At 33.4% G+C, this 72089-nt stretch overlaps 2 protein-coding genes and 1 non-coding gene across 6 annotated transcripts; all 3 read right to left on the bottom strand.

Annotated features, from left to right (window-relative positions):
- Positions 1–13078: 13078 nt before the first annotated feature.
- LOC112703525 (uncharacterized) lies at positions 13079–23669 on the bottom strand. Of its 3 annotated transcripts, XM_072199661.1 has the most exons (7): positions 21704–21931; positions 21518–21615; positions 19515–19570; positions 19100–19432; positions 18676–18860; positions 17788–17974; positions 16554–16729 (listed from the first exon to the last, which is right to left on the bottom strand). In XM_072199661.1, the coding sequence occupies exons 1-5, from the start codon at positions 21811–21813 to the stop codon at positions 18744–18746; spliced, it is 714 nt and encodes a 237-aa protein (XP_072055762.1). In that variant the 5' UTR covers positions 21814–21931; the 3' UTR covers positions 16554–16729; positions 17788–17974; positions 18676–18743. The 3 variants fall into 3 exon arrangements, with proteins under 3 accessions (XP_072055764.1, XP_072055763.1, XP_072055762.1); XM_072199663.1 differs by lacking the exon at positions 21704–21931 and adding an exon at positions 22995–23669 and having other exon boundaries at positions 13079–17974; XM_072199662.1 differs by lacking the exon at positions 21704–21931 and adding an exon at positions 22504–23647 and having other exon boundaries at positions 13079–17974.
- A 28853-nt stretch (positions 23670–52522) lies between these two features.
- On the bottom strand, positions 52523–56128 carry LOC112703524 (trifunctional UDP-glucose 4,6-dehydratase/UDP-4-keto-6-deoxy-D-glucose 3,5-epimerase/UDP-4-keto-L-rhamnose-reductase RHM1). Of its 2 annotated transcripts, XM_072199660.1 has the most exons (4): positions 55854–56124; positions 55299–55374; positions 53394–54968; positions 52523–53308 (listed from the first exon to the last, which is right to left on the bottom strand). In XM_072199660.1, the coding sequence occupies exons 3-4, from the start codon at positions 54957–54959 to the stop codon at positions 52853–52855; spliced, it is 2022 nt and encodes a 673-aa protein (XP_072055761.1). In that variant the 5' UTR covers positions 54960–54968; positions 55299–55374; positions 55854–56124; the 3' UTR covers positions 52523–52852. The 2 variants fall into 2 exon arrangements, with proteins under 2 accessions (XP_072055761.1, XP_025610783.1); XM_025754998.3 differs by lacking the exon at positions 55299–55374 and having other exon boundaries at positions 55854–56128.
- Positions 56129–64695: 8567 nt separating this feature from the next.
- LOC112704429 (small nucleolar RNA R71) lies at positions 64696–64801 on the bottom strand. Its single transcript, XR_003155054.1, has one exon. It is a non-coding gene; the product is annotated as a small nucleolar RNA R71 (small nucleolar RNA).
- Positions 64802–72089: the final 7288 nt, after the last annotated feature.

The raw sequence follows: 72089 nt of genomic DNA, 5'->3' as shown, positions 1-72089 counted from the left end.
TTCAAAGTTGTCTTTAATGTCATTTTGCACCGTTTATCGTAGAACACTTCTGTGTAATTTGGATTAGCTATGATGTTTTATCAATAATTGAGCGTATAATTAACACATATTATTTAACGAATGAAGGATAAAATTGCCTAAATAAGGAGTTCAATCTATTTTTATATTCTTTTCAAATCATATAATTGAATTCAAATTTCAATAGGAATCAAGTCCCGTCTGTAACATCATTTTATTACAAAACACCTATATATGTTTTCCGAAATTTTCAATTAGATAGATGGTTAGAGAAACATTTAGAAGGCCATATCATTATTCTTAAACAATTTCAAACTTGCATCTGATGAATCTGCTCATAGAAAATGAAAAATCACACTCGTCATCTGAGTGATACCTAATAAATGATACCATTTTCCCCTCTAATTGTGTTCTGAAGTAACTTACCTGTTTACTTTTCATATTTTGTAATATAAAAATGTTATTTAAATATTAAAATGGATAAAATCATTCACCAACAAAAAATATGGGGGAGTGGGATTTTTATTTAAATAAATAAAAAATATTTTATTTACTAAAATAGACATTTTGTAGTATTTTTACTAAAATCCATCACATCATTTATTTCGTTTATAGTGTAAACAAAATATGATTGCCGTATAAACGAGATAAGGTACAAAGCAACGTGGTCGTATCACGTTTGTACATGTGGTCGTATCACGTTTGTACACGTGGTATATAACGACCTTATCTCGTTTATAGTGTAAACGAGTTATGTGCAATCTTATTTCGTAAACGAGATAAAACTAAACCCGTTTGGATTTCTTTTTCACCCATTTTTTTAACTTTTATCCAATTTTTACCCTCTTCTAACTGTATTATCGACTTACTCGGCGAGCATGGTGCGTACAGATGTACATGATTCGGATATCAACCGACTGAACGGGACATGACACATCGTAGGGACAACCGACTTTAAGGTTAGTGTTGTTTTATTTTTGTTTATGTTAGAGCATACTAGCATGAGGACCTGTACACTTGCACGGGATCAAAATTTTGTCAACATTTTAAAAAATGAAATCATTTAATATACCCAAGATATCTTGGACAAAAAATTATATCTGATATTAATATTATAGTTTAAAAAAATATCATACTAATTTGATTGTTAATATAAGGGAAGAAAAAAAGATAATCAAATACTTTACATTTGTTTACAGCAACTATTCATACCATATAGCAAATACATAGATTAACTAACAAGTTCACATAGACACATAATATACATATTTTAAATTTTAGAGCATGAAAAATCTAGATTCCAAAATGTAATACATATCCAAAATAAATGAAAAGCTGTTGGATTTCATTTACTCTTGTACTTTTACACGAACATACATATACATAAACATCATAGTTGAAAATTCAAAATAAGCTAGAATCCATAACCTAACTATATCACATCATTTATATAGGACATTGTGTACAATCCCTAGTAAAGTAGAACCAAACAAAAGGGAATGATCAAATTATGCTAGTCTTTGGACATAACTAAAAAAAATGGATGGGACAGACATAGCATCTTCACATTCATTTGTAACATTGGATTCAGTGCCTATAACTTAACTATTTCTTAGATTAGTAGGCTATTTCACAATAACACCAATAACTCCATTAAAACATCTCAAGAATCACGGTTCTTGAGAACATTGGAAGTTGGGCCAAACTCCTCATCAGCAACGTCACCAAAAACTTTCTTCAGATTTCTCTTAACCTTTGCACCCCTAGGAGGATTCTCAACAGTCTCTTTCTTGATCACATGAATAGGGGATCCATCAAGAACAGCAAAAAGTATTTTCTGCCATACAAAAGAATGGAATAATTAAATAAATGTATATAGCAGAAAAGATGCAACCATATAAAGAGGCACATCATCTTAATTTTCCAGTCCAAAAAAAATTTATTATCACCCCTAATTCGTGAAACACAGCAGATAATTTAACCAACCAACACATTCATAATTTAAATCACTGCCAATAAATAAATTATCGTAATTTTCCTGGGAGGAGAATTCAAGAGGACCTCAATTTCGAGGCTGCACTCCCTATCAACAGGTATACTCTCATCAATATTTTTTTCTTTCTCTTTCATAATATCAACTTCACTACTAATATCATCCAATCCAGGAACTTCAACATCCTTTTAACCGAGAAAATCAATAAAAGGTTTGTAATTTGTCTTCATATTGGAACAATTCCCATCAAAAGAAATATCCTCGACCAGCACCTAACACAGATCCTTCTTGTCAACAACATATTCATGGTCACTTAAAAGGATCTTTCCTAAATAACCATCCTAAATAAAATTTATAAAAAAATAAAAAAATAAAAAGAAACCAACAAAGAAGAAGCAAGAATAAACTAAAACAATATTATCAAAGAGGTAAATATCAAATACAAGAGTATCAAAATGCAACCTTGACTGGAGTACATTCATCATCTGCATCATAGTTAGGCAACTCAAACATGGCAATAATAGCAGCAGCATCGCAAACTCTTCTCACACAGAAAGTTCCAAAATATTTGTCAGCACCAACTCAAACATGGTTCTTAGCAAAATCAAGGAACAAGTACACATTCAAACACAATCAACAAACAATTATATATAGAATAAAAGAGACTTTATCCATTATTAAACTCAACAACAGATAAAAAGAATAAACTATATACTTGTATCCTTTTGAACCTCACCAAACAAGTCAGCACATGATTTTTTCAATAAATAAACAGCCTCACGATCAAATAAGACAAATACACCATATCCATTATCATCCTCAACGGCTATTTTGATCTTATATCTTACCATAGAACAATTACCCAATAAGCAATTTGACAAAAAAAAAACACAAGAAAATAACTATAATTAGAAAAATGGAACAAGGAGAATGAAACAACAGAAGGAAAAAGGAAAAAAAAAAAGACAAGATCACAAAAAAATAAACACAACAAACGTAGGAGTCACATTGGTAACATAGTACTGACAAAAATTACAATAATATGCACCATCTTAAGATTGAATTGACTTCCCACAAACACAAGTTGAATACCACCAAGATCCTTCATCCACAATAGATCTCATAATACCAAAAACTACAAAAGATCTTTTCTATTATAACATAAAAATAAACTTTCAGATACAAATGGAAAACATAATTTTGTATAAGTTTTTCATCAAAAGACAACTAAGTCAAAATTGACTAAAGACATCAAAAACTTAATAAACCTCCTTGTTATCATGGAGTTCCTCAATAGTGCATCTCCTAGTAAGCCGAATAAAATCATCTTTCAAAGAAACACCCTTACTCTCATTAACAATAAACAATGGTTGTGTTCTATTGATACCTTGATCAACCATACTAATTATCATAGAAGAATTAAAAAAAATCAAAAAAATCTCAAAAATAAGATCAACTAAACTTAAAACACAAATAAAGAGAATAAAATGAAATCATATAAAACTATAAATAGGAACACCAATGAACTAAATATGTCATTTATTAAGATACTATCTAATAACCTGTTTTTGAAATCAACAACTTCAGCCAAATCAAAATTAAAGAACAGGCAAGTAGCATGCATAACATTTTGGAGACCAACCTGTCCTACAAAACACACAGCTGAATAAATAAAAGAGAACAAAATAAAAAATAAATATAAAATAAAAAAATTCAAAAAAATTGAGAAGTCTAAACATCATAATGTTCACTACCCCTAAAGAATTTAACTTTGACAAGTTGGATCACAACAACTGGCTGCTCCATATAACCAAAACCTAAGAAATGATGTACTTCATCCACGTACTCCCCAAACAGAGCACAACGTATTATCAACCTGAAAAAAATATTTTTAAAAACTTAGATTCATTAACAATTCAATATAAAATACCACAAAAAAACTCATAGAACAGTGCCTAACATAAATAATAGGTAACTAATACAAAATATAATCAATATCAAGATAAGATGCATAAAACAAACTCTTTTAAAGATAATTCAAGAAAGATCATCTTCATCACTTTGTCATCTTTCACATACTCTTTCTCTTCACCGACAGAAGTTAGCAAACTAATAACATCTATCCAAAAATAAACATCAATAAAATTACAGTACAAAAGTGTACATTTCCATAAAACATTAACAAAAAAAATAATAACAACAAACTGAAAGAAAAATAGAAAATGAAGGGGATAAGGAAGATACAAAGTCACCTACCAACTAAGTAAACATAATTTTCAGTCATTTTCAAAAGCTCATCAAATGGACATAAACTGAAACATGTCTTGAGAATAGCATCATCAGGGATAGGAACAACAGTTGTACGGTTAAGAAAAATCAACTTAAACTCATGTTCTGCTGTCCTACAATTGCCTTGATTTGGAATAATACTAAAATATGCCATTTGGTATGTTTGACCCTCAATAATATTCTCTTTAAATCTATTTATGAGCTGCTTTTTAACAGTCACCTGAATTTTGTTAGACTGAAAAAAAAACCCATAAAAAACAGTTACAATAACTACAATTCACGAAGAAAGAAAATGACAAATAAAATCAACCCACCAACAAGAACAATTTTAATTGAATTTACAACATTATTATTTTCAAATGAAGGAACAATCTAAGTCCTTAGTACCCTAACTTTAAGTCTCCATGTCTCGCTTAGAGGGTGGATCTTAGATATAGAATCAAATGGAGGAGGTATTAGCTCAATCACCAAACACAATAGAGAGAACTAACAATAAATATAAACCAAAAACAAAGAATTTCAGAGAAAGAAAGAGATGCAGTGGACTATACAACCAATGAGTCCTTTTTATAGACAAGTTAAGAAATCATCAAAAGATTTGAATTTGAATACCTCAAAGAAAGGGTAGAAAAATATGTATCACATATCATATACTATCTATCACATACATATTCATACATGTGTAGTTACCACAATCAAAAACACCTATGCTATACTCGCTGGACACTAATTGAATAAGAAAAGATAGATTTTAACAAATTTCATACCATTATAGAGTAATAGAATAGACCTACAATTCAGTAACATCTAATCTACTTGAACATGTACATATACATATGAGTCACAACCAAGAACACCTATAATCTAGTCATTGGGAACAAACTGAATAAGAAAAGACATGTATTAGCAAATTTCATCTCATACTATTATACTATTATACAATAATAGAATTTCCTAAAACTGACTAATAAATCTCATACTATCATAGAGATATAGAATATTTTATAACCCACTAATATCTAACTGAACCTACTAACTCAATATAAACCATTAACATCTAAATTTTAGAATTCCAATTACAGAAAAAAATAAAAATAAAAAAAAGAAATCAACAAATAATAAATATACTTATTAACCAACAAATCAGTTAGATTAATCAATCACAAATAAAATAAAAATATAAGAGTAGCAATATTAAAACACTATTAATATTTTTAAAAACCAATTAATCATTTAACCTAAATATAACACTCAATAGAAAATGGCTAAATACTAATATTAATTTAGAAGTCAAATTCAATATAATTTCTTGGACAACATATCTCCAGTATAGGTAGTAACTGTATGTATGTATGTATGTATGTATGTATGTATGTATGTATGTATATTAACTAAATTATAGTTCATTGCCTCACTGATTTGATAGATGCAATCTATAACTAAAATCTAAAACAGCCCAAAGAAGGAAAAGTCAGAAACTGTCCCAATTTTCTACATAAAAAAAGTTGAGTTGATACATATACGACCTAGTAAGCATATAAAAAGTAAAATCTACTTAAAAATACCAACTACTCCTCTCAATCACATCAATCATCACCACAAACAACAAACACATATAAAAAATGGTCAACACATCATCCATAATGTAATGTGAGAAAAAATAAAATAAATAAATTACTCTATTTTTTAAATAATATTTTCTCTAAAAACAATAATATATTATACACAAAAATTTATAAGGTGATAAGTCCTAGTTATAAGAGCATATAAAAAAAATACAACAAAAAATCAACATACAAAAAAAGGTAAAAAATAATCCGTAGAATAAATTAAGGTGATTGCTCTCATACCCCAATATTTGGGATAAAACTCATATCCTGGATATGTGGACCAATACAATATAGACATGTGCCATCATTAATTCTAGTCAATTAATAATTGAAAAATTTTAAAAACTTAAAATGTAATGTATTTTAAAAGTGTATTAACTATTATTTGCATACAAATACGAATACGCATATATGTTAATCATATATGATTAACTATGGTTAAGTATTTTTGTTTATTAAAATTAATATAAAATTAAAATAAAAAATCTCTTCCCATTCCCATCAGCGTTATCTTCCTCCCAAAACACCAAGTATTTTATTATTTTTTGTTCTAAGTTAGACTCATGAACACCCAACCTTTCAGATCGGAACCTCTCCACCATCGCCGTTCACCGCCGCCGTTCACCACCGCTCACCGACACCGCCAGATCCCTTTTATCTCACAGGCATTCATCTATCTCCATCTCCATCAGCCGTTGTTAGCCTTCGTGACCACGATTATAGCGCCCCCTGTGTCCGCCTCCAACAGCAGTGTCGCCGCCGTCTCTCATGTCCTGACCCTCCATGACCCCTATGTTCGCCGTCTCCGATCTACCAGTGTAGCGACGTTCTCCATCACCGTCGCTGACGTCCACACCCCTAACATTAGGTTAGGTGTTCATCCTCTGGTTCAAACAATAAATTTTATTTTTTTGTTATCTGGGCTTATTTCTTTGCATGTTCAAACTGTCAGTTTTATTTTGTTGATTTCTTTATGGAACAAATTTTCTGCCATGGATACAATTTCTCGAGCTCTATATCTACTATATAGATTGATCAATTAGATTAATTGCACTATATGTTATGATTGACTCTGGAATCTGAAGTAATCACTTGCCTAATTGAAATTATCTTTTCAGTTGTTGAGCCAGTATAAGTTTACTGTTTAATCCTAAAATTGCTATTTGGATTCTTCTTTAATTATCACCCCAAATTACAGAAGAAATAATAAATGATTGGCTGTGTGTATACCAATTCCATGAAAAGCATTTGTATTAGTCAAACAGGTTGCTGATTACTTTCATTCACATTTTAAGATTCTGATTAACAATGAGAATTAAAATATTATCCACAATAAATTATTTTCAATTTAACAGATTAAAGTTTTAGGAAGAAAAGAATAAAGAAAAGGAAGAGAAGAAAAGTTTAAAGAGCGAATTTAATATTTAATTTTCTCTTGAATGCATCTGAATTATTTTGAAGTTTCAGAATTCGACCTATCATAAAGTTCGGTTAAGCTTTTTTTTTTCATTTTTGATTGGAGTTTCGGAACTTGACAAATCATGGCTGTCTAATTTAATTCAATTTTTTTTTTGTGTTTGAAGATAACTTCATCATTTACATTTTTAATTTTTTATCTAATTTAATTTGGTTGTTTGTCTTTCATCTCTCATGTCTATAGACATTTAAAATATTTCATGTTCAGTTTAAGTGTATCTTTTCTGTGATTATCATGAGTTGTGCAGAGAATAACATGTGAAAGTCTCCCTATTTCAAATTATGATTTATTATTCACAATACAGTTGTTATATTTTTTATGGGATTTTTTTAATAAGGGGTTTTTGAATCTGATAGATTATAATTGCTTAATTTATCATTTATTTTATTTTTGTTAAGTTATTTTTTGTAAAGTTTGTTAGTATCTTAATTAAATATTTTTATGATTTATTTTTTCAATAGAATTTCATCATAAACATGAACATCGATGACAATAAGAATTTAAAGGAGTCTATCGAATGTGATGAGCTGTGTTTTGGGTATGATAGTAGTTCTGATAAGGAGGAGGAAGATCTTATCAACAATGAGAGTAAATTTAGTGAATCCATGGAGGTGTCGAATTGTAGATATACAATTCAAGAAGTTGAGAAGAAGTTAAACGAATTAAGCTATGATGACATGTGGGGTATTGAGTTTGACACCGTTGATCAATATTGTGATTTTTATAGAAATTATGCTAAAGTGCACGGTTTTGTTGTGAGACTTGACGAAAAAGGATAAGATTTCAATGGAAACCTTAATATGCGACAGATGGTTTGTAATAGAGAGGGTACACGTAGAAAAAAGTACTTGGAGATGGAGAACAGAAAAAAGGATCACAAGCCAATCACACGTGTAATGTGTCAAGCAAAGATTAGATTTCACTATGACTTGATTTTACAAAAGTGACAGGTCACCAAATTTGAAGAGAGTCACAACCATGACCTTATCCCACCTAAGCTGACTCTGAAAATATTGCTGGTATTAGATATGGTGCTCTAGCAATACTGTGCTTCACATTATGTGAGTCATCATCAAAGAACTGAGATGACTTCATGGAGATTAGAGATGACATTTTTGGACTAATCCAAAAACTTAAAAAGAGACGTGATCCTGACTCCAATGTTCTTTCTAATGCGTGTATGGTCAGTGACCCAATTGTTGTGAAGACAAAGGGAGTCTCTCGTCAAAATAGATGGGCAATAAAATCTCGTAAGTGTTCTCATTGTACACGTTATGGTCATACGATTCGAAGGTGTCCAGAATTATACAGTAGAGACGTCCTACATACTGGTCATCACCAATCGAGTGATGAACTCAATGATGCGAAGGTAATTTTAATTTTCTGTTTTATCAAAATTTTTAAAGATTATTTATCTATGTATTTAAATATTATCTAATGTATTTTATTGTATTGTAGAGTTATTCTGAGGAATAAACAAATCACCAAAATAATGATGAGAGCAATGTTCAGAGTGTAGATCACAGATATTTTAGTGACAATGGAACAAATGAATTAGCTATACAAAAAAATAAGAATGGAGTTAAGGCTACGAAGGTATGTTAATGTGAACTTGAATATATAAATTTGCCTTTTCATAAGAACCATTCTTATTTTCTTTTTTTCTATCTTTACTTCCTTGTCTAACCTGAAGTCTTGTATATAACTTTTGTAATTTTTTTTTCAAAAACAGTAATTTGTAGCAATTTTATTATATATACATTTTACTTTTACATTTCATTAGATATATATTTTGTTTTTATTTAGTTAAAATTGTACTTGCTTAATCATGTCATGTGAGATGCCTGTATGTAGGATACAAGAGTTGATGTCACAAGTTTGAGGTCCAAAAAGTATAAGCGAAGGTGTTCTAATATACGTAATGCACATAAGGTTCGTATCATGAATGGAATACACATATAATGCCTGTTGGTTTACCTCAACCCATAATGCCTTTCTTCCCCCCTATACCGCCAAATTTTTATGGTCCTTTTACAGGATTTACTCAAACCTCACCTCCATGTACACCCTCCTTCGATTCACATGCATATGCCTCCATATCCTCCTCCCTTTGCATCCCATATTCCCAGCACACCACTAACCGATGCTATTATGGAAAAACTGAAGTCTCCCGTAGATAAAAGTGCTAAAACAATAGTCAAAAAGACTAATACTAATGTTGGGCGTAAAAAAGAATTACCACGCAAATGTTCAGTTTCAGTTGGGAAAAAGCTCTATTCTCCAAAGTCGTCACCAACTGAAATTTCAAAGTCTTTGTTTGATAAGGGTTCTCCAACTGGATATTCCATCAACCATAACACTTTGCCCAACTTAAATTTGTGCCGAAACGATTCTGTAATCGAAGCACCATTTGAAAGTTACAATTTTTTGTTCTTTTTTTTTAAGTGAATCTTTTGAAAATTTTAGATTTTCTTGCATTCTAAAATTTTAGTGTTATAAGAATTCCCTAATTTATTTTTATGTATTGGTTCAATTATAGTGGCTTCCAGTTGTATTTAGACCACTTGCTGGAATGGAATTAGATGAGACAAACATACAAGTGGCCACATATATATTTGGATCTGACAAAGAAGATGAAATTAATAGGTAGATATGATATCAACATGCATATATTTACATTTTTTTAGTGTTTTATAACATTATATATAAGACTTTAAATAATTACATTTTTTTTATTACAAAAAAATCATGACAGACATGAAATTTTAGCAAGAGGTTCCAAGTTTGATGCAAATAGAGACAATTTTTTCAACTTAATTCCTAAGGAATGGATTGATGAAGATGTAAGTATTTTTTTTCTTAATTATCACTTTTTTTTTAAAATAAATATAATTATATTAATTTTCATGTTTTATTGTCTAAAAAAATGAGCCAATTGAATCTGATCTATTTCTATTTAGATACTATGTGTGTATGCTCATATGCTAACTAATGAGAAAAGGTCAGATTTGGGGTGTCTAAGACATTGGTATATGCCTACTGTATTTTTTGTAAGTAATTCATTATTAATTACATGTAATTAACTTATTTTATTCTTATATATTATGTTACATATTGTTAATGTATATTTTTATTATTGTTTAGAAACTTGCACTCATGGAAAAAATCCTCCTTCCAAAATGATAGTACAGTATCAAAAATCTTTTATGGGAAAGGTAGAAACTCTTCATAAGGTAAAAATACTTTAATTTGAACTAAATATAATCTCAATATTCAATACTTACTTTTATTAAAATTTTTTTAATTTGATTTTATATTTAGATATTTGTGCCTGTCAATGAAGATAACATCCATTGGTATCTTGTTGTATTTGATATGCACGACCATCAGATAATTTGGTTGAACTCTAAGCCAAATTATGAAAAAATGGAGAGAAAGGATTTTAATATTAGGAAGCTGGTAATTATTTAAATTTACAACGTTAACATCTATGATTCATATGTAAGCTTTTGTATAAGAGTAGTGTTTAACTAATTTAACTTAACCAATTAACAGGTTATGTACATTGAAGAGATGTTTCAAGATGACTTATTTTATGATCTTAAAACCATTGTTAGGCCTAAAGTTTCTCGTTTCGCTAATCCAAAGTATATAGAAACAGGAGAACAAAAAATTGGCTCGTAATGATCACGTCTTATCTCTATTTTATTTCTCTTAATATTATGTTGTATACTTTCTTATGTGTGATTTTTTTTCTACACTATTAAAATAGTAATTATTGTGGAATTTGGGTAGCAACTTGGATGAAAGATTGTGCTAAAAATGGCAATTATTCCATCAAGGTACCCACACTTTAATATTATTAAATAATTATTAATTAGTTTTAAATTCATAACTTGTTACTTATTATTTTATATTTCAATTTTAGATTGACGACACAACAAGAATGCGCATTGCTCTTGATTTGGTTATCAATTAAAAAGTAATTTTATTTGAATGTAAATTTTTTTGGAACAATCTGGTAGAATTGTTGAGATTGTTATGTGTAGTTTTTAATATCTGTTTTTGGAGTTTGAAATTAAGTTTTCTTATTTTTATATTTTGTAAGTTTTTAATAAATATTTTTTTAAAAATTTTTAAATCTACCCACACCTTTCTCAAATTATGATCCATGCATATTTAGTGGCATAATACAATTAAAGCCATTGATTTTATGCCTCAAATTAATGTCTATAATTTGTTTGATTTTAAAAAACAACTATTTCGGTATTTCCATTTAAAGATACATTAATTTAATTTATTGTTTTTAAACATACCTTATTAAATTATTAATACATTACAACTTTATACTTGAATGGTGAGAATAAATGTTAAACAATGATTATTTATTTGTATGATTATTAATACGTTACTACATTAATTTAATTTAATTATTGCCTTTATACTTGAATGATGACAATCAGTCATTATTCTGATACTAATCAAGTTCAATTCAAATTTTAAAACAGAAATTATTTGTTTGTTTTTAGAATATTTTAAAAAAATAATTTTAGAAAAATAATACTGGTAAAATTATGTGATAATTTTTTTTGTTAAATATAAAAAATAATATAAATACATAAAAAATATTTGTTAGTAATTACACGTATATTAAAAATATTTGTTAACTATTAGTATTATTATTCAAGTAAATAATATACAATTTAACTTTCCAAGGTTACTTGAAAAAACTCTTAAATGAGATAATATTTTACTTTATCATTGTGCTTAACAATAATGATGTTAATAAATAAATAATATAATAAATAAATAATACGTTACTAATCAGTTTTAAAAGTGAATAACTTCAAATACTTCTCATCTAAATACGTTATAAAAAAATAATTGATCTCCAACTTCTTCTCTTTCTCCAAATCTAAGTCGTAGCCCATAATGCTCCTTTTGTCTTGCATAGAGATTAATTCACAAAAATCGGCAATTTTGGCCAACTGAAAGTAAAACCAGCATTCTTCTATACAGTACTAAAAAGAAAACGGTCAATTTTGCTAATTCTCTCTCTTTTTTATTTGGGTATGGTTTGTAGATTGGCAATGGAGATATGATGAATTGAAACCAATAATATCTCTGCACAACTCATGATAATCAAAGAAAAGATACACTTAAACTAAACATGAAACATTTTAAATGCCTATAGACATGAGAGATGGAAGACAAATACAACTAAATTAAATTAGATGAAAAATTAAGAATGTAAATGATGAAGCTGCCTTCAAACACAAAAAAAATTAAATTAAATTAGACAGCCATGATTTGTCAAGTTCCGAAACTCCAATTAAAAATGAAAAAAAAAGCTTAACGGAGCTTCATGATAGGTCGAATTCCAAAACCTCAAACATAACTTAGCTGCATTCAAGAGAAAATTAAATATTAAATTTGCAAATGCTTTTTTAGGAATGACTAATGCAAATACTTTTCATGGAATTGGTATACACACAACCAATCATTAATTGTTTTTTCTATAATTTGGGGTGATAATTAAAGAAGAATCCAAATAGCAATTTTAGGATTAAACGGTGAACTTATACTCGCTCAACAACTGAAAAGATAATTCCAATTAGACGAGTGATTACTTCAGATTTCAGAGTCAATCATAACATATAGTGCAATTAATCTAATTGATCAATCTATATAATAGATATAGAGCTCGAGAAATTGTATCAATGGCAGAAAATTTGTTCCATAAAGAAATCAACAAAATAAAACTAACTGTTTGAACATGCAAAGAAACAAGCTCAGATAACCAAAAAAATGAAATTTATTGTTTGAACCAGATGATGAACACCTAACCTAATGTCAGGGGTGTGGACATCAGCGACGGTGATGGAGAACGCCACTACGCTGATGGATCGGAGACAGCAATCACAGGGGTCACGGAGGCTCATGACGTGAGAGACGGCGGCGACACTGTTGTTGGAGGTGGAAACAAGGGGCGCTATAATCGTGGTCACGGAGGCTAACGACGGGCGATGGAGATGGAGATAGACAAAGGCCTGGGAGACAGAAGGAATCTGGCGGTGTCGATGAGCGGTGGTGAACGGCGGCGGTGAATGACGACGGTGGAGAGGTTTAGATCGAAGGGTTGGGTGTTCAGGAGTCTAACTTAGAACAAAAAACAATAACTACTGGGTGTTTTGGGAGGAAGACAACACTGATGGAAATGGGAAGAGATATATTTTAATTTTGTATTAATTTTAATAAACAAAAATACTTAACCATAGTTAATCATATATGATTAAAGTATATGCATATTCGTATTTTTATTCAAATAATAATTAATACACTTTTAAAATACATTAAATTTTAATTTTTTAAAATTTTTCAATTATTAATTGACTAGGATTAATGATGCCACATGTTTATATTGTATTGGTCCACATATACAGGGTATGAGTTTTATCCCAAATATTGGAGTATGAGAGCAATCACCATAAATTAAAAAAAAATATAAAAATTAAATTAAATTCATATTCATTTGAAACAAAAGGAAGAACACACAGAAAATATACTGATATACTATTCAGTACTAATTCAATAGGAAAAGACATGATCCAACAAATCTACTGCTATTATATAGTCATAGATTATCCTACAATCCACCCACACCAAATTGAATCCTACCACCTCATCATAGACTTCTAACCTATAGACTATGAACTTCTACCAAATCCATATAATAAAAGTACATAAGTCAATATAGGTATTCCATATTATTGCATCAGAAATAGTACACTAAACTGAACCTATGAAATAGATTCTACAATTATTAAAATTTTAATTTTATATGTATAGGAGTTAGAAAACATATAAAAAATAAAATCTTATTGGAAATACCAAATATCTTTCTCAATCACATCAATCATGATAATTAACATGAGAGACCTATAAAAATTAACAAACACATCATTCACCACGGAAGATTAAAAAAAAAATAAACAAAATAAAATAAGTAAACTGCTATACTTTAAAAAAAATATTTTGTTGAAAAACAACAACACATTATAAACAAATAAAATCTCATAAAATGGTAAGTCATAATTACAGGAGCATATTAAAAAGAAGACATACAATAAAAAATATACAAAATAAATAAAGAGACAGGAAAAAATCCTATGATATTGCAGTGTTTGACTAAACTTTTTCATGATGTATTAATTTAAGTAAATTATATATTTTTGCTAGGAATATTAGAAATAATAAAAAATTAAAGTAAAATAAATAGGTAAGAAATAATATTAATGAGTACTTTAATCTACCGTTAAAACTAGTACAATATATTATAATTTATACCCTCACTTTCAATGATTTTTCTTATGAAAACTCCTGTTACAATTAAAATAATCTCTTCCCATCTAACAGTGAAATATATCACACAGAATTACAGACAAGTATAATGCATAAAAAAATTATTAAAAACGTTGAACATATAAAACACATTACTATTAATATTATAATTATTAAGAGTAAACTTTTTCATATTGACAACAACCAAAAAATCGTAAAAGCAAATATTCGAAATCACTTGGTCATTTTTTTATTTATTGAATTTGTTACAATACATAGTTGGAGATGCAATCTTTTTTGTTATCTTCAACATATGATTTATAGTAGTCAATAGCACTTATGTCCATCCAAGTACTGAATGCATCTTTCTAATCTTTTTTAGTAGATGTTGATAGATAATCAAATTGAGTATATAATTTTTTGCTATAAATAGCATGATGTGGAAGATAAGCAGAAACATGCTGCAAAAAATTAATAAATGCAAAATGATATGTTAAATTAAAAGTAAAATAAAAACAAAAAACAAATATACCAATATAACAATAACAATTTGACAGAAAAAATTTTAACAAATAATATTAATAAATACTTTCACCAGTCTACCTTCCTAATTAACAATAAAAACAAAAAAAAATAACAATAAGAATATTTTATTTTATAACAACAGAAAACAAGTCTTAGCATGAAATCCTGAGCTTCCACCTATTATATATTATTTTTGAGCAATTAACTATTTGCAAAACTAGTTAATGAATGAAATATATTTAGAGCAACTAAATATTTACGAAATTATAATATACTTTTATAAATCAATTGCTTTATTACCAAAAAATGCAAACTCTTGTTATATTCAAATGGTCAGAACAAGCAACAATTGAAAAACCAACGAAAAATAAGGTTAGATCCAACATGTAAAAATATAAATAAATCTCATATAAAGTTTGCCTATTTCTTTTTTATGTTATTTGGTGTGCAAAGTAATAATAAATAACTAATAACAAAAGGTAATCATTTAGACATTTCAAAAAATTAAACCAAAAAGAAACATATTAAGCACCACAAAATAGAGAAGCAAATTAAAGGCTTCTACAAATATAACCCATAGCTTTAAAAAAATTGAAATCACAAAGGTTCAGCATGATTCGGAACCTTTAGCATTGCGATTGCTATAAATCTTTTAGAAAAGACTATTCTACTATGATAGAATATACTTTAAACAAAATACCCACACCAAATAGTAGTATTAGACCTACTAACTACAAAGGACAAAAAATCACACTATAAATAATACCAGATAACAACTCAAAGCATTAGAAAAAAAATTAAAATCAACATATAATTAATCATACTTACCATGAAAGAAAAAGTAGCATGCATTGTATAACACTAATAAAATAGATTCTAGAGGAAAAAAAAATCTCAATTCTTTCAATTAATCACTTAAATCGAAAGCATATTTAAAATTAGCACAATTACACAGTAGCAAATTTAAAGTAAAATTAAACCAAGATGTTGCAAAGGCAATTTTTTCAACTATCCAAAATAGTCCACACAAAAAAAAAGCAATTACTCACAAGAAAAGCACGACAAAAACCACGATTACAAAAAATCCGAAAATAAAAAAAGGCACGAACTTCATACTAATAGTAACATAAAAAAACACGAATAATAAAATTTTTTGAAATTAAAATACAAACAAAGACACAAAATCAGCCACTCACACTAATGAAACCACATTAGACATTAGTTATCGACTAACCGTTGTTCTAATTTAATTCAATTCAATAAGAATATCAATCATTAACCAATATTGTAATAAAGCACATATATAAATCAACTCTTCTTATTCATTCAATCAAATTCTTTCATTATTTTTAGAGCAAGAATAATACAAAATGATGAAGATTGAATGAACATATTGAATAGTGATAGGGTTACCGTTGAAGCAATGATTCATCTTCATCTTCACAATCAACATCATAGCTAGTGTATCCATACAAACTAAACAAAGCAAAAGGATAGATTAGAGGCTTTTAAACAAAAAAATATATAAAATAAAAATACATAAGGAGTTAATAAGATCTAAAAAAGAAAAAATTAAATGATTATGCTAATTACCAAAATATATAATAAATCTAAAATAAACACAATTACACCGTAGTAAATTCAAAGAAACAAATACCATAAAAAAATAAAGTCAAAACCACAATTGTAAAAAAATCCAAAAGACGAGAGTAACAATTAATCTTCATCTTTACAATCAACATCATAACCAATATATCCATCCAAAATTAACTAAAATCAGAAGAAGAAATTAGTAGCCTTTAAACAAAAGGAAAGGAAAAATACGAATAAAGAAAAAGAAATAATGAATAAGATTTGAAAAGGAAAAAAAATATTGGTTGATTTAGGTAATTACTTAATTCTAAAGCATATACAAAATTAACAAAATAACACAGTAGAAAATTTAAAGTAAAATTCAAACAAGTGGATGAAAAATAAATTTTTTCCAACGGCCCTAAATAATACACAAAAAGAAACATATATTCAAATAAAAATTAAGACAAAAATTACAACTGTAAAAAATTCTAAAGATAAAAAAAACATAAACTTGATGCCAACAGTAATACCAAAAATCACGAATAATAAACCCTTTCAAATTAAAATACATATAAAATATGGAATATCAAACAACCACCAAGAAAAAAAAAGATAAAATATAAAGTTAAAAATAAAAGAATTTAATAAGATCTGAAAGGAACAAAAAGCCAATAAACCAATCACAGTTACAACTAATACAGAAACTTTCACAGACAGGGAATAGTATGGCACATTTATTCGATTCTTCTCATAAATAAGACTCTATTGTTATTTTATTAAAAAATACATGTAATACATATTAATTCATAAAAATAAACAATACCTCAATTATATCATTTTCAACAAATACACTGTATCATTTTTAACAAAAGACACTGTAAAATTGGACACAATTCAAAATATCAAGGTTTGAATAATTTTCCTTAAAAAAGGTAAGAAGAAAAATTACTTAACTTAACTTGAAGGTAGAAGAGCTTCTTCTTCCAAGCCAGGCCATCAGCTAACCCAGAGAGAAGCAAAGATTCTTCAGACTGCCTAATTCAGCTAGCTAATCAATGTCCAGCCAGTAGTTAGCCACCAATAGTAATTTTGAGAATCTATTGGAGTTAAAGTTGCTTGGTAAGATGCTTAAGTAATACACAATTCCTGCAATCAAAAACTGTAAATATTGGTAACCTACCCAAACAATACATATTTTTTATCTTTATAGCAGACTATAATTAGAATTAGAATTCAAAAATAACTATGTAGCATACAACAAATAAAATATAATATTTTTAAAAAAGAAAAATCTTATGATTTAGAACATAATTTTTTAAGAAAATTTGTTAATTGTCCGTCATTATTTATCCTGGATTGAAGTTGCTGGCTTGAGAGTTCTCTTAAGGTTGGATATTTGTGCTTTAAATAACTAAAACAACAAAAGCGATTTGCAATAAACTTATGCTAAAACAACATCACCACAGACAACTTCCAATATTTTACTAATACTATTATTAGTATTAGTATCATCCAGCAGAATAAAATATACACAAGTATCTCAATTAAAAAATAAATACTTTAAAACACACAAAGAACACTCACAAATTCATAAAGATTCATGGAAAAAAAGATTTTGATTTATCTTTTCACAATTAAAAGATTTCAAATTTTTTTCGTGACACATCACAATTAAAAAAAAGTAAATTAATATTTTTTGAAACAAAATCAAAGAACACATGAAAAATACCCTGATGAATCATCATCTTCAAATACTAATAGATGACAATTCAAAAAACAGTAAATTCTAGTTATTCGAAACAAACTCAAAGAAACCATAGAAAAATACGATGATGAGTCATCTGAACCTGTCCAGCTGAATGAACATTTGTAACAGGCTTCATCGCAACTAAACCCCTCACCATTGGAGACAACACTACCATCGCAAAGATTTGCACCAAAACAAATCACAGAGAGCTTGAGAGAAAATAGGCCAGACAAAGGGGCGATTCTTTGAGAAAGTGAGCGAGGTTGTAGGTGGTGCAACGCATCTCTTCGTTCACGAGACAGCCCAATCACAACCAAAAAACAAAAATACCAAAATATATACATCAGCATAAGTCAGAGAAACAACTCAAACAATTGTACCCCAAAAATATAAGAAATAAGTATATTTCCAATAAAAAAATATGATGAATATAAAAAAGAAGTAGATACACACAAATTATTTAAAATAGTATAATCCTAGTGGATATAAAGCATATTTCAATTCTCTATGCAAAATATTATTACCTTCCTCCCACCAAAAGTTTTATTCCAATCATCTTCACTTGGACCGTCCATTATACACGATGAACATTGACCTTCGTCTGCTTTTTCATATCCTGTCACTGTTTGAAGCCCTAATCCACCAATCAAAATAACCCTAATTTCCATATTATGAACATCTAAAAAGATAGAGAAAATTTCACACTGGTTATAATCCTCCGAGAATACTAAGGGTATATGATATGATACTATAGGTATCATATCATCATATAACAATAGTATTTTCATGAGCTTCTGGCTATTGTGAAGTTTTGTCCAATTTCTGAGATTTTCATAGTACAAAAAATCAGGGTTAGTCTGATTAGTAGGAGCGAGAATTAGAACAATAATAGGAAAAAAACACCACAGAAGAAGTCCACTCGGTAGATATGAGTTTGACCTTCACTGTCTTCCTACTCCTCTTCTTCTCTCCAAGACAGAAATATATATCACTGTCTAAAAACATATATGAAAACAAAAGAAGTAAAAGACAGGAAGTGAGTTAGAACAGTAATTAGAACAAATAAGTACACTCTATAAAAGATGGACTCAAGGAAATAGAAGTCATTGGCATTATATGGGTGACTATTTCATTACAAATGCAATCATATACTCCATATACTAAATTATGACACATAAATCTCAATTTTTATGTTTGTCTTCTCCGTCAAATAGAAATGTGCTATATCGTTAATGAAATAGAATTTTCCAACCACCCTAAATACAAAGCATACACTAACAACAATCAAGTCATAAGATTGATTTAAATGAGCATAAAATCGTTAAAGAAAAGTTACATTATTGACAATCAAAGAAAAAAATAACGATAAAACTACATGTAACTCAATATATCCTCCTAAAGTAGTAATTGTAGACAAGAAAATAATGGAGTGGTATCATTTGGGGCTTAACTCAAACACACAGTGCACAACTTCGAGGTATCAACAAAATAACAAGTAGTAAACACCACCATATACAAACTCAAATCAAATATTTCCCTTTCTCTTAACATATTCTCATTTATCTTTTTCCACTTGAAATATATAATGCCATAAAACCTTCAGGTCACTAAAATCATGAAATACTACACCTAAGAAAACCTTAAAGACACATATAAATTCATTTAGCCAGTATCTGAAAAGAAAGCAAGATTAAACATAGCAACAAATAAAATAGAAAGGGGCAACCATGAAAGAGAAAAATGAACCAAAGCAATTTTTTAACCAATTAATGCAGTTGAAAAACCGACAACAGAAAATTGGATGAAAAATTTGCCATACACTATTGCATTTAAACAAGCACCTAGAAACCATCATTAGTGATTTGCTAACTTGGAAAAATCTTAAATAATGGTTATTAACTTATTATATTGAATATAACATGAGACTCCCATTAACCAAAAAGAGTACACATTGCATGAATAAAGTGATACCAGTAAAATACACTACCCAAAAAAATTTGATCTGCCGAAGCAACCTTTTTTTGGGAAATTAAACCCATAGATGTAGCACAAAAAGACACACACTTCAAATTATATCATGGAGTTCAATTACATCATTGTATTTACTATTTAGTAAACCACCAGTGTAATACCCTCACTACCAGAAGTCACACTTTCGGCTGCGCCACTCTGATAGCAAGAAGTATTACGACTACTTTATATACAAAATATTAAAATAGGAGCTTGTGACTTGACACCGTATCGCTGATTTCTTTGAAAACAGGAAATAAATACTATATCTTAAGAAAATACAAACAGGCATAAATTCATATACAAGACTTCTTACATAATATCTTATAATATAATATATATAAAACATACAACTATTATCCCTCTTACAAAATTGTAATAACAAAGACGAGAGAAGAAAATAATCTAATTAATACAACAACATACAATCCAAACGCAGTATAACTCTTCTTAATGCTTCTTCATCCAATTCCTGAAAAGGTAAAGCTGTAGGGGGGGGTGAGAACCTAACCACACGGTCTCACCATGGAGTTTCAAAGTTGTCATAAGAAGATATCTAATAAGAAAACTGTTTTAAAGTTCAGTAACTATTATTGCCTTATGAATCTTTTAAAAACCAAAAGGTAATTGTTCAAAATCTTTTCAAAGAAACAATATTTAAACTTTCAGAAATCCAAAACCTTTCCTTTCTTAAAAGAAAATCTCAATAAAAAACCAACCATGCAATCAACAACACAATCATTAATTCAGTATCAAAGTTTATTCTCAAATGTAGCACGCCAAGACAAACACAGGCAAGACAGACAAGGAAAGCACAAGTAGGTAGTAGTTACAGGAAATAGTTCAAGTAGCAGTTAAGAACATTTTAGCAATTAGGCAAACCCAAATAAGTTCAAACCCAAACAAAGCATACAAATGCATATGATACATGCCTGTCATATGGCTGATGAGGCTCATCTGTCGGTTATCCAGCCAACCCGACAAGTCTGAATTGTCCTTAGACTGTCCCCCGACGTGCATCTCCAAGAGTCTATGCATAGTTTTTTTTCTCAAATAATCAATATTGCTCAATAGGGATAACATTACCGGGAATTTATATAGTGCCCGGTCACACTTACGTCGTAGGATCAACAGAGTATCGAGTTTTCAACCTGGTACACGTGGTGGCAAGCCATGGTACTTTATACAGGGAACCTTGTATCTCAGATAATTCAAATTCATAAGCCATATGAATAATTCAAAGATCATATCTCATCATTCTCAATCATTCATCAATCCAAATCTCATTTCCAAATTCATTCAAAAACCATATTTCAAAGAGAATTCTCATCATCCTTCTTTCCATTCCGTCCTTCAACAATCCCAATTCAAAACATAATTCATTCTTTGATAAATAAATCAATCTTAAAACATATAACGTTTAAAAACAAATCTTTTTAACTAATTACTTCAAATAAAACTTCCAATTTTATAAAATTTTGGCAGCATCTCCTCTAAAACTCGAACACTGCCACCCTTTTCGGGTCCCATCCAAACATTTCTCAAGCCTTTTCTCAACCATTTCTAAATCTCAAACATTTTCCAAAATTCAACCAGTTCCAATATCAAATTATTTCAAATCAGACCAATTTCAATAAGAAAACTCTTTTTAAAATCAAACCAGTTCAAGTATTAGATCATTTATAAAATCAGACCGACTCAAAATCAAACCACTTTAACTTCAAACCAAGAAAAACTACTTTTCATAATAATCAATCAAATAACTTTTTAAACTCATTTCTTATCAACAACCGTACTTCACTCAGGCAATCAAACAACCACATCCACAAGACAAACATAATCACAAAAATATATTTTTGCATCAATATTTATTGATAACAACTCTGTACTATAAAATAAATCTTAAGAAAAACCCTACCTCAATTATTCGCAATCCACATAATTAAACGCGTTGAATCCCTTTTTCCCGTGGCTCATCACAACGGCAACCACAACTGCAGTTCCAAACCACTTTTGCAGCAACCATAATTACTCTAATCGCAATAAGAACTAACCGAAACTCAATCAAATAGCAAATAAAATTGCAAAATTCTCAATAAACTTTAACGCATCGCTAGCAGCGAAAGTTCCAAAACAAGAAAAACTCATCGAATCAAGAGGGAAATAAAAGTTGGAGCTGTTGCAAATCCAACGACCCTCACCGGCAAGAACGGGACCTGACAGACATAATGGAAAGTGAAGGTGATGCAGAATAGCTATGGTGGTTAATCTAATCAGCACCGAGTGAGGCGTATGACAGAGCAACTCGTGATAAACAATCCCTGGCACAAACAACCTCAGCAACAACTCTTATAGTAACCAGAATTTTGACCGACAATGAGGAAAAACCTGAACAAGGCTAGAGCTTACCAAAAAGGTGGCGGCTCTAGCGGCGGTATTCGGCAACAGGGCTATGGTGGCAGCAGGCAGCGGGAAGCTCAGTAGCAACAGAGGCAGAACATAATAGCGACGCACGGCTTCCATCTCTTCCATCGCGTTCTGGTCATCTCCCAACGATGGCGTGTATGGCGGCGATGACAGATCTGGTGGCAGATCAGATTAGTTCGGTACCGGAGATCTCCTTCTCACGCATTTTCTCTCTTCTCGGCGACAAAACGGCTCCCTTGCGCTTGCTTTCTCTCCTTCCTCGACAGCGGTTCGTAGACAGATCGGTGGCAAGATAGACATGACGACATGGCGACGTGGCGGGACACGAACGGTGAGCTCCAGGCCGGCGGTGGCAGCTCGCGAGGACGACGACAACGAGGCGACGATGGCAGGACCCAGTGGCGCTAGCGCAACCTTCCTCTTCTCTTCTTCTGAGGATCGCAGCTCACTCATCTCTGGAGCCCTCTCCCTCTTCTCCGTTCTTCGCGCGCTCTCTCTTCAATGCAACACGGCGGCGTGGCGGCAGTGATGGCCGCCGGCGCTGCCCTTCCTCTTTCCCCCTTCCTCTCTTCCCGTAGCTCCCCTCCTTCCTTTCCATTCCTTTCATTATTTCTTTTCTTTCTTTCATTTTGTTTGCTTTTTTTTTGTTTTGAGTATGTTTCTAGAATAGGAGAAAAGGAAAGGGTAATGGCGGCTGGGGAAACGGGAAAAAAGAAAATATTAAAGCTAGGGTTTGTTGTATAAACATTAGGATTTGTATAAAATAAAAATATTAATAAGATAATAGGGTTAAGTAATAATTCAAATTAAAATTTAATATAAAATGATTATCTTTAAAATACCATTTTATTATCAACTTGAGATCTATTTTTGAATAAATACTAATTCAACAAAAATTGATGGTAATTAGATTAATTCTCTTTATTTATAAAATAAGGTTAAAAATCTATATATTAAAATTAAAGTATATAAATTATTCATTATTTTTCAATTATAAAAATTCTAAATAATAAATAAGAGTTTATTCAATTTTTATATAAAAATATCTAAAATGTAGTCTTAAATAAATATAATACATCATAATAACTTATTAATAACTTTTAAAAATTTAGGGGTCTTACATCTTACTCCACTTATAAAATTTTCGTCCTCGAAAATTAACTTAATACACAAAATACTAAAATAGTTTTGAATACTTTACTTTTATATACTTTAGAAAAGCAGAGGTCTTGGTAGATATATGTATATAATTTTCCAAATACCGAATAATTCGTAAAACTTAGGTATAAGGGAGAAAAAGTGTGGTCTAAAGCAAAAGCGCAAAAGTTACAAGATGGTTTAAAACAGGAATGTCACATGGGTTACTAACTAAAACTTGAAGTACAAGAAGGTACAAGTGTTCCAGTTAGTTTTTTTTTTTTTTTGCAAAAACAAAGGGGTATCTAGATAGCAAAAATTTGAAAATAAGCTAATGTAAACAAACAGGATAACATCCGCGCATAGACCTCGTACCAATTTTAGAACTGCAACCGCTCAACTCCATTAGTCACTTCACAACCCTATAACCTGTCACCAGCTTAACATTCGTAAACTTTTTACGAGGAACAACCTACCACACTCCTCATAACATCACACACTTACCAATCCACCTTTCACTTTTACAAATAATATTTTTAAAGTTTCATTTGCTACCCCTAAAACCATACGTGATTCTAAGGAAATCCTCGAGTTTATTCAGGAATATACAAGATTTTGAAAAGAAGGACAAGCAACAAAATAGCCTCCGCAAGAGTTTTGGAAGAACTGATGAAACTGCAAGTAAATAAGAATATACAAGCAATGAAGAGTGTTAGGAAAGAAATCATTTTGGTAACCTTAAGAATAATACCCGAATAAAAGAAGTCCGATAGGAACGATAAAAGAAAATGTAGTGCGGTAGCTTGAACAAAATTAAGTTGAGTCAAAGAAGCATAAAGTTTATAAAAGGAGAATGCCTAAAACCAAAAACAAAGCATACAAGACTCAAAAGTAGGATTAAAAATACTTTTGAATGCATTGCTCATAAAGAGTATAAAACTTTTCAAAAACTATTTCATGTTCTTAAAGAAAAGGTGCGCAACAAACACTTTGTAACAGAATAACAAAAGTATAAATATGGCATTATTTTAATACAATTTCATGTTGAAGTAGATTATGTAGAATTTATAAAACAAAGTAAACACCGGTTGGACTAAGAGCAAACATATTTTCTCAAATATTTTAGAAAGATAGTTAGGTACACAACTCAACCAAAGGTAATCATAAAAAAATGGGAGAAAGTCAAATGATTGTTCAAAAATTCTCAAAGTTCATATTCAAACAAACGTGTATAAAAGTTATACCACAGATAGAAGTCAAACTCTATTTAGAAAAGAGAAATCCGAGATAAAAATTTTCGTAAACACACTTTATCTTATCTGAAAACTTCTCAACTTCCATTCCTTTTGAATTCTCATCTGTATCCATGTTCAACTATTATCTTTGACTTCCAACAAACTCAGTCAAGGTTTTAAACTCATTCATTATTAAGTGGCAATCTAAACAATTGATCTTAGTTTGAAAACTTAGCAACCTGACACGTGCTCGAACACATCAGTGCAAAATCAAACGCCATAACCTGCGACATTTTCAAACTCACCAAATTCACCTCCTGTGTTAACAAGCTGTGTACTAGCAAACTAACATATTGTTACCTATGTTTAGGAGTCACCGAAAAATTTGAGTTTATTTAGAGGGATACAACACCTAGGAAAAGCAAATCAAATGACAAGGACAACATTCGTATGAGGTCAAAAGGATAAATAGAATCGTAATTTAACAGGAATGCACAATATCAATGAAATGTTCTAGAATGGGAGTCAATTTACATCTTTCTTAGGAGGTCTGAATCAAAGAACTTCAATAGGAATCATAAGAAAAGTTAACATATCCAACCGAAACAAGTTTAGGCCAAATAAAGGACATACAAAGTTTGCAAAAGAGAAGATAACATGATTCAAGACAATGTTTACAAGATGTTAAGAGGATGACATGAAACACACTTAATTAGGACATCCATTAACAATGGATAGAACTAAGAAAATTATTTCACCTTCTTTAAAGAAGATATGAAACAAACGTTTTTCAAAGGAAATTTTAGAAACATAAGTGTTGTATTATGTCAAGACAAGTTCAAGTCAAAATAAGGTATAAAAAACTTGTTAATTTTAACTAGGTAAAATGCAAAATCTTGGAAGATACTCAAGTATATAATCAGGTAAAAATTTGCATAGAAGATTGTAGTATGATTGGAAGAATTTAAGTTGTATTCAAACCACATAAAAGCTTTCAATATCCACATAAGAAAGTGCATGCAAAAGTAAGGACAATCTTGTTGAGATTTTCAAAAAATAGTTGTGGGCATAATCGAATAGAGAAAAATAAAAGTGAAATTCCTTTAAAAGATCCTAAGTAAAAATTCAAAAGAATGGTATAAGACACAAAGTATCACAACAGAACAAGATACAAATGAAATACAGAACATAGGTCGAAAAGATCAAACCGCATAATTAGTTCACTATGACAATAACTCTTAGAGTTCAAAATTGCTTAAAATTAAAGGGTTGTGCATGTACTTCTTAAGAGAGATATTTCAAAAGATTCAAGCAAACTTATAGGAATATATTAAAATAGAAAACAAATCAAATTAAAACTTCTTTAGAAAGGACTGAAACAAAATTTCCGAGAGGATTAAATAAACGGTGCAGGTTTGAGTCAATTCAAGGGTTTTCCTAGCTCATGTAAAGGAATTCAAAATCGATGACCACACTGTAAGAATCAAAAGAGAAAACTAAGAACCGATCAACTAGATTATGCGTAAGAAAATTCAAATTGCTTTTCAAGATGTAGTCAAGCAAGTGATTCCAAAATGAAGAAAAGAGAAATAAATGATACGCAGATAACATGGCACAATTAAAGGATTATACGTCGATACGGAATTAACTTCAAAATTAATTTCTAACGCTCTCAAATCCCATGAATCGTATCACTTATCAATCGTACTTTATCTATGATAATCCATTAATGTTTTTGTAGACATAACTTTTAACATTAAGTTGGCCAGACTTAACATCAGTAGTTATGCAACGATAAGCTAATAGCATTAATCAATAGAGAGTCATATGCATAAAACTCTAATTCTTGTTACATGGACAAGACCTACAACATGACAGACACTCAGAGAATGCATTAAAGCATGGTCAGTCCATCCCCAAGGCTCTAATCAGGATGAACTGCTCTGATACCACAATATAACACCCTCACTACCAGAAGTCACGCTTCTGGCTGTGCCACTCTGATAGCAAGAAGTATTACGACTACTTTATATACTAAATATTAAAATAGGAGCCTATGACTCGACACCGTATCGCTGATTTCTTTGAAAACCAGAAATAAATACTATATCTTAAGAAAATACAAGCAGGCATAAATTCATATACAAGACTTCCTACATAATACCTTATTATATATATATATATATATATATATATATATATATATATATATATAACATACAACTCCTATCCCTCTTACAAAATTGTAATAACAAAGATGAGGAAAGAAAATAATCTAATTAATATAACAACATATAAACCAAACGCAATATAACTCTTCTTAAAGCTTCTTCATTCAGTTCGTGAAAAGGTAAAGCTGTAGGGGGTGAGAACCTAACCACACAGTCTCACCACGGAGTTTTAAAGTTGTCATAAGAAGATATCTAATAAGAAAATTGTTTTCAAACTCAGTGACTATCATTGCCTTATGAATCTTTTAAAAATCAATAGGTAATCGTTCAAAACCTTTTCAAAGAAACAATGTTTAAAATTTCAGAAATCTGAAACCTTTCCTTTCTTAAAAGAAAATCTCAATAAAAAACCAACCATGCAATCAATAACACAATCATTAATTCAGCACCAAAGTTCATTCTCAAATGTAGTACGCCAGGACAAACACAAGCAAGACAGACAAGGAAAACACAAGTAGGTAGTAGTTACAGCAAATAGTTCAAGAAGCAGTTAAGAACAGTTTAGCAATTAGGCAAACCCAAATAAGTTCAAACTCAAACAAAGCATACAAATGCATATGATACATGCCTGTCCTATGGCTGATGAGGCTCATCTGTCGGTCATCCAGCCAACCTGACAAGTCTGAATTGTCCTTAGACTGTCCCCCGACGTGCATCCCCAAGAGTCTATGCATAGCTTTTATCTCAAATAATCAATATTGCTCAATGGGGGTAACATTCCTAGGAATTTATATAGTGTCCGGTCACACTTACGTCGTAGGGTCAACAAAGTATCGCGTTTTTAATCTGGTACACGTGGTGGCAAGCCATGGTACTTTATCCAGGGAACCTTGTATCTCAGATAATTCAAATTCATAAGCCATATGAATAATTCAAAGATCATATCTCATCATTCTCAATCATTCATCAATCCAAATCTCATTTCCAAATTCATTCAAAAACCATATTTCAAAGAGAATTCTCCTAATCCTTCTTTCCATTCCGTCCTTCAACAATCCCAATTCAAAACATAATTCTTTCTTTGATAAATAAATCCATCTTAAAACATATAACGTTTAAAAACAAATCTTTTAACAAATTACTTCAAATAAAACTTCTAATTTTATAAAATTTCGGTAGCATCTCCTCTAAAACTCGAACATTGCTACCCTTTTCGGGTTCCATCCAAACATTTCTCAAGCCTTTTCTCAACCATTTCCGAATCTCAAACATTTTCCAGAATTCAACCAGTTCCAATATCGAATTATTTCAAATCAGACCAATTAAAATAATAAAACTTTTTTTAAAATCAAACCAGTTCAAGTATTAGATCATTTATAAAATCAGACCGACTCAAACCAAGAAAAACCACTTTTCATAATAATCAGGTAAATAACTTTTTAAACGCATTTCTTATCAACAACCGTACTTCACTCAAGCAATCAAACAACCACATCCAAAAGACAAACATAATCACAGGAATATATTTTTGCATCAAGATCTATTTATAACAACTCTGTACTATAAAATAGATCTTAAGAAAAACCCCTACCTCAATTATTCGCAATCCGCATAATTAAATGCGTTGAATCCCTTTTTCCCCCGGCTCATCACAACGGCAGTTCTAAACCACTTTTGCAGCAACCATAATTACTCTAATCGCAATAAGAAATAATCGAAACTCAATCAAATAGCAAATAACATTGTAAAATCCTCAATAAACTATAACGGATCGCTAGCAGCAAAAGTTCTAAAACAAGAAAAACTCACCAAATTAAGAGGGAAATAAAAATTGGAGCTGTTGCAAATCCAACGGCCCTCACCGGCAAGAACGGGACCTGACAGAAATAATAGAAAGTGAAGGTGATGCAAAATAGCTATGGTGGTTAATCCAATCAGCACCGAGTGAGGCATACGACAGAGCAACTCGCGATAAACAATCCCTAGCACAAACAACCTCAGCAAAAACTCTTATAGTAACCAGGATTTTGACCGACAATGAGGAAAAACCAGAACAGGGCTAGAGCATACCAAATAGGTGGCGGCTCCAGCGGCGGTTTTCGACAACAGGGCTATGGCGGCAACGGGCAGCGGGAAGCTAGGTTGCAACAGAGGCAGAACATAACAGCGACGCACGGCTTCCATATCTTCCATCGCATTCTGGTCATCTCCTAGCGATGGCGTGCATGGCGGCGATGATAGATCCGGTTGCAGATCAGATTAGTTCGCACCGGAGATCTCCTTCTCATGCGTTTACTCTCTTCTCGGCGACAAAACGGCTCCCTTGCACTTGCTTTCTCTCCTTCCTCGATGGCGGTTCGTGGATAGATCGGCGGCAAGTTAGACGTGACGACATGGCGACGCGGCGGGACACGAGCGACGAGCTCCAGGCCGGCGTTGGCAGCTCGCGAGGACGACGACAACGAGGCGACGGTGGCGGTACCCAGTGGCGCCAGCACAACCTTCCTCTTCTCTTCTTCTGTGGATCGCAGCTCACTCATCTCCGGCGCCCTCTCCCTCTTCTCCGTTCTTCGTGCGCTCTCTCTTCAATGCAATACGGCGGCGCGGCGGCAGTGATGGCCGCCGGTGCTGCCCTTCCTCTTTCCCCCTTCCTCTCTTCCCGCAGCTCCCCTCCTTCCTTTCCATTCCTTTCCTTATTTCTTTTCTCTCTTTCCTTTTAATTGCTTTTTTTGTTTTGAGCATGTTTCTAGAATAGGAGAAAAGGAAAGGGTAATGGCAGCTGGGGAAAAGGAGAAAAAGAAAATATTAAATCTAGGGTTTGTAGTATAAAACTTAGGATTTGTATAAAATAAAATATTAATAAGATAATAGGGTTAAGTAATAATTCAAATTAAAATTTAATATAAAATTATTATCTTTAAAATATCATTTTATTATCAACTTGAGATCTATTTTCGAATAATACTAATTCAACAAAAATTGATGGTAATTAGATTAATTCTCTTTCATTTATAAAATAAGGTTAAAAATCTATATATTAAAATTAAAGCATATAAATTACTCATTATTTTTCAATTATAAAAATTCTAAATAATAAATAAGAGTTTACTCAATTTTTATATAAAAATATCTAAAATATAGTCTTAAATAAATATAATACATCATAATAATTTATTAATAATTTTTTAAAATTTAAGGGTCTTACAACCAGCATCACCAGCTGAGATTAATCCAACTGTTTAGTATAAGTGATAATAGAAATTTGATAACTACATTATTTTAGAGGAACAGATAGAATCGATATACTCTACCTGTTTTGGAATCTAAATCAAGTAAAGCTAGTATTTCTATATACCCATTGTTATCAAATAAAAGGTCCTCACAAACTAATTAGAAAAAGGAATAGCCTAAATCTTATAATCAAACAAATAAAGAAGTGCTTACATAACCATATCCTTTATTCATGTATTTTATTTTGATTCTCATTTATCTTTTTCCATTTGAACTGTATAATGCCATAAAACTATCATTAAAAGCAATTAAAATTAACCATGACAGAGAAAAAAGAATCAAAACAGAGATACCAAGTAAGATGGTCATAGACCATATCTCAGAATGCTCTCAGAAAAATAAACATAGAGCACACAAATGCATTCACAAGTTGAAAACTGCAAAGAGTAAAAAGTAAGAGTAGTTGGTGACAAACTAAAACATGTTTAGAATAATACAACAATCAAAATGATTCACCGTAATTACACGGAGGTATAAGACTCGTCTCCTCCATCACTTCCATGTTTATAATTTAGTGACACAGGGGTAGCATAGCCTCCAGCCTACCTAGGATGGTTGTACTTGAAGGAAAAATCAAATTTGTATGACCCTGTCTTCATGTAATACTGCATTTTTAAGCATTAGTAGATATAATCAATACTCAGAAGGAAACTCAAACTACAAAGATGAGTCAAAAAAGAAATTCAAGATTATTCTATCCTCAACATACAATAGAATTATAGATTACCACGGAACACATCATTTCATATAAAATAAGGAATCACAGGAGTCAATTGTCAAATGAAATATCAATGCATATCAAAAGTATAAGCAGAACCATATTAAGTGCCTGGTACAAAGGCTGGCCAATTTGCTCCGAGTACTCCCCTCCTCTAGTCCTAGCAACAGCACCAACAGCATGAAACATTCACATATCACCAAATCATTAGATCACTGCAAATATATGAATCTCAAAGTTTAATTGATTAAAAAAAATAGTGATTCAAAGGAAAACCCTTCAAACAAAAATACTTTTGATTCAATAAGCTCAACAATATCACACTGATCATAGCCAATATCAAATCAAACTACACTAAGAAAAACTAATGATCACATCAAGTGCAAAAATAACACAACAAAAAACCTTCCACCAACTTAAAAATCAAATGAACTATAAATTTTAACTCGGCCTGGTCACGGGGATGGTTGAAACGGCAGTGGGAACCATAGCCATAAAATCCAGTCCTCAAATAGTAGATACAATCAGCCTCACCAAGCCTCTAAGGATAAGATTCCTTTGCAGTACCTAATCCTATTTGCCACACCGACTCTGCATTTTTCAAAATCAGGACCAAACACACTTCACAACACCTCATATTCTCCTATAAGATAAATCACAATCGCAGAAAGCCACAAACATTGGGCAAAAAGGGAAACGGTTTTCATATTTTATTATATGAAAAAAAATAAAAAGAACAGAGTGGTTGGGGCATTATATCAAATATAATATAATATCATACATTCGAGGCCAGTTCCAGTCCACTTCGGCGATGGATCAGACAGAGAACCCTCGCTAGATTGGCTGTACCGCTCTATTGCGCAGATGATAAACCACTATTTTATGGTTTATCTTGTGCTCAATTGAGTGGATTTTATCAACTCTTTACCCACTTATTCATAATATTTGCATAGTTTTATATTTCCTTCCTGATTTTGTACTATGATTGAAAACGTGCTTCTTTGATCTTATATTTGCTTATTATTAATCCTCTCTTATTACCATTAGATGCCTTGATATGTGTGTTAAGTGATCTCAGAGATTATAGGGCAGGAATGGCTCAGAGGATGGAAAGGAAGCATGCAAAAGTGGAAGGAATACAGAAAGTTGGAGAAATTGCTAAGCTATCCAGCCTGACCTCTTTGCACTCAAACGGCTATAACTTTAGCTACAGAGGTCCAAACGATGCGGTTTTAGTTGCGTTGGAAAGCTAACGTCCGGGGCTTCGATTTGATATATAATTTGCCATAGCTGCCCCGACGCCAGGAGACGCGAATGCGTGGGTCACGCGGACGCGTGACCTGGCAGGAACACAACCCACGCGGCCGCGTGAGCCATGCGGCCGCGTCACTTTTCCGTGACCTGTACGTACCAGAATACGCTGGGGGCAATTTTTGGGCTGTTTTTAACCAGTTTGCGGCCCAGAAAACACAGATTAGAGGCTATAAAGTGGGGGAATCCATTCATTCATGAGGAGGCTCTCACATTCACAATTTTAGGAGTAGATGTAGTTTTTAGAGAGAGAGGCTCTCTCATCTCTCTTAGGATTAGAATTTAGGATTTCTCTTAGTTTTAGGAGTGACTCTCAATCCCAGGTTCAACGTTCTTTTACTTTATATTCCTCTTTTTACTTTCAGATGCTTCAATGCTTGTATTAGATATGTTGCCTATTTGGCTTATGCTACATTCATGTTATGATTTTCTTAATTAATATTATTTGAGGTAATTCAGATTTAAGATTGCTTTGCTCTGTTTAAGATTGCTTTCAATTTAATTTAGATATTTTTCTCCCTTTTGGCCTTGGTTAAATAATTGGTGACTCTTGAGTTATCAAACTCATTGTTGATTGAGAATTGGAATTCTTCAAGAATTAATTCATCCACTTAACTTACCTTCATAGTTAGAGGTTAATAAAGTAGGAGAAAAATCCAATTCTCATTACAATTGATAAGGATAACTGGGATAGGACCTCCAGTCTTCATACCTTGCCAAGAGTTTATTTTATAGTTATTTATTTATTTTATTTCTTCTTATGCAACATACTGCTCCCTAATTTCTCAAAACCCCAAATTTACAATCTCCATAACCAATAATAAGAACATACCTCCCTGCAATTCCTTGAGAAGACGACCCGAGGTTTGAATACTCGGTTATCAATTTCAAAGGGGTTTGTTACTTGTGACAACTAAAACGTTTGTACGAAGGGATTTTTGTCGGTTTAGAGACTATATCTACAACGCGACTGTTTTTATGATATTCTTTACTGGCGAAAATCCTAATGTCAAAATGGCGCCGTTGCCGGGAAATTGCAAACGTGTGCCTTATTATTGGTTATTGTAAATATTTGCTTTTTGATTTGTTTTTATTTTTTATTTTTATTTGCTTTTTCGTAAATTAAGAGGTTATTGATTTTTATTTTAAAATTTTTATCTTATCTTATCTTATTTCAAAAATCAAATTTAAAAATTTTCAATTTTCAAAAAAAAATTCAAATTTCAAAAATTAAAAATTCAAATTTCAAAATTTAAAATTCAAATTTCAAAATTTAATTTTCAAATTCAAAATTTAAATAACCTTTTAATTTCAATTTGTTTTTATTTTTGTTTTTATTTTTTTGCTATCATGAACTCTCACCCCTTTGGCTATGAGTCTGGTTACAATAATGTTGCAGGAAGAAGAAATTACAATGAGAACAGGCATCAAGGTTAGAACAATCAAAGATGGGAGGAGCCACAAGGACTTGATCAATCCTCATGGCAACAACCACCTCCAATGGACTATCAACAACCACCACCATATGCTTATGAACCCTTTCCTCAACATAACTTTGGACCACCAAACTCACAAGCCCCTTCCCGCCATTCACCTCCATATGACCCTAACCCTCAACCACCATACCAACCACCTTATGAGCCATATGAACCATATATAGAACCACCCCAATTCCAACCCAATTACTCCCAAGAACCACCACTTCAATATTCATCATCTCCATATCCATCAATCCAAGAGCACTATGATCCTACTTATGAAAGCCGAGTACATCAAGAGACAAAGGATCGTTTCAAGGAAATAGTGGATCGATTTCAGGCAACCATTAAACAACTGGAGCAAGTAGTAATTCAATGGGTTTCTAGGCGCTCAAATATACAAGAATCAGCCACAGCTCCATGTGGACAGTCTACTGAAGAGCGTAGCATGACGGAGATACCAGAAACCCCAGTGGACAAGACAGAGAATAAATTCGTACTAGAACAAGTAGAAGACGCTGTCATTGTTCAAGAAGAAGAAGAAGTGGTTGAAGACTTAGGAGATGCAGAACCTCCATGGGAAAGTCAAGACATAGAGCCTCCTTCCAAGACAGTTGAAATTGATGCTAAGGAGGGTGTACAACCTCCAAAGCATATCATAGTTGAAGACTTGGAAGAGGTTGATCAAGAGATGGAGATTCAAGAAGAAGAAGCACAACCTACCATGCCCTTGGAAAGCAATGAAGAGGAGATTGAATTGAAAGAGAGCTACCAAGAGGAAGAGGTTGAAATTGAAGAAGCTTGCAAAGAGGTGGTAATTATCAGAGCGGAGCACAAGGGAGTGGAGCTTGCAATTTCATTAAAAATACCTCCCCCTAAGTTGCCATCATCCTTCACAACATTCAAGTGGGTAAAATTCATATCCCTTAGCTTTCTAATCCCACTTGAATATGGGCTATTGGAGACGGATGGTCAACTTAGAGCTCTTTGTGGCATCAAGAATAAGAGGAAGATGGTCAGTGGTAAGAATTGTCCTGCAAGGTTCATCATGGTTGGAAGCTTTAAGTTTAAACGCAAAGGTTGGTATAAAGCTCAACTAAATAGGTCTAGGAAGCTGTTTGGTCGCTACAGTGAGAATTCAGATCACCTTTCACCCGGCTGGAAAAATGCAGATCGAGACAAAAACGGGTGTAAAAATAAAGTTTGGGATCCTGGAATCTGTTCTGGCATTTGTCACCCCGGGAGCCTAAGAATCTGTTTGAAGCTTCTTAAGGGCTTTACATGCTTAGTTTGGGATCCCGGAGGACACTGGAATCACAAACATTGGTGGAGCTTCCTGGATGAGTTCAAGCACAAGCCACCATAACAGGAAGCTCACCAAATGTCCAACTTAAGGACTTTAACTAAAAGTGCTAGGTGGGAGACAACCCACCATGGTACGATCGTTCATTTTTCATTTTATTTAGTTTTATTTGTTTTCTAGTTTTATTTTATTTTATTATATTGAACCTGGAGTTTTGCGTCACATTCATATTAACACTGCATTCTTCATTTTTCAAAAAAAAAAAAGGATTTACGCACGTGACGCGGCAGCGTCGCTGACGCGTCCACGTCGTATGTGCGTTAGGAGGAAAAGAAATTGAACAGAGAGTTACGCAGGAGCAGGGCTGGAGGCGTGCCAAGGGCACAAATCGTCCCACGCGACCGCATCGCTGATGCGGCTGCGTCATTTGCAAAATGGCTTCCCCACGCGTCCGCGTCACCTACGCGACCGTGTGGCCCTGGATTTCGACATAACAAGGTGTATGGCCGAACGTTGAGCTGGAATTGGGCTGGAATCGTGCTGGAAGCCCAAGCCTTACCACGCGACCGCGTGCCCCACGCGGCCGCGTCAGTTTAAGAAAAAGGCCACCCGCACGATCACGTCGACCACGCGACCGCGTCACCCTGGATTTTGGCAATACTAAGTTTTGAACAGAGAGTTGTGCGACCGCGAGGCTGCACTCGTGCCACTAGCACAAATCAAGTCACGCGATCGCGTGCCCCACGTGTCCGCGTCACCTGACCTTATTGCGCACCACGCAACCGCGTCACCCACGCGACCGCGTCGCCAGCGTCGCACAACCTTTCTAGATTAGTGCCAATTATGGTTTATCTTGTGCTCAATTGAGTGGATTTTATCAACTCTTTACCCACTTATTCATAATATTTGCATAGTTTTATATTTCCTTCCTGATTTTGTACTATGATTGAAAACGTTCTTCTTTGATCTTATATTTGCTTATTATTAATCCTCTCTTATTACCATTAGATGCCTTGATATGTGTGTTAAGTGATCTCAGAGATTACAGGGCAGGAATGGCTCAGAGGATGGAAAGGAAGCATTCAAAAGTGGAAGGAATACAGAAAGTTGGAGAAATTGCTAAGCTGTCCAGCCTGATCTCTTTGCACTCAAACGGCTATAACTTTAGCTATAGAGGTCCAACCGACACGGTTCTAGTTGCGTTGGAAAGCTAACGTCCGGGGCTTCGATTTGATATATAATTTGCCATAGCTGCCCTGACGCCAGGTGACGCGAACGCATGGGTCACGCGGACGCGTGACCTGGCAGGAACACAACCCGCGCGGCCGCGTGAGCCATGCGGCCGCGTCACTTTTCCGCGACCTGTACGTACCAGAATACGCTGGGGGCGATTTCTAGGCTGTTTTTAACCAGTTTGCGGCCTAGAAAACACAGATTAGAGGCTATAAAGTGGGGGAATCCATTCATTCATGAGGAGGCTCTCACATTCACAATTTTAGGAGTAGATGTAGTTTTTAGAGAGAGAGGCTCTCTCCTCTCTCTTAGGATTAGGATTTAGGATTTCTCTTAGTTTTAGGAGTGACTCTCAATCGCAGGTTCAACGTTCTTTTACTTTATATTTCTCTTTTTACTTTCAGATGCTTCAATGCTTGTATTAGATATGTTGCCTATTTGGCTTATGCTACATTCATGTTATGATTTTCTTAATATTATTTGAGGTAATTCAAATTTAAGATTGCTTTGCTCTGTTTAAGATTGCTTTCAATTTAATTTAGATATTTTTCTTCCTTTTGGCCTTGGTTAAATAATTGGTGACTCTTGAGTTATCAAACTCATTGTTGATTGAGAATTAGAATTCTTCAAGAATTAATTCATCCACTTAACTTACCTTCATAGTTAGAGGTTAATAAAGTGGGAGAAAAATCCAATTCTCATTATAATTGATAAGGATAACTGGGATAGGACCTCCAATCTTTATACCTTACCAAGAGTTTATTTTATAGTTATTTATTTATTTTATTTCTTCTTATGCAACATACTGCTCCCTAATTTCTCAAAACCCCAAATTTATAATCTCCATAACCAATAATAAGAACATACCTCACTGCAATTCCTTGAGAAGACGACCCGAGGTTTGAATACTCGGTTATCAATTTCAAAGGGGTTTGTTACTTGTGACAACCAAAACATTTGTACGAAGGGATTTTTGTCGGTTTAGAGACTATATCTACAACGCGACTGTTTTTATGATATTCTTTACTGGCAAAAATCCTAACGTCAGTAGACATAATAAAACCAGAGCTGATGGAACAGAGAATAAAAAGGTTCTTTCGATGAAATCAGGTATGTTCCCCCTCCATAGTGCAGATTATAGAGAGAGAAAGAACTAACGATCGATCCTCTCATCTTACACACCCAGATTCTACGCGTGCTCCTGCTCCCTCCCGAAGAATCTCTTGCTGGATCTCATCACGACGATCAATCGTTCCTCATCAGCGCCTTTCTGCAACTCCACAGATCTCCATCATAATCCCTGGAGGGTATTTGATGGTTCACAACTACAGGAGATATGTTGAAATTCTATAGAAGAAAAAAGAAGTGGAATCAGAATGAGATTTCCATCAGAATGAGGGTTTGTAAAAGAAAGAGAGAGAAGAGAATAGTGCAGGAATGAAAGAAAGAGAGCGGACGAACGATGGCAGAGGTGGCAAGAGTGATCCAAAATGTGACACCAGTAAAGAGTGAGATCTGGGTTATTTTTGATGGAGGAAAAGAACTGGGATTAGATTGAGAGTGAAGCTCGAGTCAACCCATTAAACTTCTTCTGTAAATAGAAAAAAGAGAATAGAAGCGAGGAGATAAATAGGATTTCAATGAGAGAGAAAGAGAAAGAAGAGAAGGAAGAGGCACCATAAATGAAGAAAAAGAAGACAAAGAAGATGAGTTATGTTAGGGACCCTTGAAGTGACATTTTTTGGGATAAAAGAAAACTACAAAAAGCTAGAAAATCCCACTTCAGATAAGAATCTTCCATCATACTTACCATGGATGCAAGGTAACTATTATTTATAGTTTTCTCATCTTTGTTTATGTAATTCGATATGATGTGCAATAACTTGAGTCTTTGTTATTTGTGAGTGTCCACAAGTTGATAGGCATGGCGCAACAGAGCAGGGACCAGCACGAGCAGAAAGTCCTATGCTAGCGTCAGGCGTTGGATCAGTTACGGTTGGATGAGGTAAGCGAGCTTATTTTCTTCAGCTACCAATATATGAATTTCTATCCTATGTTACCACCTATTATTGATGATTATCTTACATATTACGTTGTAGTTCTTGTGGACGCCGTATGACGACTTTGCACTGCAAGATCTCTGCCCGCTGTGGCTGAAGGATGAGGCAGAGTGAGGGACATGGATGTTTGTTGTTTTCCTCATCTGCTTCAACATATTTGAGTTTCACCACGTAGACTGGGTGAAATGCCAGTTTAGAGGTGAGCAGCAAGTGCTAGGGGCCTCGGTTAACATCGAAAGGTTCCTGACCACCACAAGACGGGGGTGAGGATGTGTGGTGACCTACTAGGCTATAGGAGTGGTATAATTATTTTAGCGCTCGGTTTGAGGAGGGACATCAGATCTCATTTAGCTGTTCATAGATTATCGACCTACATAGAAGTATTGGGATTGGTACTGATAGGCCTATTGCGTTAAACACTTGTCCAGGCAACAAGTGCTTAATGACCCCAGGCTATTTGACTTACCAGGTGACGTCCAACCTACAACTAGCCAGTTGAGGGACATCCTTCACCATCCCCGGAACGTCTGATTGTTGTTGGCGTGCCATGGAGGTTCAGAAGGACACCCGAAGGCCTACCAAGAGAGAGAGGGGTGCCAGAGAGCGCGAAGGGGCATAGAGGGACATGGTCAGGCCTTGTAGGGAGCGCTTGGATGTGGAGTCCGAGGAGGAGGCTGAGTATCACCCAACAGGAGGAGCATGGTGATATCCCAGATGACCAGGATGACTCATCGCCTCCTCCATCACCACCACCCCCTCCTCTTCCCCACCACCTCCACCATCAGGGTCAAGTGCACAGGCTGCTCAAGACGATTGGGATACTACCCCCTGGATGGCATGATATCGGGGCATCTAGCAGTCGTTGTGAGGCATCAATGGTGGAGTAGATCCAGTTCGAGCAAGAATTCCAGATTTATACCGCCGACCAGCACACGATGTAGCACGTCGTGGATCAGTTCCGCACAGGCAAGGAGCAGAGCATAGAGCATGGACATCAGCATTCATCTGCTTCTATTTCTACCACAGTTTGGGTGCCGTACACATCACTGGGGTCTGGCACTTCATACAACACATATGTCGACCGGTTGCACAGTATGCAACACCACCATCGGTGGACTATGGTCTCTCAGCACTCGCAGCCTCCTCCAGGCCCACGTCCTTGCAGGCCTCACCGACAGGAATAGGCACAGCCTCTGCCTTGTGGCACCAGACAGCACTTGTATTATCCAGGGGATCACCACCGATGCGTTATTAATGTTGTATTTTGTTATCTCATAGTTTATTAGTGTTGTATTTATATTTGTATGCATATGTTATATAAACAGTGCTATCTCTGGTCTTTAGTTCGTGACATACTATGTCTGTTATTTGTATGCATGTTTATGTAATTGTCTTAACTTCTTGGAATTTCAGTTTTATAATTCAAGTTCAATGCGAACGACGTAAACAAAGAAAGCAGTATTCACCTACATAAATTGACCAAACTAATGATAGATGTCTTACATCCAAGTACAATATAAACAATGTAAACAACGTCCATGCACAAAAGTGACCATACTAAAGATACAGCACGTTACATTCAAGTATAATTAAGGGAACTATATAAACAACAATAGAAAACAAAGATGAGCAAACATGCGATACTAAGCAAAGCCTCGTTTATAGGTTAGTTCGAACAGTCTTTTTGGGTATGCCCGGTTTGCTTGCATAAAACACATATCTTCTCTTGGCGCTCGCCCTCATCTATCTCATTGCAGAACCTTGTGGATACAGGTCTGCCAGTAGACTTCCTGCGCATGGCTAGATTAGGACATAGTCGTGTCCTATACCACTCTGGCCAAAGCTTCTCGTCTGGTATCGGTGGAAACTCCACCTCATACATCCTGAACACAGCATCCTGCCTATACACCAGATGCATGTAAGGACCCCATTCGACACTTGCAGCGGCAAGGCGGCAAGCGCATGACGACATGGGAAATGGAGTGACTGAAAAATCCCACAGTCACACATGCCTGCTGTCAACCAAACACAAAATGAACTTTGCGACCTACCCTCGAAAGGCTCTAACTCCTCAACCACAAACAATGAAACTCATCTGTTGTAGTGAGTAACGTGCATCTTCGAGATCCCCTATCTGTTCTTCTCAATAGCAGCTATCAGCCATTGGAAAAATTGTTTCCCCACCCCCAGTTGTGACTGTGCCTCCCTTCCCTTCCTGATGAACAACTGTTGCAGCCTGTCGTAGGTGCAATGCACAATGGCTGAAATTGGTAAATAACGTGTACCCTTAAGTACTGCATTCATACACTCGGAAAGGTTCGTTGTCATGTGCCCAAATAGGCAACCACCGTTGCAGTATCGTAGCCAGATCTCTTTGTTGAACATACCAGTCCAGTCTGCCATCTCTTGCGACAAACCTCTCAAGACATCCATGTACCACTCATACCCAGCCTTGCTTGAACTATAAGCAGCATTTATCTATCGGTTTCCCTTAGCAGACTTGAAATGCAACATGAAGTTCGCTGCCATGTGCCTGACACAATAAGCATGGAACACTCTAGAGGCTGCTAACCACTATCCTTGGCTCTCAGTGCAGCCTTGATAGCCTGGGATCTATAAGATATAATAAACAGGTCATCCTGTGGGGTCATATGTCGTCTTAGATTGGTGAAGAAGAAAGACCAAGACCCCGTGGTCTCAGACTTAACAATTGCAAAGGCTACAGGAAGGATATTGTTGTTACCATCTTGTGCCACTACAATGAGCAAAATACCACCATATTTTCCAAACAAATAGGTGCCATCGACAAAGGCGAACGGCTTGTAATGCTTGAAAGCCTCCACACAGGTAGGGAAGGCCCAAAATACTCTATCAAACATGCTACAGTCACGCACCATAAGGTGCCCATCATAGTACGGTATAGGCCTAACTCACATATCATTCTGAGACAATAACTCTGTAATGCTTGTAGCAATCTTGACACACTATTGTATGACTCTTTTCAATCACCATATATCTGCGATAGCTTTTTACTTTGCCATCCAGACTTTTTTGTATGAGGGTTTGAAATGATAGTTGTGCCTAACTGCACCTTGTAGAACAGAGATGCTGACGGATTGGCTGGATTGTATCAACAACAGGATGACACTGTAGATGAGACTGTTGTCCAACTCTCAGTGGTCCTGGGACATGGTGGGTGCTAAACACGTGTGCGCTCCTCCAACCCTACACACTTCCCTAACAAAATTACACATACATGGTTGGCATTTAATCCAAATTTAACAATCATAAATGAGAAAATACACCACGCAAAAACTTGAACTCACCAATAACTGAGATTATGACGGAGGGCAATACGGAGACTCCAAGGACAGCCTGCTGCATATTACCGACAATGCACATGGTATTTTAATCGATCCGAATCCACAACTCAGCACTTTGCACTTTTGCGAATACGGTAATTCTTGACACCCTGCATTATTGCATCTCTGCTTTTGAACATGCGTCCAACCTGAAACTTTACACCATCGTCTAAGTTGTAATCGTCTTCACCCATGTTGGAAAATGGAGTTAACTCGTGCATTACGTCTAGATCCATCATATGATAGTGATTGGGTACATCTGATAAGACCGGAATCGAGTGCGGGGTGAGCAGAAGATACCGAACTGGTGGTATCCGCAACATATTCCTTGTCGGAGTCCTCATCATAAACATCTATTTCTTTCACTGGACTAGCAACGTGTAGCAGTGGTGGTGCGAGAGGAGGGTTGTCCTGCACAAATCTTACTGTCTAGATCCACCGCCACCGACATCACCTACCTCCGCAGAAAGCTCCATCATTTGTTATGCCATGATTCTCCCATGGATGTCAAACATTTCCGATCGGTGATAGCAACGAATACCCTACCCTTTCGTTCTCTTTTCTCTCGCTACCACCAATGCTACCCAATATCAGACTCTTCAATTTTGACAAAGAACTTATTTACCGGGTATGCAACAGAATGGAATTCTCACACTTACAAATCACACCAGTATCACTGTTTCTCATATGGCACTTGGGATGCACACTTACAACCACATATCCACTACTACGAAAAATTTTGGCTTATTTTTCGGAAGAAAAATGGAAGAAAAAAAGAAGTAAAATATTTATGGAGAATACAAAGGGTTGCATATCCTTTTATAGCTGCTGAAAATTTGTCGTAATGTATCTCGTTTACACTGTAAACGTCATATATCTCTTCTTATCTCGTTTACAGTGTAAACGAAATAATATTGTATGTATCTCATTTAGACCGTAAACAAAATAAACACGGCTACCCTCTTGTACCTTATCTTATTTACAGTGTAAACGAGATACGTGCAATATTATTTTCATTTACACTGTAAATGAGATAAGAGATGCGATAGATTTTGGTAAAAATGCTACAAAATATATATTTCGGTAAATAAAATAATTTTTTATTTATTTAAAAAAATCCTGGGGGAGTGAGGTAAAGAGCAGGCAACAGGCTTTGAGGGAGAGACACTATGAGCCGGATATCTAGGGATATTAATGGAAAATAATTTTTAAAAATTCCAAAAAAATAAATATAAAAAATACCAATACTATTTAACTTAATAGATAAAAGCACATAATTCATTTATTTTAAAATACAATATGAAGTTAAAATATAAGATTTTTTCTATAATTAATTGAAAAAACACATTATTTCCCAAAAAAATAATTGGACGTTATTTATTGTAGTTTGCCTAGACATTGGGCGAACTGCAATCAACTCAAACAACTTTTCTAGTGATGCGGTGAATTGTACCTCACTCAAACTCTATAAATACAGCGAGTGTGCAATGAAAATTCACTCGCACCAGATCTTATCTCTTATTTTTTTACCTCTTTCACTTCTTTCTCTCACTTTTTTACTTTTAAAATGTTTTGGACACCGTTATTAGCAATTCATTCTACTGAAAAAATATTATTAGATCATAATATATCTGTTATATTAAGTTTTGCTCAATCGATATTTATTGACATGTCCTTGGAAGTGAGATATTTAGTGACACTGAGTAATTTTATTTTGCATACTACCAATCAGTAACACAAAAAGTGGGTGAAAAAATTTATTACAGATATCCAATGAAAGTAAATGGCACTTTTTATTACAAAAGATATTATTTTAATAAGTATGAATTAATTTATATTTTTTTGTGTTGGACTGTTTGATAGCATTGTTCTGTCTTATTTGACATTGGTATCGGTTATGTAATGATAATGATACAAAATTAATCAACGACTGACACAATCATTTTTTTAGAATCCATATTTTAAAATTATTCATTTTTTCTGATTGATCTATGTGAGGGGAGTTTTTCAGAGGTCAGTGATGACCCCCAGTCAAGTGGAACTGCGAGACAGAGTATTAAAAGATTGGTAGTTAATCTAAACATGCCACCTGAAGACAGTAATGAGGGATCAAATCATGAAGATCTAAATATATCGTCAGAGGGCATATGGCAAGAAGATGTTGAAAACTACGAGGGCTCTGCAATTGGAGACTTAATGACCAATCTATATCAAGTTAACCCTGTATTTTATAGGGGGGAGGTAAAAGTTGAACCAGTATATATATCTGATGATGATGAGGAGGATGATATAGAGACGAACAACTTCACAGACTCATAACTCGCACTGACTTGGCCTACTATTTTCTAGCCATCCGAATATATAATCATTCCCCTCACTTTACCACGTTGAATCTCGATGTAATGAACCAAAATTGATTTTTTGGTCAGGGAGGTTCTGATGATAATACGACCAATGAGTTCATTGTTGGACAACAATTTGAGAACAAGGAGAAAGTTCTTATGGTAATAACGACGTATAGTATTAGGAGAGTTGTGAAGTATAAGATATTAGAAAGTGATCATTTGAAGTATTTAGTTTAGTACACTCAGTTTGGTCCCACTCAAGCATGTAGGCTATATATCCGAAGTCAGCTCATATGAGAAACTGTTTGACCGAGCTGTACGGTCCGGGTTGGGCGAGGACAAAGCGGCCGACCTCCTGTAAGGCTGTCGACACTGACCTCTTCACAAAGAGCTCGGCCAAATCACCATAGATGCCCAAACAGGCCCAAAACAGAGGATTACAGCCCCCTTAGAGGCGGCTGGTCAAAGGATAGGTGATATCACCTACAAAAGATAAGATAAGATAACAAACTTATCTCAAGGAAGGTCACTCAACACCACTATAAATACACTAGAGCACCCACTCATACTCCAATTTCACAAAAAACTTGCTTAAAGCCCGTGCTGACTTAAGCTTCGGAGTCTCTTGCAGGTACCAACCCCCTCCGGTGATCAAGGACCAGCAGCCCCTCAAGTTCCAACAAGTCGAGTACGGAAGCTCTGATCACACTAGAAGATCTCGTCTGAGATCGACCTCAACGTTTCAGGTAACCCTCGGAACAGATAGTATATATAAAACTTAAAAAATATCAGATAATTAGGACATATTAAACCTAATATAAAATTAATAATAAAGAATATCAGTGTAATCCTACTAAGTTTATAATTTATTTTTATATGTTCTAATCTAATATGCTACAATTAATAATTTATTATTTTTATACTTAATTTATAATTTATTATCATATTAGACTAATAATAAAGAACATCCACGTAATGCTATAATATAAATTATACTATACCACTCTAAAGAGACTTTAAATTTAAATTAAAATCATAACCTACTCTATTGTAAATATTTATTTTCATATATTATAATCTATTCTAAAATACTTATTCTTGTAAAACTAAAAACTACTTTATATATTACTATCACCTCTAAAATCATAAATTTTTCTAAAATATTTATTCCTATAATAATTAATAAATAATTTTACATAACAATAATCTAACTATTCATATAATACTATCATTAATATTATCTAAAATAAATAAATAAATATAACATGATCAATAAATAAAAACAAGAGCAAAGAGAAAAAAAACTAACCTGGTGAAAGACGAATAATAAAGGGTGAGTTAAGAGAGAATGGAAGAGGGATCGAGAGAAAAGTAGGGAGGTAATTGAGAGAAATGTAAAAGTGAAAATGATGGAGGAGGAGCGCCTTTTATAATGGGTGAACTCTACCCAATTCATTGCATTACAAGCGAACTACATTTCAACATGTAGTTCGTCAAATTACTAGGCGAACTGAGGTAATCATCATGCAATTTGCCAATATCTTAGACAAACTGCGTCATGGATAAAAATGAATTTTTGTAATTAGTGTGTTTTTATTTTGTTTTAGGAAATAATGTATTTTTTAATTTATTGTAAAAGAAATATCAAAATATAACATAAAAATTGATCTTTGTCATTTCAATGTCAAATCCTTTTAAACATATGGATAAAATACTATTTTGATCGGTGACGTTCAAACTAAATCCTAGTAAGATTTCTAATGTTTTAAATATTCTATTTTCGTTTCAAAAAATTTTAAACGAATTCAATGTTATTCTACTATTAAATTTGACATAAATATTAACGGAATAAATATGATGAACGTTAACAACATTATTAGTTAAGTCATATTCTTTTATTTTCATGTGTTAGAGAAATATAACTAATTATAATACTTTCTCTTTTTGTTCTCTTTATACAAAAATCTCAAATCCTAACTAATGGTTATCAGTGGCTAAGAGAAGAGGGGGGAGAGGTTGAATCTTAGCCCCCTTTTTGCAGAGAACACTTTCTGCCTTTCAGGAATGCTTTAAGAGATATTTCTACTTTTTGTCTCGTCATTGGTCAAGAGACATTTTCTTTTTGTCTCGTAACCGGTGAGGAGATATTTTTCAATTTTGTCTCCTAAGCAACAGAAACAGTAATGGAGTAGAAGAGAAAGAGAGAATCACACCAAGATGTATCCTGGTTCAACTGCTAAGTGCAATGCAGCCTACGTCCATTCTCCATCACAACAATGACGGAATTTCACTATAATCAGACTGATTACAGACACCAATTCTTCCCTAAGAACTACCCTTCCTATCCGAGACAAGTCCAGAATCTATCCCCAATCCTGAACTTGACTTGGTCACCTACCAAACTTTCAACTGCTAAGTGCTAACCCAACTTGCAAGGGAATTCCCACAGAATCATGATACACAACATATAGATGTACAAATGACCTCTAAGACACCTATGGCTTTTTCTTTAATTTTGTACACTCTGCCTTTTTTCTCTCACTGGCTTTTTCTTATAAACCTCACACTGTTTGCCTTTTTCACCATGAGACTCAGACAGACAAAACTAAAGAAAAATACAAAATGAAACACATTGAAGGAGAAGAACTTTTGTTAGCTTGGGTAGCTATGAGAACTCTGTGCTTACTCTCCTTGCTTCAACCCTTGGCCGTTCACCCTTATTAAGTTATTATAGAAGGGGAAGCTTCCAAGGTTGAAACGGTTCAACTGAGCCAATTTCTTCTTCTTCAACACCAAAACCGGTTTCGAACAGAGAGAGGAGAGAGGGAAAATCGAAAGCAAATCAACATGCAATTACCTCTCTCTCATCCCTTCTCATCAAGCTTCATCAATCTGAGCCTTCTATCTTGACTTGGTCTCCAAGAAAGATTTCTGACCCTTGATGAGCTCTTGATTCTTGACAGCTCCATCTATTCTATTTTTGCTTATTTCTCCACGTAGCTACAGTAGCTACCTTCTGTGATGGATGAACAAAAGTGGAAACGAGCTTCACCTCAGAGATCTTTTTCTCTGACCGAATCGGATTGCTACTACTTTAGGTATGGAGATCTTGAAACTTCTTCTCCACATCTTGCCTTTAGTGGAAAAGATCTCAGCCACGTCATACTGTAGATCTTCTTTTTGCTAAGGCCATTATCACCTTAGCCTCTTGCTTGTTCATAGCTTCTGTTTCTTCTTCTGATAACATGCTTCTACAATCTTCTTTCCTGAAAAATGAAGTGACCAAAATATAGAGAGAGAAGAGAGAGAAGAGAGAGAACGGTGAAGCTTTTAGTAGAAGCTTTGAAGGAAATTAAACTCAATTTAATTCCTAGTTCCAATTACCAAGACCTGAAGACTTTTGCAAATTGAACCCCCTTTTTTGTGATCACCGAATGGGTTTCTAAGGCTTTGGGTCAATTTGATTTTCTTCCTTTTAATTTTTCAGCCACTATTTCTCTTCTTTCTTCTTATTTGAATAAGTGATGTGAATGAAGCAAGAGAGAGAAGAGAGAAGAGACAAAGCATTCAATGCACTATTAACTCAATTTAATTTTGAGTTTCGATTACCTATGCATGCAATCAATTGAGTTGAAATTTGAATTCTATTAACCAATGGAATGGGTAACCGAACGAAGTTTTGGTTCAATCCTTTCTTCCTTCTTCCAATTCAGACCCAAGGATTTATTGGTCTAAGAGAATTGTTGACTTGGGTTTTGTCTTGACTTCTTGGGCCACTTTAAATTTCAGCCACTTGATTGAAAATCATATTGTCATAATGCAAGCTTTGTTTGATGGTTAAATATTATCAAGGTGGACTTAATTTTAAATGGGCCATGAGGAAAATAATTTTTATTTTTTGCACACTTAAACCAAATTCATCGTACAAACAATTGAAAATAATTTAAGCACATAAACATATTTTAATAATGTTTGATCATTATTATAGTTTAAGTTTTCCAAACTCAACACTAATAATTACCAACGTTCTAAAACCAAAGAAAAAAATTTATATTGATAATTGTTGGTGAATTGATTTTGCTTATGCATTGAAATTGAATATTATTGACTTTTTAATATATTAATTATTGGTATCAAATTTAAAAACATGACAACATTAAACTTATTTAAAACTTGTTAGTATTGAATATAATGTTTAAAATATCAGAGAGCAAATCAAAATTTACTTCAAATATTTGGAACCAAAGTAATTTTTTATCTTAAATAATTTTTGTGTATTGTCAATCACAATTTTACTATAGTGTTCTTCGTATCCCATATTAACAAATTTAATAATAATTAGAATTTTAATTTTGGAGTTTTCTGTAAATAAAATAAAAAACATATTATAATTTCACATGTCATGAAAATTTAGCATGTCATCCACATTTGTGGGTGGAGTCCTCCCCTCCCATGTCCAGTTCATGTCCAGTTCGTATTTATTCGTGTAGTTTGGATCTCTTTTTTTATGGGACTTGACAAATCTCCATTTTTATTCTCGTGTCTTGCGGATACTCATTCGAGTTCCTTTTTGCAAATTATTATTAGAGTTTTACTAACTTATATTCAAAGAACACATTTTAAAAATACCACAAAAAAATGTTTGACTAAAATTATTAAAAAATTAAATTTATTTTACATTTTTAATGTTTTGAATACATTAAAAAAACTAAAAAATGTTCAATTATTATACTTTTAATATGTGTTCTTAAAACATAAATTAGCAAAATTATAATCATCATCATTATTATTGGCATTTCTACTGCACTTAGATTTTTATTTTTTATTTTTGATGATGCTCTCATAAATCATTAACTGATGTAAGATTGCAAGTGAGAATAGGGAAGGAACTGATTGCTAATTGATAATATGAAAGTAAAAATGAAAGAAGAATAAATATTTTTTTTGTCTTTGTCTTTTTTTGAAAATTGATAAATCGTCTTTCAACATTAAAAAATAATAAATCGGTTCTGTCATCGATCCTTTCGTTAGACAAATTGGTCTGTGTCTATTTTTTCTATTAGACAAATCAATCATTGTCTATTAGCCACAAAAAGATGGGTGTGTTTAACGAAAAAAATAGATAAAAATTAATTTATTATTTTTTAAAAGTTAAGAGACGACTTATCAATTTTCAAAAAGAATAGAACCGAAAAAAATATTTACTCACAAAAGAATGAATATAGTCTTTGCTTGCCTCGCGTGTCTCGTGTTACTCATGGCCGTGGAAGAGAAACAACGTTCCCCCAACAATTTCGCTGTTGAATTTCAAATAATGTTTTTATGGTCGCTCGTGCATCGCGCTGCGGCTTATCATGTAATAAAATAAAATAAACCCATGTAATAATATATGTATATGGCATCTGGCATGTTGTCTCATATATAAGGTTTTTATTTATTTATTTTCTAGATGGAGCCAAAGTCCAAGTGCAATTTGAATTAGAATATCGAGTTTGAGTGCAATTTAATTTAGTATGGAAAGTTGGTAAGGCCCCTTTCTGTTTCTGAACGCATCCCTGACAAATCCCGCCAAAGAAGACCACCTTGAGTGAAAATTTGTTGTTATTATTGATTAGACTATTGTTATGCCATTTTACTCGTGTCTTTGTACATTGATATAGGAACTCATTTTTTATTAATAATCTAGCAACACAGTAATAACATGGCTAATGAATTTGTTTTTTAATTTAAGATCAAAAGTATGATAGAAATGTAGATATGAGCAACTCTAATGGAATATTTTTGGAACAGAAAATAGATAAAATAGTTAAGATAAGATATTAAATGATAAAAAATCACACCTTACAAAATAATTAAGAAAAAAAAATTAAAAAAATTTATTTTTTATTTTTGATATTTTTAAGAAATAAATTGATTTAGAATTAAAATTTATATTAAAATTTATAGATGAAATAAAATCGGTCTCACTTTAAAATAGCAGTATTAGCTTGATAGAAAATTAATAAAATTTTACCACTTGTATTAGTTTGATGGAATAATTAAAAATAATATAAAATTTTAATTGAATTGAGGCTAAATATTAAAATAGTAAATCTTATTTTTTAGTTTTAAATTACTATTTATGATATATAGTCTTATAAATATTATGTGTAATTTTGTGAGATTCAAACTAAAATTAGACTTAAAATTAGTATTAAAAGAGTTCTTGGTTGTTAATGTTGTTTGTCAATTTAATGACAAAGTAGAATGAGATCCGCGCATAAGGCAAATTAATTATATAATATATTCTAATATTGTTTACAAATTGATAAGAAAATATGCATACTACTGTTAAATTTAAATTATTTTATATTAAAATATTTAGTTAACAATTTGTGTATAATTTTCATATAATTATTCAATAAAAATATAATACAAATTTGATTATAGATTATTGTTTTTAGAATTTTAATTCATTTATTTTTAAAAAAAGACATAAATTTTTTATATTAGAATTATACAAATTTACGTTTTTGTTATTTTTATTGTTTGCAAATAATTAAAGAAAAAAGTTTAAAAAATGAATTTAAATGAAAACACCAAAAATATAATATAAAATTATAAATTAACTTTATAATTATGATATATTTAAATATATTTAATAAAAAATGTGTCTAATTTAAATTTATTTGGGACAGTTTTCAATAATTTGTATAAGAAATTAGGAAATAAAGTAATAGTAATAAGAGTTGTATGTAATATTATTTGTAAATAATCATATTCAGGAGGTTATGAATTGGAATTCGAGAGTCTCTATTCTTTTAATTCAGATGACTGCAAATAATGTTGCAGATTGTATGGCTAAAGCAGCTGTTTCTGTCGCGGACATTCACTCGAATTGGAGCCAACCATGGAGTGAGCTTCAACATCTAATAGATTTAGATATGACCCTAGCCAATTAATTTAGTTTTGTCTCTTTTTTTTTCTTTCTTTTCTATTTAGTCACCAAAAAAAAAACATGATTTGTAAATAGATCAAATAATGTAATAGTAAGAGTCTTAAATAATATGTATATGTAAGTCGAATAATGTGAGATTTGAATATTTGTAATTGAAACTTCTTATAATTATGATTATTATAACATTTTATTTGTATATATTTTTTGTATTTAATTAGTAATTTATATTTTAGTTGAATAATTTTTTAAAGCTGATTGGTTGATGCTTATATGTTGTCATATAGAAGTACCGATGTGTCATCATTAAAAAAAACAAGATGGCTAAAATGCATTGTATAAAAATTTGGTATTAATTTTTTTATAGATTATAAATAGGTAGATAGATAAATAAATAGATTATTTCATGCATTATATATTTATATCTACTACTGATAAGGAAACGGATATGAAATAAAAAATTTTTTTTCGTATTTGGTTTTATCCATATTGGCCTTTTGACTAACGTTCCTTTTAGTTTTGATATCACATAATCTAATTTTCATTTACATTTTTTTATAATAACTTTATTTTAATGTACTAATAGGATAAGTCAATATTTATAGTCTTCTTGTTCTCTTTAGAATCCACCAATAGCGATAGCATAAATTTGTTTTGTTGATAACTATGTCACAACAACCGATAGAGGTAAAAAGTAATCAATTTTGGCAATATAACAATACGCAATTAATTAAAAATATATATAATTTTACACTCCCGTCCATAAAAATTAAAATGACATCTCTTCTATATTTATATTCTATTTAAATTCAAATGATGGTTAGCAACTGAAAGTAAAGAGAACCAGAACCAAATAATAACTTAGACTGGTGTCAGCATAGTTTCTTGCCCATCAAGTGTTAATACTTAACAATAATGCTTCACACCAAATGGAGAAAATCGAATGAATATCTCAGTTGCATTCTTTATCAGTGCATATACAAATGCGAACACAGTACAATCATAAACCTCAAGGGATACATATGATATGAGCAATAAAAGAATTCGTGTCATATAGGTGTAACACTAAATGCTCATAATAGAGAACATTAGAAAACTAGAACAAAGGTATAGAAATGAAAACGAAGGAACAATAGCTAACAACGTAGTACTTGTGACCCTCTAAACACAGAAACTAGATGGTACTACCAATGAAATAATGAGTGTTCTATGTGAAAAAATGCAGAGAATAAGCAAGATGATGCTTTAAGCCATGAAGCTGCTTAATTTTTCAAACCAGTTTTCTTGTTTGGCTCGAAGACATATTTGATCAGTGATTCCTTGATGGAAAGCAGTTCTGGGAATTCTTTCTTCAACTTTGATGCGTCCATCTCGTTGTTGCTTCGCGCTGCAACAATCACTTTGGCTTGCTCTTCAAGGGTGAAATTAACCCACTTGAAGTTGGGGTCAATGTAGTCCCTGTACATCTCCAGGATCTCGTTGTGACTCACGGCCCCTGGGTTTGTGAAGTTCCAGATGCCGCTCAGGTTGCGCTTTGCCATCTCGATTGAAATAGGCAGGAGCTCGTCCAGGATAGTCATGCTGTTTGGAATGTTAACCACCTTGTTATAGCGAGAAATCTTGGTAATGAAGTTGCGCGGGTTGCTCAGATCAGAAGAAATGGGCATGCGAACCCTGAGTGTGCATACATTGTCATATTCTTTCAAAAGCTCCTCAACCTGAAGGAAGTTCATACATCACATATCAGGGAAATTATTAATAATAATCAAAAGAGAACAAACTACATCATGAGAGAAGTCTCACCATAGCCTTAGTTTTGGAATAGAAAGAACCAGCAAAATTAGGGGTATCTTCCTCCTTGAAACCTTTGCCAGATCCCAGAGGGTGAGCTTCATCATACTCAAATATGCAACCAGTAGCATAATTTATCATCAAGAGACCATGCTCTCTGCTGACATCAGCCAATGTTAAAGTCCCGGCAACATTGGTGCGGATGGTTTCAGTCTTATGAGTCTCACACCAATCAACATTGGGTCTGCCGGTCACTCCTGCAGCATTGAAAATATGTGTCGGCTTGATATTCTGAATATCAGCAACAAGTGATGAGCGATCCTCTAGGCGCCCTTTTCCATATTCGTACGGAATCCCTTGCTTTTCACACAACTTCCCAAGCAATCCACCTATCCATCCTGTTCTGCCATAGATCAAGAACTTTAGAGCAGGCTTCTGGGGAGTGCCGGTAGCGCTCTTGGTTGGTGGAACCACCATTTTAGTGTTAGTCGAGACATATGATGCAGGCTTTTCCTCTTCCGATCCATCAAAATGTCTCTCCATACCACCAGGCATCATGAGCATCCTTGGATGAGGAAGCAATGCACCACTGACATCACCCCACCAATCAGGATTATTGATGTACCAGTCCATGGTTTTCTTCAACCCCTCTTCCCAAGTGGTCCTCTCGGACCACCCCAAGTCCTTCAGCTTTTGATCATCAAGAAAGTATCTCTGGTCATTGAATGGTCTGTTCTCCACAAATTTTATGCTTGTCTCTGGGTCCATGGAGAATAGTCTGCATATATCTTTGGCTACATCAATAACTCTTCTTTCCTTCTTGGTCCCAATGTTGTAAACATGACCAACTTCTCCCTTGTGAAGGATAACTTCAAAAGCCTCAGCGACATCTTCGCAGTATAAATAGCTCCTCACGTTAGAACCATCTCCATGAATCGGAAGAGGCTTGCCTTGCATGGCCAGGAGGATGAACTTTGGAATTAGCTTCTCAGGAAACTGGTTCGGCCCATAGACATTGTTTCCACGTGTTGTGATCACAGGTAAACCATAGGATCTACCATATGCCATGACAAGCATCTCTGCCCCAGCTTTTGTGGCAGAGTATGGATTTGTAGGAAGCAGCTGAGAAGCCTCATGGTTTCCAACCACGGCATCCTCCTCTGTCTCCCCATAGACCTCATCAGTGCTCACATGGATGAACCTTTTGATCTGACCAGTCACCTTGCAAGCCTCTAACAGGACATGAGTGCCGTAGATGTTGTTCTTGGTGAACTCAAAGCTGTTACCAAAGGAGTTGTCAACATGGGTCTGAGCAGCAAAGTGCATTATCGTGTCAATTGACTCAGTGATGAGAAGGTAGTTGACAAGGTCAGCACTTCCAATATCACCCTTCACAAACTTAAAGTTGGGGCATGACTTTGAAGGAATGAGGTTCTTCAGATTAGAACAGTAATCAAGCTTGTCAAGAACAACAATTTTGTAGTCAGGATACTTCCGAATGAGCCGGTTGGCCACATGAGATGCAATAAATCCAGCTGCCCCAGTAATGAGAATATTCTTTGGGGTATGCGTCGCCATATTGAACACCTACAATCAAAATAAAAGGCAAATCAGAATATAGCAACAATTAGAACAACAAATCCAAATATCATATGCATATATAAAAACATTCTAAAATAAAACTTATTTAACTTTTGAGAAACAATTTAACAAAAACTGTTAAATATATGCAGAAGGCAAAAAATGAGTATGAGGAACTGTTCATTCATATGTAAGTGATCTACAGAATTATAGGTCAAAAGCTCAAGCTGCTACAACGGGCCAAATAGAAAGAACAGAGATTAAGAATAAGACATGTCCCGCCAAGTGGAGTCAGCCACATTAATTAAACAAGCCGTAACAGATGCAACAAATCACATTTTCATGACGGTTGATTCGAACCAAACAGAAGGAATATATCAAAAGCTAGATTTTTCTCTTCCTTGCACTGCATCTAAGCAATAGAAAAAGCACAAAACAAAATATTAAATAATAGGAGACAAATTTAAAAAAATAATAATAATAAAAGAAGTTACTTTAATGGCACAAAACACAGCAAAGTACAACGAATTTATAACATAAGCCAATCGACTTTGCTTCAAAATCACAAATCCAACACAGATCTGAACATTTCACTAGCTTCGGCTCAAGCAATCACGTGGATCAACACACAATAACATAATGTAACAAAAAATGAAGATCATCATCATAATCACCAAGATCACAAGTTAAATCACGTGAATCAAAATTCACCACAGATCCAACAAAACATAGCAACACCCAGCCAGATCACACACACACAAAAAAAACCGTCATTTGCCCAAATTTCAAACCTTTACGAAAAGCACAATCAAAATGGGCAGACAAACTACAATCATAATCATAATAATCACACATTAAAAATGGAAGAGAGAGAGTGGAGAATCAACTTACGAATTGGCGAATGAGGTGAGGAGCGGTGAAGATGGAGAAGAGAGAATTGAAGTAATTGTGAAATAGAGACAGAAAGAGAGAGAGAGAGAGAGAGAGAGAGAGAGAGAGAGAGAGAGAGAGAGAAGAGATGAAAGAAAAGAAAGAAGAACGCGAAGAAGCAGATTCAGATTTGGAGTCTACACACTTTCTATGTATTTATACTTATACGAATACGCGCTTCTCTGTGTTTGTGTTATGATTATGGATCAGCTGTGAGATTGTGCTCAGAAACAGTTAACGGAGGAGAGAGCCAAAGACTTCTTAAATGACGAAATTACCCTCCCATTCTACCCAATTATTGTATGGGACCCACAATCGCTTTTTTCCATTCAATTTTCATTAATTCCTATTTATTTCTCTTAAATCACTATTATTATTATTATTATTATTATTATTATTATTATTATTATTATTAGAGTAAAGTATACTTTTTGTTCTTGAAGTTTGATAAAAATTTAAAAAAAAATTATAAATTTTATTTTATTTTAATTTTGTCCTAAAATTTTTTATTTGTATCAAATATATCCCTAACGACTAATTTTTTAAAAAATTTAAGATCAATTTAACAATAATTTCATAAGAACAACCTTCAACACAAGCAAATCAAGCATAATTTTTATGTATTATTGTTAAATTGGACTTAAATTTTTTAAAAATTTAGCGGTTGAGAGTATATTTGATACAAATCGAAAACTTTTGGGACAAAATTGAAACGAAATAAAACTTAGAGGTATTTTTAAAATTTTTGCCAAATTTCAAAGACAAAAAATGTACTTTATTCTTATTATTATTATTATCTCTTAAACCACTGCTTTTTTCAACAGAAAAAAAATCTCTAATTTTTAAAAATACTATATGTAACAATTTTAATAGAAAAAATAAATTAAATATAATTCTTTTAATTTCATATCAAGTGAATATATTTAAAAAAATTTTATCTTTCATGTAATATCTTTAAATATTTTTAATTACATCATAAAATATTAAAATGATATTTAATCTCATTTATTGAAATCAAAATTATATTGTAAAATCTATTTTATTGCCAATATATCATTATTTCCAATTGATAAATTTGTTCGAATAATGACGGTTAAACAATGGTTATTGGACTAATTTATTTGTGCAGTTAAGAGAAGTACCTTTTTAGAAGAAAAAACAAAACCATAAATAAATAAAAAATATACTTCGATATATTGATAAAATTAATTTTTATTAGAATAAGAAGTAGTTAGTTATTGGGATGACAAATATACAAGTACTTTTTTATGTAAATTACAATTATGGTCATGAGGAAAAAAACTATTTTACCTAAGATGATGTTTGGAAAAAAATATAAAATATGGTTTGCTTATTATATATTACTTATTGGTATATAAATAAAAAAATCACTTAAAATTTTAATAGAATATACTACCTGTGTTATTTTTTGTAATGATATTTTAAAAATAAAGTATTATTTTAGTGCATAATTTTTAAGTTAAATCTTAATTTTATCCATAACATTTAAAATATCATATATTTGTTATAAATATTTTATTTTTTTATTTTAATTATTTTATCAATATTTTTTATTTTAAACAATTTATTTTTTTATTATCATGCATCGTCTTCTAGATAACCACAAAAATGATAATTGTGGTAGTCATAATGGATTTTGATTTTGATTAAATGATAAAAATAAAATGTAATAAAATTTGATTTTATCATTTAATCAAAATCAAAACATTTTTTATAATTATCAAAATCAAAAGAAAAAAAAGATATAATAGAAAAAAAATACTTTTGTAAAAGAATATTTTGATTTTGATTAAATAACAAAAATAAAATAAAATGTATGATGTTTTAAGATAGTGCAATGGAATAGTAACCATAATTTAATCTAATCTCATTTTTAAGATAGAAATTTTTTATTTGTTAATTAATAAATACGTTAAAAATAAATCTTGTTACCTTTTACATAAAAAAATTATTAAATCTTAATTGATACTTTTAGCATGTGTGTTTTTAGGTATAAGTTAGTTAAACATTAATTTTTTAAAAACTTTTCTAGAAATGCAATAAAGTTGTTTATTTCGTACTTCTATTTTTTAAAAAGTACAAACAAATTATTGAAAAATAAAGTAAATACAATTTAAAAAAAAAAGTTGCTTTCTCTAGAAACGTAATAAAAGTAAACACTTATTTTGTTTAAAAAAAATTATCCTAAAAACACAAATAAACGCGCCTATTAATTAGTTACTTCTTTGATTGATTTGGTATCAATATCTAATTGTCACTTATTTCAAATAATTGGATTATAGGATTATTATTCTTGCATTATAAAATTTTTTTTGGGTGAGATTTAATTCTATCCCATTAAATTCTAATTTTATATATGTATATATTATATATTTATATAAAAATATATTTTAAATAGATATTAGACTAAAAATTTTTTATTATATATAAAAAACTTTTAGTAATTAAAAAATTATTAATTGATAATTTAATATTTTTTATATAAAAATCAATTTTATTTTAATTTATTATTAAGTTATATAATATTATTATATTTTTTTAGTAACTTACGGATAAAATTGAGTACTCATAGATTAAGAACAGATAAAATTAAAATTAGGATATTTTTAACCTGCAAATATGATAAAATTGAGTTTATATAAAAATTTTAACTTATATATAAGATTAAAATTAAATCTAAACTCTAATTTATTCTATTCATTGCTACTCCTATTCTTAATTAATGAGATAGAAGAGGCATTTATGAGTATTAGATATAGTAACAGATTATTTATTAGGTTGAAAAATAAAAGAATAATATTATATGTATATTAAAATTAACTACTAAAATTAGTTATTGGTATAAAATATATATTAAAATATAAATAAATAAATTAAATAATACATATATTTATATATAAATATATTAATGACTAATTTTGATATACAAATAATATTTTTGAAAATAAAAAAGGTTATGGCGACTTAGTATTACATGTGACATTTACAATCCTACACATCACACGAGTCAACGTTGGAGGGCTTGAATTTTGAATGTCGATAGTAAAAGGGCAAATTACGAAATCACAAATACTAAATAAATACTTAATTTGTGTATAATTTCTGTTACTATAAATAAGTGTATTTTGAGTAAAATTACTCTCAAATATATCTACTGGAGATAATTCTACTAATTTATCTATTTATTTTATTAAGGCTTAATTTATTTAATAATTTAAAATCTAAAATTTATTTGTTAAATACAAATTTATCTAATTTACACAAGTGACGCAACACACGTTATTATAGACTAACTGGAGATATTAATGTAAGGATGCTAGCTATTTTGTATTTTAAGAATATAATAGTAATAAAAAAATTTGATGTATTTTTTTATGTGAAAAATATAACAAATTATTTTTAAATAAATTTTAATAAAATACCTTTTAATAATTTTAAAATAATTTAATTATTTTATTAATCTTTATAATTTAAAAATTTATAATTAAATTTTTATGCTAAATTAAAATTTTCAATTATATTTTTTGTTTAAAGATACAATTCTTTTTAAAATATTTATTTCAGTATTTGATGATGAATTATAAAATATTTTAAAAATAAATATTTAATTATAAATTTTTATCTATTATAAAAATTTAATTACAAATTTTTAAATTATAAAATTTAATTAAAAATTTGATAAAACTATAAATACTAACAAATTAATTAAACCTTTTAAAATATACTCTTGCAAATTTTAATCAAAATTTACCTGATAAAGGTTGAGGTGAAACACTTGACCGGAACCAGATTCGACGAATACTTACCTGGTTGGCCACATTGGTCCACCGACAAAGAGGGGGAGAAGTTCAATCAATTTCTGCAATTCATACTTTAGGGATCTCAATTTGGGTAGGTAGCACATCTTGATTTAGCGTATACAGTGAGATGGGATATCATTTATTTTACTTCCTTTTTATACTTTTTCTTTGTCTATTTCTTATTGAAATTAATAAGGGCAATATTGTAAACGAATAGCTTCATCTAATAACGGATGAATTATCTTTCTTTGTCCCAAAGATGACAACTCATCCTTATGAAAAGTAGGGGATGTAAGGTGTTCCTTTTCTTATCATACATCTTACTACAATAAAACTCAAAATTAAAATATGCTCTTTATTATTCTAACTAAGGTTTAATTATTATATTCATTCTCTGATTTTATTAAATTTATAATTAAATTTTTATAATTTTTAATTAATTTTTATATTATATTTAGTTTTGTAATTAATGGAATAATTTTTCTAAAACATGCAATAAAATATTTAATTATGTTTATAATTGTAAATACTTTTAATTTACATAAAATATTCTATCAATTCTAACATTTTTATACTGATAAGAATCTAATTATAAAATTAAATATAATATATAAATTTAATTGAAAAAAAAATATATCAACCTAATTACAAATATTTAGTGAAATTATAGATATTAACAGAATAATTAAACTTTTTAATAATGGTATGTTTTATTGGTAAGAAGGAAAAATCACAACACAATTGATCCCTCCAAAAATTAAATACTCAGTACAAAAGCACGCTAAAAATCTTCGGAGAAATTTTTAAAAAATCCAATGATAATAAAATTACCGTCGGATAAAATCTGATGGTATAAATATCGCTAGTAACTATTTACTGATGAATTTTTGAAATCCGATATTAATTACTCTCAGAATCTTCCTACGGTAATTGCTTCTAAAGTCACAATTTTTATGTTATTACCGTTGAAAAATATCCAACGGTAAAATTAGTGCCATTTTAAATTTTTCACTCCTTAATTACTGTCAAAAATTTCTCTCGAAAATTATGACTATAATATTATGTAATAACATAATATTAAAAAATAAATTATTATACTGTTGGATTTATTTTTAATAAAAAGGTTAATTTTTATTTAATATTTTTTAACTATAATTAACATAATTATAACCTATTAAATACTAAATAATATTATAATAACTAACATTCAAATTAAAAATTAATGAAATATAAATATGTTTCATTAAAATAAAAGCTACAATATAATCTCAACGAATAGTATTGTTAAACTACATAAAAAACACTAAATTCTACGAGTTCTCATGATCGTCGTTGTCATTCTCTTCATGATGGTCTCGCTGCTGGTCTTGATGTAGTGGCACTGTAGGTGCCGATGTCTGTGCTAGTGTAAGTGCAGATAAGGACAAGCCGCCTCTAGCACAACTATCCCCCTGCTCGCATCTGTTCATAGTAGATAGCCATCTTACCTTATAGACTCCGTTTTCGCATCCTAAACATCCTTCTCCACATTCATGTGAGGAGCTTGTTGTACCTCTCCTTAGTCAAATGGATCTGCTAATGAAAATTAACGTTATGCGGATCTGCAGGGCAGGTAGCCCAGGTGGAGGAAGCCCTGAAAGCAGACATGCGCAGGTTGCTAACGAAAAATGATCCCATTCTAAAGATGCGGTTCTTCTATGACTTAGATACGGTGTGGTACCCCACGACATTAGAATCCAGCATGGATGTGCTTGAGGCATTGCCGTTATCTGTCGTCTGCTAAGATTGTTGTGTCGCGATCTCAAAGTTCTGAATGTATAAAATCCTAACAATTGAATGTGAATATCAATATATATATATATATATATATATATATATATATATATATATATATATATATATATGAATGATAGTATGTTATAAATTCTATAAAAAGTCGATCACTTACATAAATGTTCACAAATCACTCATAAGAAAACCTTTCCTTGTTTTCCTTGAGCATGTAAGTTTGCTTGAAGACCTCCTGATGCCAAGGCATCTTAGGCTAGTTTCACTAGTCTTTTTCTTTGTTTTTAGTAGGTTTTATGCACTTTCTTACATTATAAGTAAGCAATTGGGTTAGAAATTCATGTATGTCTAGATTCATTCAACCATGGTTAATTTGATGTAATTTCATGAGAATTATGTCATAATTACTTGTATGATAAGAATGATGAGATTTCTTATGACTTTAGCAAGGCTTTGATGCATGTATTGGTTGATTACAGGTGAAGAAATTCATGAAAGGAGGTTGAAGAATGGCCAAGGAAAGGAAGAAGAGGAAGCAACATTGAGAGGGACGAAACAGAAGAGCTTCTGCATAATTTGCTGATGCCCACGTAGGAGGGAACGTTGGTAAGCCAATGTTACCCCCAACGTTGTGCTAAAATGTGCTTTCTGAAAATTGGAAAAAATTGTGGCGACGTGCACGCGTGCTGTACGCGCATGCGTGGATTGGAAATTCTGACAATCCACGCGTGCGTGCTGGAAACGCGTACGCGTAGATGGAGTAACGTTGGACCAACAATGCTGCCTCAAACGTTGGTAGCCAATGTGCGCGATCTGAGTTCCAAAATGTTGCATTTGAAAAAGCGCAACGACACGTACGCGTATACCGCGCGTACGCGCAAGCGTAACTTTTGATGATTCACGCGCACACGCAGGTCACGCGCACGCGTGGATAGGCCAACGTTGGAGGGAACGTACCAGTCCAACGCAGAGGCTAACGTCTTAGAAAATCTTTCAAAAATTGGATTTGGGATATTTGCATTCACGCACACGCGCAGCTTACGCGCACGCATGGATGCGTATTTTGGACCCAAATGCGCAAATGCGCAAGGCACGCGTACGCGTGGGTAGAAGAACATTGGCACTCCAACATTGAGTCAAACGCCAATGACAGCAACCAGAACCCAATTTCTAAGGAAATGTTTGGCCCAACATTTACCCTCCAATGTGGACCCAAATGTGAGCACCAGAACATTGCAATTCAAGCACTCCTCTCCTCGCAACAGTAAGGAAAACCAATTGGAGCAACTTCAACCCAATTCACTTAAGGCCAAAGCCCAATTCAGAGATTTAACATCAGTGGAAGCAAGTGTATAAATAGCTTAGAATTCAAGTTAGTTAAGAGTTGCTGGGAGACTAATACTGTAACTCTGGCAATTTTCCTTTTCGGCAATTCTTTCAATTTTGCAATGTATCTTTCAATTCCAATTTCGATTCTGAGAGCTATGAACAACTAAATCCCTTTCATTAGGTTAGGAAGCTCTATTGTAGTTCAATGGATTAATAATAGTTTTCATCTTCTTCTTCTTTCTTTTCTCTTGATTTTTGTTAGAAAGCTTTCGATCTTAATTCAAGTGGGTAGTTTGTCTTGACAGAGAAGCTACCCATAATTGGAATTCCTCTGATCCTTGAGAGAGGGATGAGGAATTCATGCTAGAAATACTTTCTCACATTGGGTTAGACTAGGGGTTGGATGGATATTGTGACATTTAATCCTACCAATAATTTGATCTATGAATTTGTGTGGTATAATCAGTGACCAAACTTCAACTCTTTCTATGAGCAATTAAATCAAGACATTGGGAAATTGTTCATGCTTAGAGAGATTAGTGATCCAAGATATTGGGATCCAATCATCTAAGATTGCCAAGCAAAGTCAATGAATGCATTGATTGAGGAAGAGATGAAAATGATTTCATCCAGAGAATTCAATATCTCCTGAAACCCAATGAATCCCCAATTCTGATCTCACCCATTCTCTTTACATTCTACCTTTTTAATTTCATGCTTAATCCCCATTCCCATTTAATTACTTGCAATTTAAGTTTCTGCACTTATTATTCTGAAATTTAATTTCTGCCATTTACATTTCTTGCACTTAAGTTCCCTGCCAATTTACATTTTGCAACATCAATTAAATTTCTGATTTCGCTCAACTAGAACAATTCTCCAATTAACATTGATCAACCAACCAATCCCTGTGGAATTTGACCTGTGAGTTTTTACTTGACGATAATCCGGTGCACTTTCCGGTAGAAAATTTGTTGCGAGACAAGTTTTCACAGTATCAAGTTTATGGCGCCGTTTCCGGGGATTGATTTTGTATTGACGATTACTAAATTGGAGGATAACTAGATTGAGCATTTTTCTTTTCTTTTGTTAATTGAGTTTCAATTTCAGATGTTTGATTTTACTTTCTGCAATTGTAGTTGTTTCCCGTTATTTTTCTTATTTCCTTACTTTCCAGTAAGCTAACCCACTAACCATCTGATAAATTACTCTAACCAAGCTAACTATACTCTGTTTAGTGGATTCTGCACTTGCTATTTCTTGTACTTGTTCAATGTATGACAGGTAAAAGAAGGAAAACCTCAACCTCTTTTGATAGTGAATCGGAGAGGACCTTCCTTAGATTAAGGAGGGAAGCAAGAGGAAAGAAGGTTATTGGCGCAGATGAAGAGGAGGAAGACTTGGATATAGACATGGAGGATGATATGGAAAACCATCAGGAAAGAGAGGTAAACAATCATGCCAGAGGAGGTGCAGCTAACCCTGTTGGACAAGAGAGGAGAGTGTTGGGTTCCTATATTAATCCCAATCCTGGGAATTATGGGAGCAGCATTCAAAAGCCAACCATCCATGCTAATAATTTTGAATTGAAGCCTCAGCTCATCACACTCGTAGAAAACAATTGTTCTTTCGGAAGAAGTGCCCAAGAAGACCCTAATCAGTATCTCACTACATTCCTAAGGATCTGTGATACAGTTAAATCTAATGGTGTTCATCCTGACACCTATAGATTGCTACTGTATCCATTCTCCTTTAAGGATAAAGCATCCAAATGGCTATAATCATTTCCCAAAGAAAACTCGACAACCTGGGAAGATGTGGTAAATAGATTCTTAGCAAGGTTCTACCCTCCTCAAAGAGTGAATAGATTGAGAACCGAGGTGCAGACATTCAGACAGTAGGATGGTGAAACCTTATATGAAGCATGGGAAAGATTCAAAGATTTGACAAGGAAATGCCCCCCGGATATGTTTAATGAGTGGGTGCAACTGCACATCTGATCTTTTATGAAGGGCTTTCCTATGAATCAAAGAAAGCTGTGGTGCACGAAAAACAATCTCCGGCAGTTGTCTAAACTCAAACAATCCCCGGCAACGGCGCCAAAAACTTGGTGCACGAAATTGTGATCATCAATGGCGCCATCAACATGGTATGCTCAATTGCAATCTCAACTCTTTATCACAACTTCGCACAACTAACCAGCAAGTGCACTGAGTCGTCCAAGTAATAAACCTTATGCGAGTAAAGGTTGATCCCACGGAGATTGTTGGTATGAAGCAAGCTATGGTCATCTTGTAAATCTCAGTCAGGCAGATTCAAATGGTTATGAATGATGAATACAACATGAAGATAAAGATAGAGATACTTATGTAATTCATTGGTGAGAATTTCAGATAAGCGTATGGAGATGCTTTGTCCCTTCCGTCTCTCTGCTTTCCTACTGTCTTCATCCAATCCTTCTTACTCCTTTCCATGGCAAGCTGTATGTTGGGCATCACCGTTGTCAATGGCTACAGTCCCGTCCTCTCAGTGAAAATGTTCAACGCGCTCTGTCACAGCACGGCTATTTAGCTGTCGGTTCTCGATCATGTCGGAATAGAATCCAGTGATTCTTTTGCGTCTATCACTAACGCCCCACAATCGTGAGTTTGAAGCTCGTCACAGTCATTCAATCCTTGAATCCTACTCAGAATACCACAGACAAGGTTTAGACCTTCCGGATTCTCTTGAATGCCTCCATCAATTCTAGCTTATACCACGAAGATTCCGGTTAAGAAATCTAAGAGATAAACATTCAAGCCTTGTTTGCTTGTAGAACGGAAGTGGTTGTCAGGCACGCGTTCATAAGTGTGAATGATGATGAGCGTCACATAATCATCACATTCATCATGTTCTTGGGTACGAATGAATATCTTAGAACAAGAATAAGCTGAATTGAATAGAAGAACAATAGTAATTGCATTAATACTCGAGGTACAGCAGAGCTCCATACCTTAATCTATGGTGTGTAGAAACTCCACCGTTGAAAATACATAAGAACAAGGTCTAGGCATGGCCGAATGGCCAGCCTCCCAAAGAGGGTTCAATCATAAAAACATGATCAAAAGATTCAAGTGATCAAAATACCCCCCCCAAATACAATAGTAAAAGGTCCTACTTATAGAGAACTAGTAGCTAGGGTTTACAGAAATGAGTAAATGACATAAAAATCCACTTCCGGGCCCACTTGGTGTGTGCTTGGGCTGAGCATTGAAGCATTTTCGTGTAGAGACTTCTCTTGGAGTTAAACGCCAGCTTTTGTGCCAGTTTGGGCGTTTAACTCCCATTCTTGTGCCAGTTCTGGCGTTTAACGCCGGGCAGTTTTGAGCTGATTTGGAACGCCGGTTTGGGCCATCAAATCTCGGGCAAAGTATGAACTATTATACATTGCTGGAAAGCCCAGGATGTCTACTTTCCAACGCAATTGAAAGCGCGCCAATTGGGCTTCTGGTAGCTCCAGAAAATCCACTTCAAGTGCAGGAAGGTCAGAATCCAACAGCATCTGCAGTCCTTTTTAGCCTCTGAATCAGATTTTTGCTCAGGTCCCTCAATTTCAGCCAGAAAATACCTGAAATCACAGAAAAACACACAAACTCATAGTAAAGTCTAGAAAAGTGAATTTTAACTAAAAACTAATAAAAATATAATAAAAACTAACTAAAACATACTAAAAATAATACCAAAAAGCGTATAAATTATCCGCTCATCACAACACCAAACTTAAATTGTTGCTTGTCCTCAAGCAACTGAAAATCAAATAAGATAAAAAGAAGAGAATATGCAATGAATTCCAAAAACATCTATGAAGATCAGTATTAATTAGATGAGCGGGGCTTTTAGCTTTTTGCCTCTGAACAGTTTTGACATCTCACTTTATCTTTTGAAATTCAGAATGATTGGCTTCTCTAGGAACTCAGAATCCAGATAGTGTTATTGATTCTCCTAGTTAAGTATGATGATTCTTGAACATAGCTACTTTATGAGTCTTGGCCGTGGCCCAAAGCATTCTGTCTTCCAGTATTACCACCGGATACATACATGCCACAAACACATAACTGGGTGAACCTTTTTAGATTGTGACTCAGCTTTGCTAGAGTTCCCAATTAGAGGTGTCCAGGGTTCTTAAGCACACTCTTTTTGCCTTGGATCACAACTTTATTATTTCTTTTTCTTTTTTTTTCGAATTTTTTTTGTATTCAATGCTTTTTCTTGCTTCAAGAATCATTTTTTTATGATTTTTCAGATCCTCAGTAACATGTCTCCTTTTTCATCATTCTTTCAAGAGCCAACATTCATGAACAACAAATTCAAATGACATATGCACTGTTCAAGCATACATTCAGAAGTCAAAAGTATTGCCACCACATCAAAACAATTAATCTGTTATAAAATCTGAAATTCATGTAATTCTTCTCTTTTTCAATTAAGAACATTTTTCATTTAAGAAAGGTGATGGATTCATAGGACATTCATAACTTTAAGGCATAGACACTAAGACACTAATGATCATAAGACACAAACATGGATAAACATAAGCATGAAAATTTGAAAAACAGAAAAATAAAGAACAAGGAAATTAAAGAACGGGTCCACCTTAGTGATGGCGGCTTGTTCTTCCTCTTGAAGATCTTATGGAATGCTTGAGCTCCTCAATGTCTCTTCCTTGCCTTTGTTGCTCCTCTCTCATGACTCTTTGATCTTCTCTAATTTCATGGAGGAGAATGGAATGTTCTTGGTGCTCCACCCTTAGTTGTCCCATGTTGGAACTCAATTCTCCTAGGGAGATGTTGATTTGCTCCCAGTAGTTTTGTGGAGGAAAGTGCATCCCTTGAGGCATCTCAGGGATTTCATGGTGAGTGGGATCTCTTGTTTGCTCCATCCTCTTCTTAGTGATGGGCTTGTCCTCATCAATGAGGGTGTCTCCCTCTATGTCAATTCTAACTGAATAAGAGAGGTGACAAATGAGATGAGGGAAAGCTAACCATGCCAAGGTAGAGGACTTGTCCGCCACCTTATAAAGTTCTTGGGATATAACCTCATGAACTTCTACTTCCTCTCCAATCATGATGCTATGAATCATGATAGCCCGGTCTATAGTAACTTCGGACCGGTTGCTAGTCAGAATGATTGAGCGTTGGATAAACTCCAACCATCCTCTAGCCACGGGCTTGAGGTCATGCCTTCTCAGTTGAACCTGCTTCCCTCTTGAATCTCTCTTCCATTGAGCACCCTTTTCACAAATGTCTATGAGGACTTGGTCCAACCTTTGATCAAAGTTGACCCTTCTAGTGTAAGGGTGTTCATCTCCTTGCATCATGGGCAAGTTGAATGCAAACCTTACATTTTCCGGACTAAAATCCAAGCATTTCCCCCGAACCATTGTAAGCCAATTCTTTGGGTCCGGGTTCACACTTTGATCATGGTTCTTGGTGATCCATGCATTGGCATAGAACTCTTGAACCATTAAGATTCTGACTTGTTGAATGGGGTTAGTAAGAACTTCCCAACCTCTTCTTCGGATCTCATGTCGGATCTCCGAATATTCACTCTTTTTGAGTTTGAAAGGGACCTCGGGGATCACCTTCTTCATGGCCACAACTTCATAGAAGTGGTCTTGATGCACCCTTGAGATGAATCTCTCCATCTCCCATGACTCGGAGGTGGAAGCTTTTGCCTTCCCTTTCCTTTTTCTAGAGGTTTCTCCGGCCTTAGATTCCATAAATAGTTATGGAAAAACAAAAAGCAATGCTTTTACCACACTGAACTTAGAAGGTTTGCTCATCCTCGAGCAAAAGAAGAAAGAAGAGAGTAGAAGAAGAAGAAATAGAGGAGATGGAGGTGGCTTTGTGGTTCGGCCAAGGAGGAGAAGTAGTGTTTAGGTTGTGTGAAAATGAAGGAGTGAAGATGGGTTTATATAGGAGTGGAGAGGGTGTGTATGGTTCGGCCATGTATGGGTGGGTTTGAGAGGGAAAGTGGTTTGAATTTGAATGGTGAGGTAGGTGGGGTTTTATGAAGGATGGATGTGAGTGGTGAAGAGAATAGTGAGATTTGATAGGTGAGGAGTTTTTGGGGAAGAGGTGTTGAGGTCATTGGTGAATGGGTGAAGAAGAGAGAAAGTGGTGGGGTAGGTGGGGATCCTGTGGGGTCCACAGATCCTGAGGTGTCAAGGAAAATTCATCCCTGCACCAAGTGGCAAGCAAAAATGCTCTTGATGCCAATTCTGGCGTTAAACGCCGGGCTGGTGCCCATTTCTGGCATTTAACACCAGCTTCTTGCCCTTTCCTGGCGTTTAACGCCAGTCTGGTGCCCCTTTCTGGCGTTAAACGCTCAGAATGGTGCCAGACTGGGCGTTAAACGCCCATTTGCTGCCCTTATTGGCGTTTAAACGCCAGCAAGGTTTTCCTCCAGGGTGTGCTGTTTTTCTTTCTGTTTTTCATTCTATTTTAGCTTTTTCAATTGATTTTGTGACTTTCCATGATCATCAACCTACAGAAAACATAAAATAAAAAAGGAAATATAGATAAATATAACATTGGGTTGCCTTCCAACAAGCGCTTCTTTAATGTCAGTAGCTTGACAGTGGGCCCTCAGGGAGCCTCATAGATACTCAGAGCAATTTTGGAACCTCCCAACACCAAACTTAGAGTTTGAATGTGGGGGTTCAATACCAAACTTAGAAGTTGGTTGTGGCCTCCCAACACCAAACTTAGAGTTTGACTGTGGGGGCTCTGTTTGGCTTTGTTTTGAGAGAAGCTCTTCATGCTTCCTTTCCATGGTTACAAAGGGATATCCTTGAGCCTTAAACACAAAAGATTCTTCATTCACTTGAATGATCAATTCTCCTCTGTCAACATCAATCACAGCCTTTGCTGTGGCTAGGAAGGGTCTGCCAAGGATGATGGATTCATCCATGCACTTCCCAGTCTCTAGGACTATGAAATCAGCAGGGATGTAATGGTCTTCAACTTTTACCAGAACATCCTCTACAAGTCCATAAGCTTGTTTTCTTGAATTGTCTGCCATCTCTAGTGAGATTCTTGCAGCTTGCACCTCAAAGATCCATAGCTTCTCCATTACAGAGAGAGGCATGAGGTTTATGCTTGACCCTAGGTCACACAGAGCCTTTTTGAAGGTCATGGTGCCTACTGTACAAGGTATTGAGAACTTCCCAGGGTCCTGTCTCTTTTGAGGTAATCTCTGCCTAGACAAGTCATCCAGTTCTTTGGTGAGCAAAGGGGGTTCAGCCTCCCAAGTCTCATTACCAAATAACTTGTCATTTAGCTTCATGATTGCTCCAAGGTACTTGGCAACTTGCTCTTCAGTGACATCTTCATCCTCTTCAGAGGAAGAATACTCATCAGAGCTCATGAATGGCAGAAGTAAATCCAATGAAATCTCTATGGTCTCAGTGTGAGCCTCAGATTCCCATGGTTCCTCATTAGGGAACTCATTGGAGGCCAGTGGACATCCGTTGAGGTCTTCCTCAGTGGCGTTCACTACCTCTTCCTCCTCTCTAAATTCGGCCATGTTGATGGCCTTGCACTCTCCTTTTGGATTCTCTTCTGTATTGCTTGGAAGAGTACTAGGAGGGAGTTCAGTAACTTTCTTACTCAGTTAACCCACTTGTGCCTCCAAGTTTCTAATGGAGGACCTTGTTTCAGTCATGAAACTTTGAGTGGTTTTGATCAGATCAGAGACCATGGTTGCTAAGTCAAAGTGGCTCTGCTTAGAATTCTCTGTCTGTTGCTGAGAAGATGATGGAAAAGGCTTGCCATTGCTAAACCTGTTTCTTCCACCATTATTGTTGTTGAAACCTTGTTGAGGTCTCTGTTAATCCTTCCATGAGAGATTTGGGTGATTTTTCCATGAAGGATTATAGGTGTTTCCATAGGGTTCTCCCATGTAATTCACCTCTTCCATTGAAGGGTTCTCAGGATCATAAGCTTCTTCTTCAGATGAAGCATCCTTAGTACTACCTGGTGCAGCTTGCATTCCAGACAGACTTTGAGAAATCATATTGACTTGCTGAGTCAATATTTTGTTCTGAGCCAATATGGCATTCAGAGTATCAATCTCAAGAACGCCTTTCTTCTTATTCGTCCCATTGTTCACAGGATTCCTTTCAGAAGTGTACATGAATTGGTTATTTGCAACCATTTCAATGAGTTCTTGAGCTTCTACAGGCGTCTTCTTCAGATGAAGAGATCCTCCAGCAGAGCTATCCAATGACATCTTGGGCAGTTCAGATAGACCATCATAGAAGATACCTATGATGCTCCATTCAGAAAGCATGTCAGAAGGACACTTCCTGATCAATTGTTTGTATCTTTTCCAAGCTTCATAGAGGGATTCACATTCCTTCTGTCTGAAGGTTTGGACTTCCACTCTAAGCTTACTCAATTTTTGAGGTGGAAAGAACTTTACCAAGAAGGCATTGATTATCTTTTCCCAAGAGTTCAGGCTTTCTTTAGGTTGTAAATCCAACCATATTCTAGCTCTGTCTCTTACAGCAAAAGGGAATAGCATAAGTCTGTAGACCTCAGGGTCAACCCCATTGGTCTTGACAGTGTCACAGATTTGCAAGAATTCAGCTAAAAACTGATTAGGATCTTCCAATGGAAGTCCATGGAACTTGCAATTCTGTTGCATTAGAGAAACTAATTGAGGCTTAAGCTTAAAGTTGTTTGCTCCAATGGCAGGGATAGAGATGCTTCTACCATAGAAGTCGGGAGTAGGTGCAGTAAAGTCACCCAGCACCTTCCTTGCATTGTTGGCATTGTTGTTGTTTTCGGCTGCCATGTCTTCTTCTTTGAAGAATTCTGTTAGGTCCTCTACAGAGAGTTGTGCTTTAGCTTCTCTTAGCTTTCGCTTCAAGGTCCTTTCAGGTTCAGGGTCAGCCTCAACAAGAATGCTTTTGTCTTTGCTCCTGCTCATGTGAAAGAGAAGAGAACAAGAAAATATGGAATCCTCTATGTCACAGTATAGAGATTCCTTGAGGTGTCAGAGGAAAAAGAAAAATGGAAGGAAGAGGTAGAAGAATTCGAACTTAGAAAGATAGAGTTCGAATTGTACATGTTAGTCCATAAATAGAAGGATGTGAGAAGATGGGAAGAAATTTTCGAAAATAAATTTAAAAAGATTTTAAAAACATTTTAAAAAATTGAAGAATGATTTTCGAAAAATATGATTGGGAAAGAGATAAAGTGTTTTTTCTTTTTTG

Source organism: Arachis hypogaea, chromosome 7 (assembly GCF_003086295.3).
Source record: "Arachis hypogaea cultivar Tifrunner chromosome 7, arahy.Tifrunner.gnm2.J5K5, whole genome shotgun sequence".
Classification (NCBI taxonomy): Eukaryota; Viridiplantae; Streptophyta; class Magnoliopsida; order Fabales; family Fabaceae; genus Arachis; species Arachis hypogaea.
This window is presented reverse-complemented; position numbering and strand designations above follow the sequence as displayed.

What these genes read in the sequence shown, in the direction of transcription:
- LOC112703525 (XM_072199661.1), bottom strand. Translation starts at nt 21,813, where the DNA reads ATGGCTTATGAATTTGAATTATCTGAGATACAAGGTTCCCTGTATAAA. An exon ending in TACTCTGTTGATCCTACGAC is followed by an intron (nt 21,616 to 21,703) that starts GTAAGTGTGACC and finishes AACTATGCATAG; the next exon opens with ACTCTTGGAGATGCACGTCG. An exon ending in CCTCATCAGCCATATGACAG is followed by an intron (nt 19,571 to 21,517) that starts GCATGTATCATA and finishes ATATGTTTTTAG; the next exon opens with ACAGTGATATATATTTCTGT.
- LOC112703524 (XM_025754998.3), bottom strand. Translation starts at nt 54,959, where the DNA reads ATGGCGACGCATACCCCAAAGAATATTCTCATTACTGGGGCAGCTGGA. An exon ending in ATTCCAAAACTAAGGCTATG is followed by an intron (nt 53,309 to 53,393) that starts GTGAGACTTCTC and finishes AACTTCCTTCAG; the next exon opens with GTTGAGGAGCTTTTGAAAGA.